Source organism: Bos javanicus, chromosome 1 (assembly GCF_032452875.1).
Source record: "Bos javanicus breed banteng chromosome 1, ARS-OSU_banteng_1.0, whole genome shotgun sequence".
Taxonomy (NCBI): domain Eukaryota; kingdom Metazoa; phylum Chordata; class Mammalia; order Artiodactyla; family Bovidae; genus Bos; species Bos javanicus.
Window position 1 is genome coordinate 143,305,615 of NC_083868.1, and position 70,974 is coordinate 143,376,588.

A 70,974-nucleotide genomic window follows, 5' to 3' on the forward strand; every position below is an offset into this window, starting at 1 on the left:
CAACTTGCAGCCTGTCCTGTCCCCAAGGACTGCCAGTAGCTTGTAGCCAGGGTCCCCAAGAGGCTGCCTCTGAGCAGAACTCAGAGCAAGGGCGGTCCCCTCCCTGTTCTGAGAAGCAGGAAGCTGGGTGGGCCCTGCCTCAGAAACAAAGCCTGAGACAGGGGTTGCTTTGAAAGTGATTTATTGGGGAAATGATCCCAGTCCCAAGCACTGTGGTGTGAATCAGATTCCCCCGAATTCACACGGTGAAGCCCCAGTCTCTCAGAATGTAACTGAATTTGGAGACAAGCTCTTTTCAGAGACAAATCAGTTAAAATGAAGCCATCAGGGAGGTTGGTGTCCTTATAGGAAGAGGGGGTTAGGACACACAGAGGGGTATCCAGGGCTGAGGGGGTCCAGAAAAGCAACCATGTGAGGACACAGCAGCGGACGGCCGTCTGCAAGCCAAGGAGAGAGGCCTTGGAGCGACCCAGCCTGCCCGCATCTCCATCTCAGACGTCTGGCCTCCAGACGGTGAGAGAACAGAGGTTGCTTAAGCTGCCCCTCCAGTGGTGTTGGTGGCAGCAGCTCTGGCCGATTAATACAGAGAGAAGGGCGGGCGGGGGCAGGGACAGTTGGGTGGTAGGGGACAGGGCCCGGGAGAAGGCTAAGCTAGGACATCGACGGGGACAGCTTCAACCTGGTCCCACGGGCTCCAAATGTGAGCTCACTCAAGGAGCACCCTCTTCCAGAGTCCCGGCAGCTGTGAGCCCCGAGCACAGCACACAGCTGGGGTGGGGGCCACTGCCCAGCAAATGGAATCGAGTTGGGGACCAACATGCCCACTGCCCCACGCAGGGCAGCTCTGGCTGGCAGCTCAGCCCTGGCTCTCGGAAGTTGACGGCTCACTGCTCTGAGCAGGATATTGGCGTCTGGACATTAGAGCCACAGAGGAGCAGACTGCTGGAGGGTGGAAGCCACGTGAAACTGTGCAGACGGAGACTTTGTGGGGAGCAGAGACCAGACTCTGGATGGTGGCGTGGTCTCTGCTGCCCCATGTCCCCTGGACTTCCTTTTCAGTATCTGTCTGCTCACTGGCCTTTACAAAGGCTTTAAACTCTTTTCCTGAGGACATAAAACAGATTGCAGGCTTGCTTAGCACTCTGCCTCAGTCTCTCATCCATGAAGCCAGAGGGTGTGTGCTGCCTGCACAGCAGCCGTGATGATTAAATCAGACCCTCCCAGGCCCAAGCAGGGAGGCCCTGTCCCCCCACAACTGCAACGCTGAGGAGTCCCAGCACACCATGCACGACTCCCGGGGCCTCTGACCCACCGCTCCCCACTGCTCTTCAGCACCAGGGCATCAGGCACAGCTGGGCAGGGCAGTGGGCTAGGGTGTTGGTGGAAACAGTGATGGCGGTGGTCTCTACAAGGCCATCCTCTTTCCCTCACTGACAGGGGTCTTGGTGGGCCAAGATCGGCAAGGAAAGCTGACTGCATTTCTATGAGTTGTTCACATCTCTGGTTTAATTAAAAATCAGAGCTACAATTAACATCTTGTGTTTGCACAGTGCCCTACAGTTTACAAGCCCCTCGAGTAACCATGATCTCCTCCGATACTTCCGAGGCAGGACCGTTACCCCGCTCTCCCCACCTTACGGACACGGGAACAGAGCCCAGGACGCGTAAGTGACTTGCCTGCTGTGGCTTCAAGTCCATTTCCTCTCCTGATGGGTCACCCTCCCCCAGGTCTCAGATTACAGAGTGGAAGGGAAGCTTGGAACACCCTGGGACCTGATCATTTTATAGATGACTGCTTTCCACTACTGCTGTGACCCACCCAGGGCAGAAGGACAGGGAGAGACCACTTCCTTTTAAATCACAACAAAAGCGGAAGCGGTATCATCACCATCCTGAGGGAAATATCTGCTGACCACCTCGACTTACAGAGACAAAAGGCTAGAAAGAGTCTGTCTTCATAAAGCTGCCTCTTTAAAGAGAATTTTTACATGCAAGCAAGCAGAGCACACACATGTACGGCCACCCAAGTCAGCCTGGCTGCCCAGACTGTTGGTTATTTTTAGTTCCCACCTAAAATGTCATAGTGGTTTGGGCTGCGGTGCTGTTTGTCTGGATTGAAAGGTGGAGGGTCTGGGCCTCCTGGGTGTTAAGGTCCATGTTTAGAAAAGCTGGCCCTGGGCCAGGGGTTGGGGGGGATCACCAAATGAACACTCTGAGTTCATTGCCCAGTCTAGGGGGGTCTGGTGACTTGAAGCCTCTTTGTTGAAAATGGCCTAGGATTGCTCCCCTGTGCCCTTGGGTGACAATATACTTAGAAACAAGTTCTATACAGGAATAGGGTAGGGTGGGGGAGGGGAGGTCAAAGAGGATCACCGTGCCAGGAGGCACTGAGGTCTTGTCTGACGTGCCATGAAAGGTCTGAAGCCCAGCCAGACGGCTCACCCCAGGCAGGGAGCTGGACCTGGGCTCCCTGCTGCCCTCACACACAGAGCAGAGGAGACCTTGATCCCACTCCCAACCCCCCACCCCAGCCTGTCCACGCCCTCTGTCTTCCTTGGGGGGATGGGCCTGCCACCCGGGACCCCGCAGTGGGGGGGGGACCTAGAGGACTCTAGGTGTCTCCCTTCACTCCGTGAGACACAGGGCGCCACCCGAATCACTGCTCACGGGGAGCAGTGTCCAGGGCTTTCCCTCCTCACATCTTTTCTCATGACCTCCCTCCTTTGCTCTCATGTCACACTTCACGAGGCGGCCCCTCTCCCATCACACATGGTGTCATGCTTGCTCCCCAACTGTGTCAGCTGCTCAGCAAGCCTCCACTGCATCACATGCTGCCTGTGGGGGGGCAGCCACCCCACCCCCTGCTTCCAGGGCAGGAAACACCCCGCAGAGGAGCCGGGCGCTGCTGACGCCAGGCCACGGCTCCAGGACCCTGGGAGTCCGGGCCTTGGACCCCTCACGCCTGCCAGGCTGCACCTCCCCCACAAGAGTCCCCCCTCCACACACACACACAGCCTGAAAGGCTTCTTCCTTCCCTGAACTGGATGTGTTCCCAAAACACTGTCTCAGTGTGAAAAAAACGAATGACACAGTGAATGCACTCGGGGAAGTGGCTGTCGGAACTTCTGGAAAATTCGGAGTGTTCTTTTCTGGGAAAAAAAAGAGTTCTTTGGAAAGTGAATAATCCCTTCCTAACGTCCTTGGTAGGATGACGGGTTTTGTGTGCTAGGTCTCTTGGGGGGTGCGGGGGAGGGGGAGCCGGGGATCAAATTCAGGACCGAATGTGACCGATGGGCTTGGAGTTGATCGCCCAGCTGGGGCCCTGTGGGCCAGGAGGACCTCGGAACAGAGACGCTGGACAGAGGCCTCGCCAGCACCGCCCCGCACCAACTGGTCTCCAAGGTCACCCTGAGCACAGAGGATGGTGTGGGCCTCTCCGAGGGCCTGTCTCTGCTACTGTTTTCTAGAATCACCTCCTGGGTTCCAGACCTCTTGGTCCCCAGTCCTGGTGGGTGGGGGGCTTTCCTTCTGTTCTCCCATCATAGTCGGGTGGTCTGGTTTCCAAGGCCACTTGCTCAGCCAGTGAGAGACACTAGGGTCTCCTCTAAGAGCGTTTTTGCTTCTCCACTGCTGCCAGACCAGGAATGCACATGGCTGTGAAATGACTGACCCAAATCCCCCTTCCCTGCCCGCCCACCCTCATTTCATTTGGCTTGAGCCTCTCCCATCAGGCAGTAACAATGCACCATGTGTATCCCCTGCCGTGGGCAGGGACAGCACGGGCTGTGGGCTCAGTGGCTCGGGTGATACGTCAGGTTTGGGAAAAAGTCCTGTGCTCTGTCGACCTCAGAGGGGTCTGGGCTCCTCCAGTGGTTACACCCTAGAAGGCGCCTCCCAGGGTGGGCTGGTGGCCTGGCCTGTGTCGCGCGGGCTGGACGCAGGTGAGCCAGGAAGGCACGGCATGCAGGAACTGGTGATACCCTTCCTCTTCTTCCTCCCATCTCTCCGTCACTGGGGACTGACTCAGGCCAGGTCAATTCCCCCAGCCTGACGGGCCACCCTTGTGACCCACTGGAAAGGCGAACCCTGGAAAGCAAGCTACCGCCCCCCGCCCCTCCCACTGAAGGCAGGTAGAGCAGCTGGACAGATGGACTCAGTGGGCTTCGGAGATTGGGTGGTCGGGTCAAAGAGAAGCCCACTGCGTCTCGTGGGTCGGGACACTCCCTGGGGTGCGGGGGTGGGGATTGTAGCTGGGAGACCCTTCCCTAGGCTTCATCCTCGAGGTCAAGTCCTGGTTGCAGAGAGGGCAGAGGGCCCAGCCCCAGGCACAGGTGGCGACCGTTGCCCGCTAAGATGCGTCCCTCAGGGCCTGCCTCCCCACACTCTTTGTCTCCCCTGCTCTGGTCTCTCTTGTGCTGGAGACAGATTTGCTGTTGTTTTTCAGTCACTCAGTGTGTCCATCTCTTTGTGACCCCATGGACTGCAGCACACCAGGCTTCCCTGTCCTTCACTACCTCCCAGAATTTGCTCAAACTCATGTCCACTGAGTCAATGATACCCTCCAACTATCTCATCATCTGCTTCGAGCCTTCAGAGTAAGATGAAGGGGACCAGGCTCTTGCTCCCTCCCGGTGGGGGACTGGACTTTCTGGCCTGTGGCACGGTCCCGTCACGGTGCCTGGCGAACCGCAAGCACTGCCGCACCCTTCACTGGGTCAGGCCGCCCAGCACACTGGGACCAGGGCTGCCCCTGAGGAAGGCCCATGCCAGCCCCCAGCTCCCATCCTCTGCCCAGTGAGCACCCCATCTCCCCCCAAACCCCTGTGAAAGAAGACTGACGGGCAGAACCCACCCACCCACCATGGGGCTCCAGGCCAGATGACCAGACCCTGGTCACACACAGCTGCAGAGCCAGCATGGGCCTTTCCAGAACTGCAGGGAGAAGGCACGGGCATGGTCAGGCCCGGACTCCATGGGGAGAAGCACCAAGGATGAAGGCCCTTGTGGGAAAGAGTGGACGCAGCGGGGCTGTCACCTGGGGCTCCTGCTCATTGGGGCAGGTATTTCACTCATTGCTTGGGTCAGGGTTTGAGGGCTGTGTGTGGGCTCTGCTGCATATTCCTTTGTCTTGTGTTCTTATAGCCTTCTGGAGCTGTGCCAATGCTGCCAGCTTGGGCCGTGCACAAATAGTCTGAACTCAGCCCTGCCAGCCCTCTGGGTCGGGACGGCCCTCGGCTCAGGCCAGGGAGGTAGGGCCATCCGTGTGACAGCAGTGTCGCTGGGAGGGTGGGTGGCCCCAAGAGGACCCCCAACCGCTGGGTGCACCTCAGGGCCCTCAGCCATGACCTGCCCTGTCCCCAGAGATCCTACTGGCATCCAAGGCCCTGCTCCCAACTGATGGTTGAAGAAGCACATGGCTGAGTGGCAGCCCCCACCAACTCCTTGGCACAACTGAAAAACTGCTCAATGGCATCGGGCCCCAGGGCCAGGCAGTCAGAGAAAACCCCCTGAAAGATCCCTTGGGGGCTGGGGGAGTGGAGCCGGGCAAAGTCTTCTTGCCCCGGGAATGGTTCACAACCATGTAGGTCTCCTGGCCCCAGGCCCTCCACCAACCCAACTGGGGAGGCCAAGTAACACCCAAGGGGGAGGGGGAGGAGAGGGGACTGAGCAGGGAGTGTCTCGAGGACAACACTGAGGGCCAGAGCGGCCCCTGGTCCGACCTGGCTGGGGCTGGACAGAGTGCTGTGCCAGTGGATCTCCATGGCAACTGGCCAGGATGCCACTGACGGAGAGTGGGGACGTGAAGGCTGCTCTGGAATCTCCTGAGAAAGAAGCACTTGGCTCCCAGCACACAGCCAGCAGAGGCCCACTCAGAGATTGCAGCTGGTCGCCAGCCTCATTCTGGGAAGACTGGTCGCGCTTCCTGCGAGTGGAACCTTGTGCTGGGAGTTGTGGGGGTCATCACCAGCCACTAGACCCCAGGCTGGGTCTCCAGCAGACGTGGCCCAGGGTTGGTAGCATGCCTCAACTCCACCCACCACCCCAGAGTGTATTCCAGAATTTTGTGTCTGTTTTCCCCCTTCTTGGCTTTTTTCATTGACTCGAGTCAGCTGTCTGATCTACAAAGTTGAAACTACGGAGAAAGTGAATACTCCATGACTTACAGGGGCTGGAGGAGGGAGGGATGAGTAGGTGGAGCCCAGGCGATATTAAGGATCTGTGGTGGATGCAGGTCCAAACCTACCGAGTGTATTAACACAACACCAGGAATGCGGCTTGGTGCTCAGGACTGTGTGTGATGATGGTGTGTCCGTGTCCGTCCTCCAGCTGTGACGGACACGCCGCTCTGGTGGGGGTGTTGACGGTGGCCAAGGCCGTGGGTGTGCAGGGACAGGGAAATCTGTACCTTCCTCTCAGTTTTCCTGGGAACACAAAACTACTCTGAAAAATAAAGCCTATTTTTTTTAAAGGTGTACACCTGAAAGTTCTTCATCTTTCCCCCAAATTCAAATGTACGTTCATTAACAAAACACTGTATGTTTATTTTGGGCTTCCTGGATGGTTCAGCAGGTAAGGAATCTGCCTGCAGTGGAGAAGTCTCAGGAGACGTGAGTTCAACCCCTGGGTCGGGAAGATCCCCTAGAGGAGGAAGTGGCAACCCACTCCCATACTCTTGAGGGAAATTCCATGGACAGCAGAGACTGGCAGGCTACAGTCCATGGGGTCGCAAAGAGTCGGACACAGCTAAGCATGCATGTTTATTCTAATTTTTAAATCTTTGCAAGCATCCCCCTAGCGATTGCATGATTTGTTCTCATTCCATTTGAGACAATGAAAAACATCACGTGGGCGGGTGTCTCTCCCTGATTCTCATGACCTCCAGAGATTCCCCAGGGAGAGTACAAGAGGGGGGCCTCCAAGCCTGAAAGGAGCCCCCACTGGCTCCACAAGGCTCAGCTTCCTGGAAACCCCTCAGCACTCCCTTCTCTCACCCACTGTCCATCCTTCCAGAGTCTTCTCTGACTCTGCTCCACCCCAGCCCTGGCAAAGGCGGGTCCAGGCTGTGTGGGTTTCACACTTACACATTTTAAGGCACAACTTTAAGAAAAAGAATACAGTCTATATCCGCAAAATGTAAAAGATACATCCACAAGGTGCAAAAGTGATTACTGAGAATGAGAAAAGAAATCATAGCAAAGGACATATTTTTCATGCGACACGCAAGACAAAATCCAAAAATATGACATAAACTTTCATGAAATGATCAACAGATCTGTGTAATTCTCTTTTTTTCCTGTTTTTAACTGGATGCTGTGATTGTCTCTTTCTGTGACAACAATGTTATAATATTTCCTGTAAAGAGAGTGAAAAGGCTCTTCATAGGAAATATTCACGTGGTTGATCAGAATTTGTTTCTAATTATTGATAGAACAGTTTCTTTACTGATGATGTCAAACATCTTTTTAACATCATAAAATTTAGGAAAACCTCTGCTGAGGTGCTCTGTCTCTCTATGAATTGTCAAATTTGGAGGAACATTCCGTAAACAAGCTCTGACTATGTTCTGGAGACTGGTCTCTCCTGGGCTGTGCACATACTTCTGGGATCTGAACCCACCGGACGTGCTGAGATCCAGACCTGACCTCTGACCCTGAGCGTCATGGCCACTGGGGCCGGGTGCCAGGGGTAGGATGATGACTGCAGGTGCCCAGCAGACCATCCCCACAGACATTCCACTGCACCACGCAGGGTGTGGCCCCCACACTGCCCCTGCAAGCCTGGGCCTCCTGCGAGGCCCCCGAGGGGAAATACCTGGGGTGGGAATGGCTCCAGGCTGGAGGAGGGGGGCCATAACCGATTGTCCTGGAGCATCTCACTCCTTCAACATTCAGGCCAACCCTGAATGTTGGGACCAAGGCCTACGCTTCCCCTCTCTGAGACCCCACCCTCTGGGTGGCCTGCGCCCCATTCAGGGACTCTTGGCTCCCCAAGCATCACCCAGAAACAGCACCTGCAAATCAAGGAGGGCTGTCTGAATGTGGAGGAGCCAGCAGGAAGCCTCCCCCAGAAGGCAAAGGTGTGGGTCTCCTCAGCCTCCAGCGGAATTTGCTCCTGGCTCTTCAAGAGCAGTCCAGCTCTGGCCTGGGGGTAGCAAGTGGTAGGTGTGTCTGGAGGCTTTGGTCCACGGGCAGTGCCGAGAGTGGCCAGCCCTGAGCCCTGCTCCCCCACCCTCTGGCCTCCCGTGAATGAAGGTGACGGTCGCCCAGGCAGAGCCTAAGAGGCACCCCCTTGAAGGCAGTGCCCCGCACCCCACTGTGGGGAAAGATGTGAGCGGGTATTGCATGGGGCCATGTGGCCGGCCTTCATGGGGCTGTCATACCAGCTTGCGGACAATGTCTGGGCCGGGATAGGAGGCTTCCTGAGTGCAAGAAGGGAAGATGACCAGTGCTCTGCCCACATCGTCCTAAAGGCTAATGGCCAGTGGGATTGAGAGCCTGGGAGGCCTGGCCAGGCATCAGTAGCACTGGGGACAGGCGGCCGGGAAGGAAGGGCCCTGGGCTTCTGTCCCTGTGAATGTGCAGGGTGCGAGGTGAAGGGGGGAGGGGCAGGGTGGGCTCCTGCTTCCAAAACAACAGGGGTGAGGGGAAGGGGCAGGGCCTTCAGCAGCCACAATATGTGAGGCCATGCCAGGTAGCTAACAGCCCCAGGTCTCCAAGGCTTAATGCCTCCAGATATATTTCTTGCTTCTAGGACACACCCATCATGGTGGACACTCCCGGGACAGGTGGTCACTGCAGCAGGAAGACAATGGAGACCTGGGGTTGGGGGGCGGGACTTAAAGGCTACACACCTCCTCCCCCCGCCCCCCGGCCATGTCTTATGTCACCCAGCTCACTTCCATGGGCCAGATGTTAGGGTCTCCACTCCTGCCCCACGTGGACAGAAAGCCTGGGAGGTGCCATGGGAGGGCAGCTGGGAGGGGTGATCCGAATTAGTATAGGGTCTAGGGAGAGGGGTGTGAGGCTCTGAGTGGGCCAGTCCCACGGAGGCCAGTCTGAGCTGTAGACCCCCTGGTCTGGAGGTGATGGTCACCCAAGAAGAGGAACAGGTCCCAGGGGGCTCACTCCCGATCCTGACAGAGACAGCCACGTGGAGGGGGGCTCCGTCTGGAACAAGAGCAGAGGGTGCCCCAAGGTCAGGCTCACCCTGTGTCCACCCTCCTCTTACTGGGTCTGCCACAGGGCACAAAACAATTCCAAGGGCCTCTTTACTGGGGTTTAAGGTCAGCTTTAAAATGGCTGTTTACCTGGTGAGCTAGAAAACGGTTGTTTTTCCTCATGTGGAAGTGACTGCACACACCTCACGTCCACCTGAGGTATGGGGAGCGGGGCTCCAGGCCACCACTCCCTGCCTCACCCCAGCTCCCTAAGCTCCCCTCCCAGCCCCCACCACCACCCAGAACCTCCCCTCACTCACACACCCTCTCTTGCCCAGCAGGCCTCTCCCCTTCCTCACCTGACAAGTGTTACTTGTTCCTCCACACACATCACTGATGTCTCCTCCTCCGGGAAGCCAGCTGAGCCTGCCCCACCAGATCCAGCTCCATCATCTTCCACCACAGCCCTGGCAGGCCTTACAGTGCCACTGCAGCTGCCCTTTTACCCCATGGGCCCCCGCAGCCCAGAGCCAGGCTGGTACCACCCATCCCAAATCCCCAGACCGGGATCATGTCCCCAGGCAATGGTCACCAAGAGGAGACCCGGCTGGGCTGCACAAAGGGGTGGAGGGGTCTGGGGTCTGTGACAACCAATGAAGCTGATGCAGAGGTTTGGGGCCCCTTGAGACACCAAAATCCCAGCAGAGAGCCCGGCCTCTGGCCGCTTAGAGCACTCAGGCAATTTCCTTGGGTGCCTCCAAGGCTGGTCATCTGAACCAGGCTGACTCAAATATTCTGCTATTGCAGCAACAGGCAGAGAAGGCAACGGCACCCCACTCCAGTACTCTTGTCTGGAAAATTCCATGGACGGAGGAGCCTGGTAAGCTGCAGTCCATGGGGTCGCTAGGAGTCAGACACAACTGAAGTGACTTAGCAGCAGCAGCAGCAACAGGCCTTCTAGGGCACAGAGCGTATTAGAAGGTACTCGGAACGCACTGTGACGGGAGCTCTGAGAGGGACACAAGCGAGAGCTCAGGGCAGGCAGCCCCCTGTGGCAGTGTATTGCCTCCTTCGTGGGAACGAGAGTAAAGCCCACGGGACCTCACTTCTCTGGCCTCCCTTGTCCCCCAAGCTGAGTTCTGGGTGAATTTCCAGACTGTCGTCCTTAAGTGCTGCTGACCATGTCTCAGGCTGGTGCTCATGCTGCTGACGGAGGGTTTGGTGTCTATGCAGGCATCCGTGATGGCTTCCACATGGCAGACCATGCTGGGTATTTCTGTGTTAACCCCGTTCTCCCCATTTAGTGGAAGGGAAGACGGAAGCTGCAGAGAGGGGGCAAAATGGCTTAAGGTGAGACTGCTCAGGCCACACGGAGGGGACGTGCTGTCTACCTGCTGTCTGAGGACCAAAGCCTGTTACTAGAGAACCTCTGGAAGATACTCTCTTCCATTCTCCAGGTCTCCATTCAGACCCCCTTCCCTGACCCACAGCTCCCGTCTTTCAGATGGGCCTTCTTCCTTCCCACCGCCTCTTTGGGGACTTGAATCGTGAGTCCAGACACAGCCAGTCATATTGCCCAGTCCACTCCATTTCCTGGAGAGCAAATACTCCATCACGCTGCTTTTCCTCCAGCGCTTTGAAAACGTGTGTGTGTGTGTGCGTGTGTGTGTGACAGGGGGGCAGGGGTGGGAGGATGAAGGGAGTTTTCATTTTCACTCTCTCTCCTCATGTGTTCGTTTCCCATGGCTGCAATAACAAAATACATCATTGTCACCATCATCACCATCATCCCAGAATTGAGATGATGAGAGCCTGGATTCAGGTTGTAGAAGCAAAACGGGACAAATTTGAGAGATGTTATGACAGAATAAGGGCTTCCCTTATAGTTCCGTTGGTAAAGAATCCTCCTGCAATGCAGGAGACCCAGGTTCGATTACTGGGTTGGGAGGATCCCCTGGAAGAGGAAATGGCAACCCACTCCAGTATTCTTGCTTGGAGAATCCCATGGACAGAGGAGCCTGGTGGGCTACAGTTCACGGGGTCACTAGAGTTGGACACGACTTAGCAACTAAAGAGAGAGAGAGAGATGACAGAATAATGTGTAGACTTAGAGAAGAAATAAATGCTAGAGGAAAAAGAAAAGAGGACTTGGAAATGGCCATGAGGGACCCAGAATAGGTGACTAGGGAAAAAGAGAGACGAGTCAGGGGCAACATTCACAGAGGCTGGAGGCCTGGAATAGTGGGGTCGGGGGGGCCGGCAGGAGTGGGATGTGAATGTGGGCAGGAGAGCCTGGGGCCACGAGGGTGACCAAGCAGAGGGTCAGGAACCCAGACTTCATGGTCAGACCAAGGATTTGAGTCAGAGAAAGAGTCAGAGGAGGAGGAGCCAAGCAGGAAAAGGGAAACCAGAGAGGAGATCTGGAGCTTTGTGCCTCTTCTGTTTTGTGGGTTGATGTTGATTTGCTGCTGTTTTCAGGATAAAGATGGCCTTCACCTGGTCACCAGTGATCAGCCCCTCATTTTCCTAACAGAAGGGAGTGGGTCCTTCTGGGGGAAGTAACATTTATTCCAGTGGCTGCAGTTCTTTTTAACACAATGTGCAGAAGATAATCAAAAATTACGAGACATGAGAAGATGGAGAAAAATGTGACTCTCCACCAGGAGGAGAAATTTGATGAGAGAAGCAGAGGCGCACACAACTCAGAAGTGAGAGCTATTGAACAAAGATTTTAAAATATCTTTTAAAATATGTTAAAGAATTTGAAGGAACATATAAAATATTTTGGGCTTCCCTGGTGACTCAGTAAAGAATCTGCCTACAATGCAGGAGACCCAGGTTCAATCCCTGGGTTGGGAAGATCCTCTGGAGAAGGGAATGGTTAACCCACTCAAATATTCTTGCCTGGAGAATCCCATGGACAGAGGAGCCTAGTGGGCTACAGTCCATGGGGTCATAAAGAGTCAGACATGACTGAGCGACTAACACTTTCACTTTGTTTGAATGGAAGGATTTGTTGTGTCGGCTCCACAGCAGAGCATACAGAGCAGAAGAAAAGACAATAAGACAAAGAAAAGCATACCAGAGGGGTGCTTCAGTGAAAAAGATGAAACACAGGGCCATCACAACATCTGCATGTTTGATTTATGCAAATTCAAACAGTACATTTGGGGCAAACGTGGGTCAATAGAAATCACCCAGAATGAAGCACAGAGAGGAAACAAATGGGAAAAACAAGAACAGAGTTTAGAGACATGTGAGAAAATAGCAAATCGTCTACCATACCTACCTGTAATTGAGTACCAAAAGGAGAAGAGAGTGAAGATGGGACAGAATAAATATTTGAAGAGAATGTTTTTAATTGATAAAAGATATCACACCACGGACTTAAGAAGCAGAGTTCCCAGACACATTGTGTGTGTGTGTGTTTGTGTGCTCAGATGCTCAGTCATGTGGGACTCTCTGTGACCTCATGGACTATAGCTCACCAAGCTCCTCTGTCCATGGGAGTCTCCAGGCAAGAATACTGGAGTGGGTTACTATGACCTTCTCCAGGGGGTCTTCCCAACCCAGGGATTGAACTCAGGTCTCTTGCCTTGCAGGCAGATTCTCTCCCATCTGAGCCACCAGGGAAGCCCAGAAACATCATAATGAAGCTAAAAAGGAAAGATACAGAGAACACCCTGGAAGCAGCCCGAGAAAAATGATACATTGCCTCCAAAGGAACCACAGTTGAATGATGGATGCCTTCTGATGAGGAACGATGTAACCCAGGGACAATGAGTCCAGTGTCCAGGTGCTGACAGAGGGAACTTCTAACCTAGGACGCCACACCCAGTGACAACACCCTTCCATAACGAACACAAAACAAAGATATTTTCAGACAAACGAAAGCTGGGAGATTGATCACCAGCAGACCTACACAATAAAACTGCAGACCTGCACCAGCAGACCTGAGGAAGACCAGAGGAAATTCTTCAGGCTGAAGGGAAGTGACCACGGAGTGAGTGCAGATCTGCGGAAAGGAAGAGAGGGCACCTGAAAAGTCCAGAAAGGAGGAAAGAAGGATAAAAGAGGAGGCGGGACAAATGGAAAAACAGTAGCGGACCAAGACTTAAGCCCAACCACGTCAAGCCATTGCATTACACGCAAACGGAATAAACATTCCCCTGGAAAGACAGAGCTCCTCAGACCGGATAAGAAAATCATGACTCCGCCATAAGCTATTATCAAGGGACACAGTTTAAATATCAGGACGTGTGAGACTCCCCTGGTGGTGCAGTAGCTAAGACTCTGTACTCCTAATGCGGGAGGCCAGGGTTCAAGCCCTGGTCAGGGAACTAGATCCCACATGCCACAACTAAAATTCCCGGTGCAGCCAAATAAATGAATAGACATTTTTTTTAAATAAATGAAAAAAAATTTTTAAAAATCAAGACACAAAGAGAGTGAAATTTTTTTCAAGGGAGAGATAAATCACACAATCTGTAACCATAAGTCAGCTGATAAGACTGCATTAATATAAGACAAAGTGGACGGGCCTCCTCCCCCAGCCTGGCCGGGGATTTCTGGCTCCAGGCTCTACTCTCTCCAAGTGGACACACTCACTGGGGGAGCTGCAGGCTGGGAGCAGGCTCTTTAGGATGACCAGTGGCCTGGTATCCTGACAGCATGACCCTGGCCCCTGGCCCCATGCATGGTCTGCCTTCCCTCCAGGTGAGAGGTGTTCTCTGGCCAACCCTGAACCAGGTCAGCCTCACAGGACAGACAGCAGGAAGCCAGGAAGTGGGGCTCCCTGGGGGTCCTGCAGGCTCAGCCCGCCACTGTGGGCACCAGGGTGCGTGTTGGCTGCTGTGTCCTCATGGAGACTTCCCACCTGCCCGTGTGCTTCCTTTCTGTCTGCCCTGGGCCATCCCAGGACTCAGGGCTAGGAGAACACACAGGGGGATGGGGAGAAAGTGACCCCTGCTCTCTGCACACCTGGGATCAGCTCTGTTCACAGACCAGCTTCCAAACATAGTGTTCCAACGGAAACCCACAACGTGGCTCAGGGAGTCACGGGCACCAGGGCCCCGGGCACGTGTGTGCTCATCATCCCTGACAGCCAGGGAGGAAGCACCAGACAGGCTGTCCTGACCCTGGCGGAGTCTGGGCCCCAAGCAGAGCCATCTGGGATGAAGTGTCGCTTTAGCTGTGCTGGGGCTCTGACCCGCTTCTGGAAGGACCCGCCCACCTTCAGGATTTTCCTTCTTTAGAAGGCCCCAGTCATCACTAACCAGGAGAGCAGCTGGCAGGGGACAAGCTGGCATGCCGTGGCTGCTCTGTGTCCCTGGGGGCTGCCCTCCTGCCCTCTTGGTCAGGCCCCTGCAGAGTACTGTTTTCAGGCACAGGGTCCAGTGGGGATCAAAATCATCAGGGGTTCAAAGTGTCTGTGGGACATGGCCTTATTCAGATGACCGAGGGACCCCCACTCTTGCTGGCCCCAGTCTTGTTTGCAGGGCCCATTTCAGCCTGTGTGTCCCACCACCCAAAGACAGAGACCAGACCCCAGCCCAGCCCTTATGGGGGATGCTGAAAATGCACTGATCAAGATAGTACTTTCTAGGGCATTTTAAAAAATTGATGTATAGTTGATTTTACAACATGTGTTAATTTCTGCTGTAAAGCATAGTGATTCAGTTGTGTGTGTGTGTATATATACATGCACACATGTACACACTATATACATATACACACAAGTATAAGTGCATTCTTTTTTAGATATTCTTTTTCATTTTGGTTTATTATTGGATGCTAAAATGGTTCTCTATGCTATACAGCAGGACCTTGCTGTTTATCCGCCCTGTATACAAGAACTTCCATCTGCCAACCCCAGCCTCCCGCTCCATTCCTTCCCCAACCCCCGCCCACTTGGCGGCCACGTCTGTGCTCCATGTCTTTGAGTCTGTTTCTGTTTCATAAATAGGTCATTTGTGTCATATTTTAGATTCCACATGAAAGTGGTATCGTATGGCATTTGCCTTTCTCTGACTAACCTCACAGCATGATAATCTCCAGGTTCATCATTTCCTTGCTGCAAATGGCATCATCTCTTTCTTTTTCAAGACTGAGTAATATTCCATTGCATATATGTACCTTCTTTATCCATCCTCTGTTGGTGGGCAGTTAGGCGACTTCCACGTCTTGGCTGCTGTGAATCATGCTGCTGTGAACAGGGTGCCCGCATCTTTTTGGATTAGAGTTTTGTCTGGATATATGCCCGGGAATGGGATTGCTGGATCATATGGTAGGTCTCTTTTTAGTTTTCTGAGAAACCTCCATACTGTTTTCAGTAGTGAATGCACCAATTTACATCTTCACCAACTGTGTAGGAGGGTTTAGAGCAACAGTTTTAAAAATCAAAATGACTGTGACATTCATGATGAACAAAACTTTCAAACAAAGGCAGGCTCCAGCCCTGGCCCAGCTGGAGCCCCCAGCTGGGGGCTGCCCTGGATTCCACAGAGGCCACCCCAGGTGTGAGAGCTGGAGTTCAGAGGCTCCGCTTCTGGGACGGATGGGGAATCCCTGCCAGGAAGAGACTTGGCTTCCTGTGAAGGGAAAACAATATTCCAGGGATACAGCAAGGAAATCCCTGGTCCCGGGAATTTCCCAGAGCGTGGGTGGATGACTCCATCCTCCACATGGTAGGAACTGGGCAGGGCGTCCCTGGAGCCCTCAGACCTCTCTGTGCGGGGGCTCCTAGACCCCCAGGACAGTGTTTTCCCACATGCAGAGCGGAGGCCGAGTGGGTGACCAACCATTAAACTGAACAGCGTTTTCTGACACCCTGCCCTGTGAATAATTATGGAGGTTGACAACTAGTAATAAGACGATAAGAATACATTTGAGTCTGAACACTTTTTATTAACAGTTCTTACCAGTCGTGGGTGCTACTGAGGGTGGATCTGAGGGAAAAGTGAAAGTTGCTTCCAGGTTTCTCCCTTAGGGAAAGACCTGGGAAAGTCCCTTCTGAGAGCAGTTAGCATGTTTTTATGGAGGGTGGGATGGTTCCGTGTGTGGGCCTGACAGGAAGCTGTTGTTGTTGTTTTTCAGTCGCTCAGTTCTGTCCAACTCTGCACCCTCATGGACTGCAGCATGCCAGGCTTCCCTGAAGTTTGCCCAGACTCATGTCCATTGAGTCAACAATGCCATCCAACCATCTCATCCTCTGTAGCCCCTTTTCCTCCTGCCTTCAATCTTTCCCAGCAGCAAGTAGCTTTGACAGTCAAACTGGGACATTCTAGGAATGTTTAAAAAAGGGACAATTTGCAAAAAACATACACAGGCCTTAGGAAGCAGGGCAGGGGTGGGCGACATCCTGGGGCAGCACAGGAGCAGGCTGTGTCCACCCCATCCTCAGGGCAGGTAGGGCCTGCTCACCCAGGCTCCGTTGGCCAGTTCTGCCATTAATTCAGTGCAGAGGTTGAGAGGCTTCCCAAAGGCTTTGTAAACCCTTCAGTTTCCTCAGAGCCCACCCGCCCCGCTGTCTCTGACCACAGAGCCCCTAAGAGCAGGAGCAGCCAGTCGGTGCAGATTGGACCCATCCAAACGCCACCAGGCATTGTGCAAGGGGCAGGCAGTTCAGAGACACCCTCCTAGCAGGGTGTCATCTACTCTGCTGGGGGTGGACTCTGCTCAGCCTCTGTCCCCTCTGCCAGGCACCAAACCTCTCTTTTTTACGGGACTGACCCTATCGAGTAGACAGACAGGTAGATAGCCCATTCGCTAACCACAGTGGTTCGTTCTGGGATGCTCATGTGACCCAAGTCACATTGTTAAGAACCGACCTTTGGGACTTATCTGCAGAGTGATCAGAAAAAACATCAGCCTGTCCGCACTGGGGCTGCTAATCCACTAAGAGGCAAATTCGTGCTTGCCAAAGGCCACCTACACCCCATGGGGAGGCAGTTGACACCCTGAGTGAAGTTAGTCAAACCAAGCAGAACCACAGACTTTCCTGGTAATCCAGTGGCTAAGACTCCATGCTTCCAATGCAAGGGGGCCCAGGTTTGATCCCTGGTCAGGGAACTAGATCCCACATGCCACAAATGAGGGTCTCGCATGCTACAACTAAGACCCAGTGCAGCCAAATAAATAAAGAAAAAAGTTTTTAAAATTTATATTTATAAAAACAAACTGGAAGAACCAATCCATGAAGAGACAGGCAGAGCCTTGAGGCCATCTTCTGGGTTCCTGGATCCACCCATGCCTGAAACTGCTCCCAGGTGATCTATTAATAGTTTAATGTAAGCTAATAAATTTCCTTTTTACTTATATTCATTTAAATGGGAAAAGACCCTGATGCTGGGAAAGATTGAGGGCAGGAGGAAAAGGGGGGAGAACAGAAGATGAGATGGTTGGATGGCATCACCAATTCAATGGGCATGAGTTTGACCAAACTCTGAGATAATGAAGGACAAGGAAGCCTGGTGTGCTGCAGTCCACGGGATCGCAAAGAGTCGAACACGACTGACCGACTGAACAACAACAATTTGAATTGGGGTTCTGCATCAAAAAGAGTTCTACCTAAAACAGAGAGACCATGTTAATGTACTAGGAGCTCAGGTCGTCATGTGTAGAGGTACTGTGGGAAGAAGCGAAAGGGCAGGGCTGTGTCCTGAAGGACACTTGCAGCTACCCAGGCAAAGGCATGCAGAAATTCCCAGGGAGGGAACAGTGTGAAATCAGAGAGGATGGGGGCAGGAACTGTGAGCAATCGAGATGTCCATAAAGGGCTGGGTGTAGGCAGGGGTGAGGGAGTGGCAGGGGTAGAAGGGGGCTGCCGAAAACCAGTGAAGTGAGCATTCTGTGGAACTGCACCTCCTCATTCTACGCTGGAGCATCGCGGTGATTACACACATCCAGCACTCAAACAAAATCTGCAAGTGAACTCCTGGCCTGCGTTTTCTTCCAGCAGCGTGATTGAAGTCCAGAACCACAGCATCTTTTCCAGAGACTCCTGCATCCCTCCGTCCGATCCTGCCCAGCAGAAAGGACACTGCTGAGTCTTCCTCAGCCAACCCACCAGTTTAGCCACCATGGATCTATCCTTCCCTCTCCTTCCCCCTCTCTGTCTGCCCCGCACCACCGTGAATCAGGGGGCCCATCAGAGGGCTTTGGCAGGACACGCAGCCTCCAGCCTGGGAACCCACAGCCCCAGGCCCCTGTGACCCACACAGGCACAGCACTGCTGTTGCTGCCTAAGGTCTCAGTCCTCGCTACCCCTCCACACCGGGTCTCACAAGTGGTGTCACTGGTGGATGCCCGCTCCCCCCAGCAAGGCCTCCTTGCATCTGAACCTGGACCTCACCTGGGCAGCCTGAGCACAGAGAATGTGGGCTCGAGGATGGAGCCACCCCCTGCCTTGTACCCAGCGTCACCCAGACGCAGGGGAAGGCCCAGCCTCTGAGCCACAGGGAGGTTGAAAGGGGCTCCCGTCGGCCTAGAGCCAGGCAGGAGCTCATCACGCCCTCAGTTTAGGGTGGATGCTATGAGAGTGGGCCTTGCCTGGACAAGCCAACTGGATGTCCTCAACCCTAGGTCACGAGTGGAGTGCAGTCAGAGCGAGGGAGGAAGCTTCTCAGGGGTTCTAGTGCCTGTATGAGTCACCCTGAGAGTACTCACCCGGGGCAGGGGGAACTCCCTCCTGGCCCCGATCCATCCGCACCTGGGTCAGACCTGCAGGAGCCTCTCTGGAAGCCTCCAGACCTCCAGTGTCGGGGGGGCCTTCGCTGAGCTGGGACCAGGGTGGGGAGGGGCACCTCCATCGTAGCAGCCCCAGGGCACCAAGACCACCTTTCCAGGCCCCAAGTCAGGACCCAGCAAGGGCCTCCTCATAGGCAGGGCCTTGGGGACCAAGGGGCCACAGGCTCCAACTCCCAGAAGGATCTTGTCCAAGGGAATCCAATGCCAAGGCTGCTGGGGTCTCTACATTCAGCTCTGAGTCTATTCTCCAAAATAAGCAAGGAAAATGTCACCTGAGTTTCAAAGTCAAGGATGAAATGGCACCTGAAGGGGACCCATGTTTATACAACGTTTAGAGTAACGTGTGTGCAGAAAGTCAGCCAAGCTCACACCCAGCAAGTGACTCAGCTGTGCCCTGGGCCCACAGGCGGCCCTGCAGGACAGGGAGGCATGCACGGGTGGCTGAAACCCCTCCCTTGGTTGAAGGGGGAGATTCCTGGGAGGCCCTCACTGGGTGGAGCCGTCCCCCCTCATACCAGCTGCCCTGCTGGCCGCCAGCACGGGGCCTAGCCTTCCTCACAAGGGTCTTCTTGGAGCCAGGTCTCTGTAATGATATTTGACAATAAACTAAGGCTCCCAGGAGCCCAGTTTGCAGTAAACTTCCACTTTCTTCAGCCCAGTTCTCAGGGCTCCACTGTACCAGGAAAGGGAGATTTGCATTTATTTTCTACAGCAAAGGAGGTGCTGGCCTCAGTGGTCAACTGTGACACAAATCCTCACTTGGCTCAACCTCCAGCCCCTCCAAGACACTTCAGACACACACGCACGTGCACACGCCTAGGCAGGCAGCATTCTGTACATGGCGTGCTCCCACACTGCGGACAAGCATGGCTCGGTACCACACTTCCTGGCTGGCAGCTGGCACGGGTGACATCAGCAGCTCGGCTCTCATGAGCTGTCCTAACCATTGTGCATGAGGGGAGTGGGGGAGCAGGTGCCCCTGCGGAGGGTGGGACCCTGGCCCAGCAACAGGGGACTCCCAAGGCCCCGGGACGTCTATGCTATGGTACCTGCAATGGCCAGCCCACAGGTCCAGAAGAACAGGGTGTGTTGACCATGGCCCTCCCTATGCCCTTTTCCCGTGGGCCCTTCTCCTCAACCTGCAAGGCGGCTGCTCCCCTGGCAACCTTCTCCCCTGACGCTCCCCTGGCAACCTTCTCCCCTGACAATCACCTTTTCCCCATGGTCACCTCTCCCCATGGTCCACCTCTCCCTGTGGTCACCTCTCCCCGTGGTCACTTACCCTCTGTGGTCACCTCTCCCTGTGGTCAACTCTCTCCCTATGGTCACCTCTCTCTCTATGGTCACCTCTCCCCATGGTCACCTCTCCCTGTGGTCACCTCTCCCCGTGGTCACCTCTCCCTGTGGTCACCTCTCCCCGTGGTCACCTCTCCCTGTGGTCACCTCTCCCTGTGGTCACCTCTCTCCCTATGGTCACCTCTCTCTCTATGGTCACCTCTCCCCATGGTCACCTCTCCCTGTGGTCACCTCTCCCCGTGGTCACCTCTCTCCGTGGTCACCTCTCCCTGTGGTCACTTACCTCCTGTGGTCACCTCTGTCTCTATGGTCACCTCTCTCCCTATGGTCACCTCTCTCTCTATGGTCACCTCTCCCCATGGTCACCTCTCCATGTGGTCACCTTTCCCTGAGGTCACCTCTCCCTGTGGTCACTTGTCCCCCTGTGGTGACTCTGTCCTCAAGATCGCCTCTCCCTATGTTGATTTCCCCTGGACATCACCTCTCCCCATGGTCATTTCTCCCCTGTGGTCACCTCTTTCCCTCCGGTCACCTCTCCCCTGGTCACTTGTCCCCTTGCGGTGACTTCATTCTGGAGATCACTTCTCCCTGAGGTCACCTGCCTGCATGGTGACTTCGTCCCCGAGGTCACCTCTCCTCCCGCACTCACGCTGACCAACATGAGGTGCTCTTCTCCTGCAGGAGCTCACCCACCCCGCCCGCACGGTCAGCAGCACTGTCCCCGGCTCTCAGCCACCTGACCTGGAGTCACACCGATGAGCACCAGCAGATGAGCTGGCCTCCCTCTGAGTCACCCAACCTCCCAAACCTCAGCTTCCTCTTCAGCAGCCGGGGGCCCAAACATTCGCTTTCGAGTCTGTTGTGGTGACCAAGTCAGAACAAGTAGGAGCGCAGTTTCTGTGCCTGCATGCACCCAGGTCCATGCACACGTGTGCCAATGTGTGCAAACACACATCACAGAGTGGCCCGCTCGCCACCCACCCTGTCCCTTGGCCTTCTCAGAAAAGGTGGTTGAATGTGTGCCTCCCACTTGGGGTGCATGGGAGGAATTGAGGGGCCAGGGGAAAGGGTGAACCCCAGGGGTGCAGGCACAGCCCAGCAACCTCTCTTCCGCTTTCTGCAGCTAAGCCTGGCTTCAGCTTCCTCATCTGGGTGCTTGAGACACGAGTGACCGTGAGTGACAGCCAGCACAACAGCCCTGCACGGGGCCCTGCCCTGCTTGCCCCAACACTGCAAAGCCCGCCGACCAGACCCAGCATGGAGTTTGTCACCCACAGGCGGGGATGGAGGTGCCATCCTCTAGGATCCTGGCTGGGGCGTTCCCCTGAGGCTCACCCCCTGGCCTCGGTTTCCCACTGGATCCCTGCAGGCCTTTCCTGGGACATCTCCTGACTTCCTGAGCTCCTGGAAGACTCTCCCTATGGAGGGACCACTATGTCCCGAGGAGCAGACAGACTTCTGAGGCACCAGGGCCCCACATTCCATCATACTGCTGTCCCCTCTGAGTCCCACCCCATGTGAAACTGTGCTGGGAGGAGTGGGGTGCAGCCCTGGCCCCCGGAAGCACTGCCACCCCCCAGACCTTAGCTGGCTGCACTGGAGGAGCACCACCCTAAAGAGGGGAACCTGGAAGCCAAGGGCAGTGAAGAGGGGTGATTAGGGGGTGCTGCCCAGAGACACCTCAGTGCATTTCCCCATGTGTGCGGGGTTCTGGCTGCGAGCAGGCGGGGGGCCCAGGGCTCCTCCCTGGGGGCCCCTGAGGTTCTAGAACCAAGACCAGCCCAGCACCTGCTGCCCTCTTCACCACCTTGTGACTTTCTGCCCCTTGCTCACTTGGCCCGCCTGGGGCAGACCACTTCCCTCTGCACTTTCATTTCCCCCTTTCCTGCCCATTTTCCCACCCTGCCCAGGACAGGCCCCTCACCAAGTGCAGCAGCAGCTCTAGGCCTGGGGAATGGGGCTCAGAGAGGGCCTCGCACCTCAGGGCTGCAGGGAGTTTGGGAACTCAGCATCCTTCCCAAATACACATCAGGGGAGCCACCAGCTGCCCCAGAGGGGACAGGACTCGGGGACAGGACTCAGGGCCAGGCGAGGGCCATAGTCGGGGCTGCTGGGTACACCACAGTCTTGGAGCCAGGCTAGGGAGACAGCAGGGTGCACACCCAACCCCCCACTGGCAGCATCCCTCCCACAGCCCCCTCACCAGGGGGCCACCCTCCCCTTGCCATCCTCAGGACACCCCTGCATGTCCATAGGGTCCCCACTGTCTTGCCCCCAGCCTGAAGACCAAGACAGGAGCCCCCAGCAGCCTGTGTGCCCCCTCCTTCCAACCCCCCGGCTGGGAGGTGGGATCTGGTTCTCTGTGGATGGGCAGCGGGAGTGCTGGGGGAGCCCCTCACCACAACCTCCTGCTCACAAGCCCCTCTCCAGCCCTGGTGTCGCCACTGGTCACAGTGGCGACACCTTCAATGGCTGGGGTGGGCACACCCTGTGCTGGGCCCACCTGCACCCCCCACCCTGCGAGAGTGGCGCTCGCTCAGCCCCTGCGTGCCCTGGGTCTCCCCGCTGGTGGCTCAGTCGAGCCTTAAGCCCAGGGTCCTTGGACTAAGGCTTCCCAGAGGTCACCACTGAGGACAGGGGGAGGCCCCAGAGCCATTTCCTGGATAAAACCCGGGCCTCCCAGGCAGCCAGCTCTCTTCACTCAGCAGGGACTCAGGGAGGGGACGGTGTTGTTTGGTCCAGCAGGAAGCAGTGTCTGGAGTCTCCTTGGGTCTGAGCTTCGGACCCAGCGCGGCACAACTGACCCCCTCCCACAGGAAAGCACATGGCACTGCAGGGTGGGAACCTCACTCCCCTCTGAGATACAGGCTGAGAGGCCAGTGCTCCCAGGAGGAGGGTGGGAGGTTGGTAGGAAGGGGTGGCTGGGTCCCATCCCCTCTGTTTTTCCGTCCGCCCTCACCCACACCAGAAAGACGGTGAGTTCTCTACAGATGCCCCTGCTCACGCACTGTGTGTGTGTCAGGCAGAAACATTGGTGTTTGGCAGGAAGAAGGGATCATTTCATTAGGAAAATACTTCTTGACCATGAACCTTTTGGTCCCCAAGCTCTGGGCAGGGTGGCTGTGATGGGCAGTGTATCCCCAACCTCTGGCCAACTCTGAACCCCCCTGCACCTCCACCATGGGGCTGGGTAGCTGCGGGCATGTTGAATTCCCAGTGGCCGACGGCACGCCGCACCCGTGAGAGGCAATAATCACTGCCTGACTCAGGCAAAGACTGTCGGGCCTGTCATGCCTATTTCAGGAAAATTAATTATACCCCATACGGAGAGGGAACTCGCTCATTAAATGTCTCAAACTCACCAGCCTGGAATGCCCTGCACAGCTTGCCTGCAGCTCTGGGCACTGGACGGGCTGGGCAGAGTCACCAGGAGCCCTAGGTGCATGGGGGCTCCAGAGCCTTCCAGCTGGGCCCTTATCCCTGCCATCCATCCATCACTGATGCGGGAAATGTGATCATTGCCCAGAGAGTCCTGCTGGGAAGCCAAGGCTAAGGACCAGCTTGCTGCTGGGGGGCTGTTGGTGGGGTTGACTCAAGAACCTGGCTGGACCCTACATGCCAAGTGGGGCTTGTCACCCTTGTCAAGGGTAACTCAGGCACAGGAGGCTCCCCTTTGCCCATTCAGGTAGTACTCCCTCATCCCCCTATTTTTCCAACTTGTTCTTCAGGATCTTCTGATTGTTCAATGAAAAGAGATGGACAGTAGGTGCATCCAGGGATAAGGGTGTGAGCCAGGCTCATCTGGCCCCAGACTGAACCACCAGCCCCAAGTCTAAGGCCCCGCCTTTCCTTCCCACAGGAGTTGATAGTTGCAGCCTGAGAAGGTCAGGGACAAGCTTCCTGGTGATACACAGCAGCAGCTCACATTGCCCGTGCATGCCCTCCCTGCTCCTTGGGCAACTGGGCTCAGGAAGAAGGGGCCAGAGGGATATAGCCCAGCTGCTTGGCTGGGGAGTCGATGCCTCTGCCCACTACAGGCCCATGTGCACCAGTGAAGTCCTACAGGTAGAATCATGCTTGGAGCTCATGGAAAAGTGGACCCACTGGTCTCTATCTCCAACTCCAGCAGTGAAGGCCCACGTTTCCCAACGCACATGTTGTCCCAACCTTAGTCACTGTTGTTGCTTGTCACCACAAGAGGAATTCTTGTGGTGCAGTATTCTTCCATGAACACTGCTCTTTAAAACATGATAAAAGTGGTGGTGTGGCCACATGTCCACAGTTCAACTAACAGGAGATAGACCAGGGAGTTGTGCACTGCACCCCCTCCCCACATGGAGACAGGCGACATAATTAAAATGCAGCTGTTGCAGAAGATGTAGAAAGAGGCCACGACAAGGAGCAAAGAAGAGAGAAGACAAACTGGAGTGAAGCACGTGTGGCAGGCAGATACACTCGTGTCACTAGTTACAGTAAATGTTACACAAATTAAAAGGCAGAGATGGTCAAGCTGGATAGAAATCCAGGATGCAACTCCATGCTGTCTACAGGAAACCCACTTTAAAAGTGGGCTAATAGTGTAAAAATGGTAAAAGATGTACCATGCAACCACAAACCCAAGAAAGCTGGAATCTCAATATGGAAGTAGACCTCAGAACAAGGAAGATTAACAAGGTAATGAGGGGCAGCTCATAATGATAAAAGACTCAGTTCATCAAGATGCAACAATCCTGAAAACGCAGGCTCGAGTAAGAGAGAGCTTCACATACATTACTGTAAAACCAAAGAGAACAAAAGAAACAGACAGAGCCACACTGGAATCCACATCTCAACACTCCTCTCTTAGTGCAAATAGAAAAGAAGAGAGAAAAATCAGTAGAATGGAGGAGAATTCAACAGCAGCATTCACCCTCCTTGGCTGATGTTTATAGTACACTCCACTAACAAGAGCAGGACTCAAGCCCTTCTCAACAGCACGTGGAGCATTCACCAAGATAAACCACATGCTGGGCCACAAAACAAGACTCAATGAGATGGAAAGCATGGCTGCAGAGCCTATAGATAATAAATGAATACTAAGAGATACTACAAGCAAGAGAGTTCCAGAAAAACATCTATTTCTGCTTTATTGACTATGCCAAAGCCTTTGATTGTGTGGATCACAATAAACTGTGGAAAATTCTGAAAGAGATGGGAATATCAGACCACCTGATCTGCCTCTTGAGAAATTTGTATGCAGGTCAGGAAGCAACAGTTAGAATTGGACATGGAACAACAGACTGGTTCCAAATAGGAAAAGTATGCCAAGGCTGTATATTGTCACCCTGTTTATTTAACTTATATGCAGAGTACATCATGAGAAACGCTGGGCTGGAAGAAACACAAGCTGGAATCAAGATTGCCGGGAGAAATATCAATAACCTCAGATATGCAGATGACACCACCCTTATGGCAGAAAGTGAAGAGAAACTCAAAAGCCTCTTGACGAAAGTGAAAGTGGAGAGTGAAAAAGTTGGCTTAAAGCTCAACATTCAGAAAACAAAGATCACGGCATCCGGTTCCATCACTTCATGGGAAATAGATGGGGAAACAGTACAAACAGTGTCAGACTTTATTTTTGGGGGCTCTAAAATCACTACAGATGGTGACTGCAGCCATGAAATTAAAAGACGCTTACTCCTTGGAAGGAGAGTTATGACCAACCTAGATAGCATATTCAAAAGCAGAGACGTTACTTTGCCAACAAAGGTTCATCTAGTCAAGGCTATGGTTTTTCCTGTGGTCATGTATGGATGTGAGAGTTGGACTGTGAAGAAGGCTGAGCGCCGAAGAATTGATGCTTTTGAACTGTGGTGTTGGAAAAGACTCTTGCAAGTCCCTTGGACTGCAAGGAGATCCAACCAGTCCATTCTGAAGGAGATCAGCCCTGGGATTTCTTTGGAAGGACTGATGCTAAAGCTGAAACTCCAGTACTTTGTCCACCTCATGCGAAGAGTTGACTCATTGGAAAAGACTCTGATGCTGGGAAGGATTGACGACAGAGGATGAGATGGCTGGATGGCATCACTGACTCGATGGACGTGAGTCTGAGTGAACTCTGGGAGTTGGTGATGAACAGGGAGGCCTGGCATGCTGCGATTCATGGGGTCGCAAAGAGTCGGACATGACTGAGTGACTGATCTGATCTGATCTGAAGAGATACTACAAACTTCAGAGAAATAAGGAAATGGACAAATGACTGCTATTCATCTCAGAGTGGATTGTAGACATGGATAGAAAAGCTGACAGTTTAAAGCCTCTGAAAGGGAACAAGGGGATCCTCTCAACATTGGCATAGACAGAGGTCTCTTAGGACATAAAAAAGCACTGACCATAAAAGATAAAATGATAAGTTGGACTTAAAACCTGCAACTCTACTCTGCAAATGAAAGGTAGGCCATAGACAGGAGAAATATTCCCATAGATATGGACCTGCCTCTTGAGAAATTTGTATGCAGGTTAGAACTTGGAACAACAGACTGGTTCCTCAAGGCTGTATGAGATGGTGACTGCAGCCATGAAATTAAAAGACGCTTACTCCTTGGAAGGAGAGTTATGACCAACCTAGATAGCATATTCAAAAGCAGAGCATTACTTTGCCAACAAAGGTTCATCTAGTCAAGGCTATGGTTTTTCCTGTGGTCATGTATGGATGTGAGAGTTGGACTGTGAAGAAGGCTGAGCGCCGAAGAATTGATGCTTTTGAACTGTGGTGTTGGAAAAGACTCTTGCAAGTCCCTTGGACTGCAAGGAGATCCAACCAGTCCATTCTGAAGGAGATCAGCCCTGGGATTTCTTTGGAAGGACTGATGCTAAAGCTGAAACTCTGGTACTTTGTCCACCTCATGCGAAGAGTTGACTCATTGGAAAAGACTCTGATGCTGGGAAGGATTGGGGGCAAGAGGAGAAGGGGACGACAGAGGATGAGATGGCTGGATGGCATCACTGACTGGATGGACGTGAGTCTGAGTGAACTCTGGGAGTTGGTGATGGATAGGGAGGCCTGGCGTGCTGAGATTCATGGGGTTGCAAAGAGTCGGACACGACTGAGCGACTGAACTGAACTGAACTGATACACACATAGACATAAGACAATACACACATAAGACATAAGACCAATTTAATATGCAGAATATGTAAAGAACTCCTGCAACTTAATGAAAGAATTAAAACAACCTAATTAAAACTGGCAGAGACATAAATAAGCTTGAAAAATAAAATGGCCAATAAGCACATAAAAAGATGTTAAACTTCAATAGTCATCAGGAAAATGCAAGATGAAATGAGAATAGCAGATCTATTAGAATGGCCAAAATTATAAAGATTGAGGCTACCAAGTGCTGGTGATGATGCAGAGCAACCAGAACACTCAAATTATGGGAAGGAATATAAACTGGTATACCCACTTTGGGTCATAGTCTGAAATCTTCTCATAAAACTAATAGCTATCATACCATATGTGTAGCTTCTACCTGTTACCCAAGAGAAACAAAACCTGTCCACGCAGACTCACACACTCATAGCAGCATCATTTGTAATAGCCCCAAACTGGGAACAACCCAAGCATCCATTGACTGGAATGGATGAACACCCTCTCCTCTGGCCTGGCCACACCCTGGAGCTCTACCTGGCTGTGAAAGGCTGAACTAGTGATGCTCATGACGCCTGCACGGGTCTGCACGCCATTCTGCCTCCTGAAAGTCAACAAACGGAGAACCCACACTGTATGACCCACTGGTGGGAAAGTCTAGGAAATGCAAACTGGCGCACAGAGATGAGAGCTGGAGCAGCTGCCTGGAGCCGGCAGAGGACGTGGGGCCTCTCCGGGTGATTAAACATGTATACTGGTTTCAGTGGTCATCACACCATCTTTGCCTGGTCAAAGCTCACTGATGACTGGCTCTCGGGACACCTCCTTTCTGGGTTCTCACATCCCCTTCAAATCTCGATCCAGGGCACCAGGAGTCCCAGACTTTACGTACCCTTTGCTGCTAGAGGTGGACACACCCACCAAAGGATGGAAGGTACGTTGGCCTCCAGCTGAATCAAACCCCCTCGACCCCGCCCCGAGACTGCTGGAGAAGCGGCACTGGCCTGGAACCCCCTCGCGGCCTTCACCCTAGCACACAGCTCCTCAAAGACAGTGGGGGCAGAGCTCTGTCACCTGGGCCTCCTGAGTGATGTGTCTACTTTTTACAGAACTCACCTTCAAATAAATGAAATGATGATAATTAAAGAGTGAGTCAGGCCGAGACTTGGGAGTTCCCCTAAGGGAGGAGGAATGAACAAGCTCACTTTTTCTCCCTCCACACTCCTCCTCCCCCTTCCCTCCCTCTTCCCCTCCCCCTTACCCCTCCACTGTCCTCCAGGCCCATCTGTTTCCCTTTGCCTCCTCTCACCACGGATGGTAGCCCACAGAGCCAGACCTGGAAAACCTAGGGTGGGTCCCCTAAAGACATCTCCATCCCAGATAGCCTCTTCAGGACCCCCTCCCAAAGTCAAACGTCATGCTGCAGGCTGGCTGTGCTCCCCATGGGCATCTGAGACTCCCTGCTACTACTCTGGAAGGAAAATTAATGGGGGACTTCCCTGGTGGTCCAGTGGTTAAGAATCCACCTTCTAATGCAGGGGACATGGGTTTGATCCCTGGTCAGGGAACTAAGATTCTACATGCCTTGGGGCAACTAAGCCCATGCACTGCAACTAGAGAAGCCAGTTCACCGCAAGTACTGAGTCCACACTCCACAAGGAAAACCCATACACTGCAAGTAGAGAAAGCCTGTGCACCTCAGTGAAGACCCAATATAGTCAAAATAGAGTTTAAAAATTAGAAAACTAATGGACTAACAATTTTTCCTTCCACCCCAAGCAAGTCATTCAATATCACATTAATCCAAGTCTATGCCCCAACCAGTAATGCTGAAGAAGCTGAAGTTGAATGATGCTATGAAGACCTACAAGACCTTCTAAAACTAACACCCCAAAACGATGTCCTTTTCATTATAGGGGACTGGAATGCAAAAGTAGGAAGTCAAGACGTACCTGCAGTAACAGGCAAGTTTGGCCTTGGAGTACAGAATGAAGCAGGGCAAAGAGTAACAGAGTTTTGCCAAGAGAACGCACTAGTCATAGCAACCACCCTCTTCCAACAACACAAGACTCTACACATGGACCTTACCAGATGGTCAGCACTGAAATCAGATTGATTATATTCTTTGCAGCCGAAGATGGAGAAGCTCTATGCATTCAGCAAAAACAAGACTGGGAACTGACTGCAGCTCAGATTATGAACTCCTTTTTGCAAAATTCAGACTTAAATTGAAGAAAGTAGGGAAAACCACTAGACCATTCAGTTCAGTTCAGTCGCTCAGTCGTGTCCGACTCTTTGCAACCCCATGAATTGCGGCACACCAGGCCTCCCTGTCCATCACCAACTCCCGGAGTTCACTCAAACTCATGTCCATCGAGTCAGTGATACCATCCAGCCATCTCATCCTCTGTCATCCCCTTCTCCTGCCCCCAATCCCTCCCAGCATCAGAGTCTTTTCCAATGAGTCAGCTCTTCACATGAGGTTGCCAAAGTACTGGAATTTCAGCTTTAGCATCAGTCCTTCCAAAGAACACCCAGGGCTGATCTCCTTTAGAATGGACTAGTTGGATCTCCTTGCAGTCCAAGGGACTCTCAAGAGTCTTCTCCAACACCACAGTTCAAAAGCATCAATTCTTCGGTGCTTAGCTTTCTTCACAGTCCAACTCTCACATCCATACATGACCATTGGAAAAACCATAGCCTTGACTACATGACCTTTGTTGGCAAAGTAACGTCTCTGCTTTTGAATATGCTATCTAGGTTGGTCATAGCTTTTCTTCCAAGGACTAAGCATCTTTTAATTTCATGGCTGCAATCACCATCTACAGTGATTTTGGAGCCCCCAAAAATAAAGTCTGCCACTGTTTCCACTGTTTCCCCATCTATTTCCCATGAAGTGATGGGGCCAGATGCCATGAAATCTAATCCCTTATGATTATACAGTGGAAGTGACAGATTCAAGGGATTAGATCTGATAGAGTGCCCGAAAAACTGGACGGCTGTTCATGACATTGTACAGGAGGCAGTGATCAAGACCATCCCCAAGAAAAAGAAATGCAAAAAGGCAAAATGGTTGTCTGAGGAGGACTTACAAATACATGAGAAAAGAAAAGTGAAAGGCAAAGGAGAAAAGCAAAGATATACCCATCTGAATGCAGAGTTCCAAAGAATAGCAAGGAGAGATAAGAAAGCCTTCCTCAGTGATCAATGCAAAGAAATAGAGGAAAACAATAGAATGGAAAAGACTAGAGATCTCCTCAAGAAAATTAGAGATACCAAGGGAATATTTCATGCAAAGATGGTCACAATAAAAGACAGAAACAGTATGAGCCTAACAGAAACAGAAATTATTAAGAAGAGGTAGCAAGAATAAACAGAAGAATTATACAAAAAAAAATCTTCATGACCCAGATAACCACAATGGTGTGATCACTCACCTAGAGCCAGACATCCTGGAATGCGAAGTTAAGGGGGCCCTAGGAAGCATCACTATGAACAAAACTAGTGGAGGTGATGGAATTCCAGTTGAGCTATTTCAAATCCTAAAAGATGATGCTGTGAAAGTGCTGCACTCAATATGCCAGCAAATCTGGAAAACTCAGCAGTGGCCACAGGACTGGAAAAGGTCAGTTTTCATCCAAATCCCAAAGAAAGGTAAGGCCAAAGAATGTTCAAACTACTGCACAATTGCACTAATCTCACACCCCAGCAAAGCAATGCTCAAAATTCTCCAAGCCAGGCTTGAACAGTACGTGAACCGTGAATATTCAAGCTGGATTTAGAAAAGGCAGAGGAGCCAGAGATCAAATTGCCAACATCCGCTGGGTCATCGAAAAAGCAAGAGAGTTCCAGAAAAACATTTATTTCTGCTTTATTGACTACGCCAAAGCATTTTACCATGTGGATCACAACAAACTGTGGAAAATTCTTCAAGAGATGGGAATACCAGACTATCTTACGTGCCTCCTGAGAAATCTGCATGCAGGTCAAGAAGAAACAGTTAGAACTGGACATGGAACAACAGACTGGTTCCGTATCGGGAAAGGAGAACGTCAAGGCTATACATTGTCACCCTGCTTATTTAACGTATATGTAGAGTACATCATGCAAAATGCTGGGCTGGATGAAGCCCAAGGTGGAATCAAGACTGCCAGGAGAAATATCAATAACCTCAGATATGCAGATGACACCACCCTTATGGCAGAAAGTGAAGAGGAACTAAAGAGCCTCATGATGAAAGTGAAAGAGGAAAGTGTAAAAGCTGGCTTAAAATTCAAATTCAGAAAACTAAGATCATGGCATCTGGTCCCATCACTTCATGGCAAATAGATGGGGAAACTGTGAAAACGGTGAGAGACTTTATTTTTCTGGGCTCCAAAATCACTGCAGATGGTGATTGCAGCCATGAAATTAAAAGACGCTTGCTCCTTGGACAAAAGCTATGACCAACCTAGACAGCATATTAAAAAGCAGAGACGTTACTTTGCCAGCAAAGGTCCGCCTAGTCAAAGCTATGGTTTTCCCAGTTGTCATGTATGGATGTGAGAGTTGGACCATAAAGAAAGCTGAGCACTGAAGAATTGATGCTTTTGAACTGTGGTGTTGGAGGAGACTCTTGAGAGTCCCTTGGACTGCAAGGAGATCAAACCAGTCAATCCTAAAGGAAATCAGTCCTGAATATTCATTGGAAGGACTGATGTTGAAGCTGAAACTCCAATAATTTGACCACCTGATACAAAGAACTGACTCATTGGAAAAGACCCTGATGCTGAAGGCAAGAAGAGAAGGGGATGACAGATGAGATGGTTGGTTGGCATCACCAACTCGATGGACAGGAGTTTGAGCAAGCTCCGGCAGCTGGTGATGGACAGGGAAGCCTGGCATGCTGCAGTCCATGGCGTTACAAAGAGTTGGACGTGACTGAGCAACTGAACTGGGCAAGCAAGCCAGTTCCTCTTAGGTCAGGTTCTCTGGGGGAGATGAGCCCTCAGCTCCAGTCCAGAACTTCCATCACTCTATCCCCTCCAAATCCTTCCCTCTGTCCCCTCCCCAAGAAGTCAGTCTCACTCAAACTGACCATGTTTCTGAACACCCAAAAATGCTTTCTCCTAAAGCAGGGTGGGCTCTGGAGCACTGTCCCCTGGAGCTCTGGGCAGTAAAACCACACGGATATGGCACTGCTGCAGGAGCAATCAGCATTTTCAACAGAAGCAGGCGGATGGAGCGGGGCCTGGGCCACTCACTGCACTGGCCTTCCTCCCTGGCGGACATGTGTCCTCGGGCTGTGGCAACCCTGTGGGTACCCTGAAGGGTACTTCCTTCAGGGTCAGTGTGTTTCTGGGAGCTCTCCGGTGCTATGTTACACAGTTCGTGGTTGTTAGTGTTCACATCCCCCTGTGCGGAAGATGGCATTGTGAGGTGCACTGCACTGAACACGAGGAAGCCAGCCACAGCATGGTCACTGCCCAAGCCCAGACTTGCCATCATGTGCTTAAAGGACATACCAAAGCCTAGTTCAGCCTCGCTTCACCCCGGGCCCCCCCAGGAATGCATACTTCCACAGCACTGACACCTCGTGAAGCGCCCGAGGTGGGATTGTCCAGATGCAGAAATGCTGGGAGAGCAAGCCGTAGGTTGTGGGGCCAAAGCACCCTTCACACACCGCCAGCTTCACAAGTCCCGTGGCCACTGGCCTCCTGTTCTGGGGACAGGAAAGGATTTGGGAGCAGATCTGTAAGCCCAGGACAGAGTCCTGACATCCCGTGAGTCTCGATCTCCCGCTGAAACAATCTTTCTTCTTCTCACTTTGGTAAAATACACATAAAATCTACAATCTTAACTACTTAAGTGTATATTTCAGTGGCATTCGGTACATTCACATTATTGTGCAACAATCCCCACCATCCATCTCCGGAATTTCCAGCACCTCCAAACTGAAACTGTCCCTGTGAAACACTCACTCCCTCTCCATGCCCAGCCCCTGGCCGCTGCCGTCCTACTTCCCTTCTGTATGGGTCTGACTCCTCCTGGGACCTCTGGTAAAGAGATTACACAGTGTTTGTTCTTTTACGCCTGGCTCTGTCACTGAGCATCATGTGCTCAAGGTTCATCTGTGTCATAGCAGATAGCAGAATCTCCTTCCTTTTTAAGGCTGAACAATATTCCATTGCTGCTGTTTAGTCTCTCAGTTATGTCCAACTCTTTTGCGACCCCTCAGACTGTAGCCCCCAATCTTCTCTGTCCACGGAAATGTTCCAGGCAAGAATATTTAGAGTGTGTTGTTATTTCCTTCTCCAGGGGATCTTCCCAACCCAGGGATCAAACCCACATCTCCTGCTTGGCAGGTGGATTCTTTACCATGGAGCCACCTGGGAATCCCAGTCTTCTCAAGTGGCGCAGTGGTAAAGAATCCACCTGCCAATGCAGGAGACACAAGACTTGCGGGTTCAATCCCTGGGTCGGGAAGATCCCTTGGAGTAGGAAATGGCAACCCATTCCAGTATTCTTGCCTGGAAAATTTCATGAACAGAGGAGCCTGGAGGGCTACGGTCCATGGGATCACAGTCAGACATGACTGAGCACAAGTGTGCGCACGCACACACACACAGAGATTCCATTGTGTGGATGGACCACATTCTGTTAATCCACCCACCCACCGATAGACACTGAGTTGCTTGGACATTTTGGTTCTTGTGAATATGCTGCCATGAACATGGGTGTAGAGATAGCTGAGACCCTACATCCAGTTCTTTTGGGTCTATGCCCGGCAGTGGGATTGCTGGATGACATGGGCGTTGTTTATTTGAAGAACTGCAGTAGTTTTCCACAGCAGCTGCACTATTGCACGTCCCCACAAGCAATGCAGAAGGGATCCAATTTCTGCATCCTTGCAAATAGTATTTTTTTTTTTTCAAAATGATCATCCTAATGGGTGTGAAAAGGTTCAAGAATTTCTTTTTTACCAAAAGTAGAGTTGCCAGGCATCAAAGTGAAGAGTACCCTTTGTCTAGCAGCCATATCTGCCTTACTGCTAGAAAGTGGTGACACCAACTTTAAAAACTGGGAAATAGTTTGGCTGTGAGATTCTTCCGAAGCCTTGATTTACAGGTGGATCCAGAGAACATTAAGGCTGAAGAGGGAAGTATGAATGGTACCCTGGGAGAAGAGAACAGGCTGAAACCAGACCTGGCAGTTAAGACCTCCAGCTGATTAGCAGCGCTACCACCTGGGCTCAAGGGGTCTGAGAACCAGTAGGCCCACCCCCCAGCCCGGACCACCAAGCACCTTCTGCTCTAGCAGCTGAGAACCTGGGTCTGAGGCTCAGCGAGGCATGGGAGCTGGCACCTCGCCCTGTCCTCTAAGATCTGAGACTCATCGAACCTGGAGGGAGCGGCTTAGAAGGAGGGAGGCCACAAAGAACCGGGGGAAGAAGTCAAGGTTTTTTCCCCAAATGTTTTATTTAAATATTAAATTAAAAAACATACATCCACTAATCATTTGGCATATGTTTCTCACGTGAACATAAGAAATAAAATAATTCAGTTACGGTAAAAAAAAAAAAAACAAACCCAAACTATGTACATCTTCATCACACAGCACGGGGCCTAGGACAGGCCCCCGTGCTCAGTTCGCAGGACAGTGCTGCCGAGAATCCTACAGCACACGCGTCGCACACGCCGGACACAACACGAGAGACGCCTGACAGCGACGAGAGAAAACTGCAGTGAGAGTAAAGTGCTTGTCACAGTTCTGAGGCCTTTGATCAATGGCATTCGAACAGATGCGTCAAGGGGTCGGGGGTGGGGGGTGGCCTCGTGAGGGCTGATGGTGCCTCTGGAGGGGGCTGAGCTGGAGCCCCAGGGCCTCCGGCACTCTCCTGGTGCGAGTCACGAGAGGCTTGGGTGACTTGGCAGCCGCTGGGCACACGGAGTCCTTTGTCCTGATCCTGAAGCAGCCCCGGAGCAGCAGCAGCAGGGCTGGGAGCCGGGAACACGCAGGCTGGGCCGCCTCCTGGGCCTCAGCAATCTTTGGCTTCTACAGGGGCCCCCTTCCCGAGCCAGCATCGCCCGGGTCGGCACCACCTGGGCCGGCATCACCCGTGCCTAACGCTGCAGGCGGCGAGAGCCGACGTGAGCTGAAGGCACCTGGGTTGGGGGGAGGCGTGGGGGGGACGACGGACGGCCCTGATCGGCCGCAGGGGTGGGAGCTGTGGCTGTCCTGCTCAGTCCAGTGGCTACCACCTGAGTTTCCCTGCCGGGTGAGCGCGCACCTGTCTGCTGCCTGCTGGCCCCGCCTCCACCTGGACCTGGCACCAGGTGCGTCGTCACGTTACCAGAGAGGGATGTTCAAACCAGGAACACAAAAAATGTAGTAAAAAGTATAAAAAATAAGTAGTGTATGTTTGCCTCCTATGTATATACATGTACAGTATTTGCTTTAAAAAAGGAACAAAGCTTGAACAACACTGACCTGACCTCTCATTTCACTTTCCTAAAACGAAAGCCCACCGAGCGTGGGGCCCGGACAGGGTGGGCTGTCCCCCCACCACCAGCAGCCCCACACCGGCCACCCCCATCACAGACTCGCCATATTGCACGTTCCCCTCCCCAGTCAGTTGTTCTTTTTGGACCCTGATAATGAAATGCATAAAAACTTAATTAGCAGCGGAAATAAGAGGTGCAGGAGGAAGAAACCTCCCTGGCTGACTCCCTTTGAGGGCGCCCAAGTGACCAAGGGGAGCCCCCACCTCACTCCATCTCACTCAGGTTCCTCTCTGCAGCCCCTCCGAAGAATCCTGGAAAACTAACTCCCGAGCTGTTTATACAACATGCTCTCGAAAGATAAGAAAAACTATCCTCTGGGTTCTGATTTCAGGGGAGAGAATTCCAAGAACTCGTAGATCGTCTTCTCCTGGACTGGAGGTTAGAGCTTTTCAAAAACCGATACATAAAGCGGAAAGTTCACAGTTTTCAAGTGAAGCGTAAGTGTTTCAGGAAGTGGAGAATTGTGAAAAAAAACAAAAACAAAAACACCACTAATCCACAGGCACACATGCGCATACACACAGTGGAGACACACAGCTCACACCATGGTTTCCTGGGGCCAACTGGCCACCCCCCTGTGACCCTGCCCATACCACTGCTGGCTCCACCCACTGCCCTCCTCCCCATCCCATCCACCGGTCCCAACAACAGGCCCCTGGATTATTATTTTTCTTCAAAAAGTTTCCAGTCTCTACTCGGAGTTACAGTTGCTCAGTGCAAGGAAAAAAAAAATAATGATAATAATAATAAACTAAAAAATCCAAAACACCAAACATATTGCTTGTTTCGCTTCTGGAAAGTTATTGGCTTTGCGTCCGGAACCATCTTCACATCCTCTGAAATTATTGCTTCAAGAAGTCAGCTGTCCCAGCCGGGGCCCTCACTGAACCAGGACGAAGGTGCCCAGCGGGCCTGAGGTCAGGTCTTCCATCTCACAGTCCCCATGGGGCAGCCCTGTGGGCTCCAGGCTCACGGGCAGCATGGCAAAGCGTGGCTGGGGGGCCGCTGCGGCGGGGCTGGGAGCTGTGGAGCCACTAATGCGCAGGTGGGCATCCAGGAGCTGGGCGGCTGAGGCCACCGGGGAGACGCCAGCCTGGAGCAGGTGGGGCGGCAGCAGAGGGCTGGGCCCCAGCCCCAGATCCTTCTGCAGTCCTGACATGTGGAGGGCGCCGTCGCAGGGGGCGTGGACCAAGGGGGCTGGCTGGCAGCTGGCTGGGGCCGTCGTGTGGTGCTGTAACTGGAGCAACCTGGCCGGACGGAGGGACAGTGGGAGCAGGTCAGTGCTGGCCAGCTGGTGGCTCGCAGCTCCCCCCGCCGCCGGCCAGACTGCCACACGATCGGGTTTCCACCTGCCAGAGCTGGAAGGCCTACCCCACAGAACCACGGGCTGGGGCTGCTCAGAACACGCCATTCTGTGTGTGACTAATCCCTGAGCAATTCCTGACATTTCCTTCCCCCTCCTGCTTTCAGAGCAGCTCAGAGATGCCAACCAGACATGACATTCTTCCTCGCTGCCCCCTCCCTCCCCCACCAGCTGATGCACCCCGCCCCCGCCCCCAGCCACAGGGAAGGAGCTCAGGGCTAACGATACTCAGGAGCCCCGAGGTCTGTGAGCCCTGCCCAGGTCTCAGCCGGTGCCCACAGGCCTACCTCTGCTGCTGCAGCACGTCCTCCAGCATGCCCCTGCCCTCCCAGCTGCCGGCTCCACCGCCGTGCAGGCCTGGGCTCTGCGCGGGCAGCTGGAAGGCATGCGGGCTGCCCCGGGAGGCCCGGCTGGAGGACGAGGGCTGGCACACCTGGCGCGCCAGCCCCTTGATCTTGTTCAGCCCCAGGAACCCCTTGGTCCTCGCGTTCTTCCTCAGCTGCTGCCGGAAGGCTTTTAGCCCTGGGGGAGGCAAAACCAACACGTGTCCAGACCTGTCCCCCAGCCCAGAACCAACGGCCTGTAGCTCGCTGGGGCTTCCAGGCAGTGGGGGGGCCGCGTGGTGTGACATGGTGGGATGAGGGGGTCAGCACTTTCCTACAGGGTCAAGGGGCCCTCTAGTCACCCCATCACTTCATGACAGCCCCCCTCCTACAGTTGGGACATCATCCCCTTTTAGGGTTTGGTTTGGGACAGCAATTCCAGCACTGAAGAAGCACACATCTGGGCAGACAGTGGATCCTTCCACTCCTGTGGAAGGCAGGAGTGAGCAGTACAGGGGGCCTCAGCATCCCACAAGCCTGGAGGGGGCATTGGGAGAGCCTGATGTAGACTGCCTTCATGGCAGGGGCTCCCTGACCATCCCTCCTCCAGGTCGGGACCTGCTGCCTGGCGTCTAAGCACCTCTTGGGCTTTTAGGACCACCTTCTAGAGACCACATGAGTTTGTCCTAGAAGCCAGGGCATCTAGAACCCAGGCAGCAGCTCTGGCCTGCCTGGAGGGGCACTGCTGCTCTACCAGAACTGCCTGGAGAGAGGATAGCCACCTGCCACAAGGGACAAAGTGATGCCCTGCCCCCGGGGGCGGTGGGTACACTCGGGTCTCCCGGAGAAGGTGGAAGTGGGCATGAAAGAGAAAGTCACCTTGAGTGAGCGAGGTGTCTGACGCCCTCCGGCCCTCCTGGAAGCTGACGGGCAGCAGGGCAGCTCCTCGCAGGGCCCCCTGCGCCTGCAGCATAGGCGTGGCAGACTGGGTGCCCAGCAGTGGCGAGGCCAGTCTGAGTGGGGAGCAGGCACCCACAAGCCCCTGAGCAGCCAGGTGTCCACTGAGCCCGGCTAGGCCATCGCCCGCAGAGGTCAGGCAGCTGTCTGAGCTGGTGCCTTCACAAGGACTGGCCACGGAGGGTGAGACGACAATACCTGTGGGAAGCGGGTGCAGCTGAGGCCCTGGGGACCCTGAGGCCAGACCCACCCCCAGTGCTCAACACTTCACCATGAGTCTAAGCACTCACGCCTCTGGGGCTCTGCATCCTCTGCAGCGTCTCCTGCAAACCCGGCCCTCTGATGGGGCAGACAGCTGTATCCCCCACCACCCTTACCCTCAACTCTGTGGACAGGACGTCCGTGACAGGCAGAGGCTACCAGAGTCCAGGGAGCCCTGACAGCCAGCACCGGGGGCTCCACAGCCGACAGTGGAGCTTGCACCCGGGACACAGAGGGGCCTGGGCCAAGGAGCTGTCCTGCCAGCCCAAGGACGGCTAAATCCCCTCCAGCCCTGATGCTCGAGAGCTCCCTGTTGGGTGTAAGTATGGTCCATCAGGCCTCGGGTGCTCAGGAATGGCAAACCTGGAGCACTGTCATCAGAAGAGGCTGCCCCACCCCTAAGCCCACCTGTCAGGTGTGTGTGTGGCCCCCGGGGACACTTACATGGGGGGGCGCCTGGGGAGAAGCAAGTGGAGACCTCGGCCAGCGTGTGCCTCCGGCCTGTGCTGCTGGGCAGGGGCTCCTGCACCTCCTGCTCCTCGTCCAGGCCTGGGCCTGGCCTGGCCTCCTCGCTGATGGCCGTGTCCAGAAGGCTGCTGGGGGAGATGGAGCGATGCCGGCACACCCCGCCAAAGCTGGTGTCCACGGGGAACATTAGGGGCTGCGAGGGACATACACAGACCGTGAGGCCAGGCTCGGGAGCGTCCCCACCACTGGGGACCAGATACGCCCACCCCAGACGCCCCCCACGAGGTGCTCACACACCTGCAGGGAGCTGTGGAGGTCATAGTCCATTTCGGCCTGTAGGACAGACTGCCCCAAGGTCTGGGGCTGCGTGCACAGCAGGGCGGAGCGGAGAGCGTCTCCAGGGAGGCCTTCCTGAGGCACCTGTGGGCCGGCAGATGAAGACAGAGGCCATGAGGCACAGCGGCAGGGAATGACCACCGGCAACACGGCATCACCTGACAGACCAGGCTGGTTTCTGAGTTAACGAGCCTCAGCTGTGACCGGACAGGCTCAGGACACGCGCACCCTCTCTCCAATGCCTTGCTGAGCAGGGAGACCAGGAGGAGCGGCCGGGAGGTGGCACCAGGGGCAGTGAAGGAACAGGGGGCTGATGGGCAGGGTCTGAACCCCAGCAGAGAGGCTGGCACCCCCTCTCCATCATGCCGTCTGCCAGCGAGCGGCTCACACAGGATCCCTATCCAGTGCCTAACGGGTGAGGGGACGTGACCTCGGGGCTCGGTCTGCAACCCCTCCTAGGGGTGTCTGAGAGGGGGACTCCTAACTTGGGGACACAGTCCAAGGCAGAGACACAGGTGGTGGGTGAGGAATCAAAGTTACTCACTGCCCCCTCACCTCGAAACCACTGAGGTCTGTGCTCCGGGGCCTCTGCTGCCGGGCAGGGCCAGGGCGGGCTGGCTGGGCGAGCCGGTACTCCTTCAGCCGCTCCACGAGGAGGTAATAAATGGCGGCAAAGTGGTTGTAGCTTCTCTTCTGCAGTGACTAGGGGCAGAGAAGAGGGTGGGGGTCAGAGAGGGGCTGGCAGAAGGGACGGTCCCTGACGAGACCACTCTGGGGTTATTCTGGGGCGGACGAGAGTACCCTTTCTAGCAGACGAGCAGCCCTTAAATGAGCCATGCTGCTCCCATTCTAACCTGGCTGGCAAGAGCCAGCTTCTCCGTTCAGCCACCCAGGGAAGGCGCCCTCTTCCCCACCACGGCAGGCAGGCAGGCAGGCAGGCAGGCAGGCGGCCAGGCGGCTCACCTCCACGGTCTTCTTCCGGTCGACGCCCAGCATCTGCATGATGCCCAGGGCCTGTTCGTCGTAGTCGCCCACGCTGGAGGTGTAGCCGAGCAGGGAGAAGCCTGGGCAGGCCGGCAGCACCAGCGCCGGCTCAGCCTGCATCCACCTGTGCTGCCGGATCTGGGCGATGGTGATGCGCTTGGCGGGCTCCACCACCAGCATGCGGCGGATCAGCGTCTCACAGTCTGGAGGTGGGAGCGGAGCCTTGAGTCTGCGCACGGGCCGCCTGCCCATGCGTTCCCACCTCCCGCCTGGGCTCCTGCAGGGCACACAGCTCCCCAGCAAATGGCAAGCAGACCAGTGACCATCCCGGGGAACACAGAGGCCAAGAGAACTGCCAGCAAGGAAGGCCACCGGCTGAGGGATCGGCCCCTGGAGGACGTGGTCCTCAAGTCCACTAGACTGAGAACCACCTAGAACCCCCATCCTGTGTGTTACTAGGCAGCGGTTAGAGTGGAAGAGAGAAGCCCAGTGTGGGGTGGGTGAGACTTGGGACACTGGGCCCCAGCCGGCTTCCCAATAGCCTGCAAAGGGGCAGGCCAGCCCCATACGCAGGGCCTATAAGCAGCCTCATAGGCACCTGGTGAACACCCCACAGCGACACGGGACTGGCTGCCGGGCCCAACAGCAGACTCAGAAGACGGCCAAGCAGGCCTTGCAGGAAATGAATTCCTCCTCCTCCCCTCAGACTCTCATCCCAAGTTACCCAATGCATGGCCAGCAGGCTGCCAACCCCATGCGCCCGGAGGAGGCCAGGTCCTCACCTACCTCGGGACATGAAGAAGGGGATGCGGAACCGGCCTTCTAACACCCGCTGCCGCAGGGCCGGCAGGTTGGGCCCGTCGAAGGGCAGAGACCCGCACACGAGGACGTACAGCACGACGCCCAGGCTCTGCAGAAGGAGGACCAGGTCAGCACCTGTGCCCAGGCATCAGAGCCCTCCGCCCTGTGCACCCATGCCCCCTCCGAGCCCCCAACCCTGCGCACCTGCGTCCCCTCCAGACCCCCTCCACCCCCCCACACACCCATGCCCACTCCAAGTCCCACGTGCACCTGAATCCCGCCCAGGCCCCCCCACCCCACACATGTCCCATGTACCACCCAGGCTCCTACCCAGATGTCCAGCTGGGGGCCTTCATACTCCTTCCCCTCGAAGACCTCCGGGGCTGCATATGGGGGGCTTCCACACCATGTGGACAGAGGTTCTCCTGAGTTGTAGAAGTTCCCAAACCCAAAATCTGAGAGGCAAAGAAACAGGCGATGAAGTTGTGGCAGAAACAGCAAGGTCGAGGTTTCAAAGGCTCGTGCAAGAAAGCACGGACCCCTGGCAAGCAGGTACACCCCTCACACGGAGCACACTCGCGGCCCCTCACCCGCAGGCACCCCTCCCACTGGGCACGTTCCTGGTCCTCACCCGCCAGCTTGATGTCCATGTTGTCGTCCAGCAGCAGGTTCTCCGTCTTTAGGTCCCGATGTACGATGTTGTGGCTGTGGCAGTACTCCACGGCTGACAGAATCTGCCAGAACTTCTTCCGAGCTTCACTCTCGCTCAGGTGCCCATTGGAGGTCAAGTAATCTGAGAAGGGACAAAACGAAGCTCTAGCCCCAAACCCAAAAGTCCAGTTGTTGCTCGGGGCACAGAGAAAGAATGCTGGGGAGACCCCACCACTGGAGGGGCGAGTGGGAACAAGTTACTACCATTTCTTTCCAATAGATATCAAAAATCAGCGTGGCTTACCAAACATTTCTCCATTTTTTGCAAATTCAGTGACAATGTACAGCATATCCTTCGTTTCCATAACCTAAAAAAACAAAGACCTGACGTTTAATCACGTGAAAAAGGAACATATCAATGTTTCAAGAATCCGCTTGAAATCCTGTAAATTTTTAACTTCTCCAGAATAAGTATATTTGTTATTTCAAAAAATAGGGAAAGAAAAGAAAAACTTCCGCAATAAAGAGACAAAGGGACTTCCTACTCAGGAAGTTTTTTAAAATCAGATGTGAGCTCCTCACTAACCTGTCCACCTCAATACGCATCTGCTTCCAAAAACATCTGCTCGAACTGCAACTTGCCTCTGCCATATTTTTAACTCACTTTCCTCACCCAAAGTGAAGGCTCTGCAGGCCCCAGAAATAAAATAGATGCTAAGAGTTCTGCGAGGCCTTTCTACTAGAAGCTGAGCAGACAACAGATTATCCATGCCTAGGGCCAGCACAAGTTGAATAATAGATAAGAAGTTCCCCTCCCTACTTGCGTTACTGACTGACCTGATACATTAGGCTGAGAGAGGCCGGCTTTGCCAGGTAAGCTATGAAAGACCATTCTCTGTACAGCAAACCGCTCAGCGTGTGTGTCAATAGCAACAGCCAACGTCAAATACACCTGAAAGGTTTGTTTACTGATCCGAGAATTTTATTTCATGTTGAAAAAAAGATGTTTTTAAGAGTTTAAAACATAACTAAGAAACAAGGTCAAATTCAAATCTTTGGTACTGAAAGGAGTAAAACAGACTCATGTATTTTAAAATATTTCATTTTTTAAACTATTGAATTTGTTACAATATTGCTTCTGTTTTATATTTCCGTTTTTTGGCCTCGAAGTATGTGGATCTTAGCTCCCTTTACAGGGATCAAACCCACAACCCCTGCATTGGAAGGCAAAGTGTTAACCACTGGACCACCAGGGACTATTTCAGAGGAAGTTATCCTTATTTAAAAAAGAGCTCTTCGAGGTTCAAAATGTAATTATTCCTTTAAAAAGGTACTTTGAGCCATAAACTTAAAGAGAAGAGCAGACACAATGCAGTTTAGCTGCAATTGTAACTGCCCTGGACCTGTGTGGTGGAGGGACTTTGAGTTTATCCCCTTCCTCAGTTTAAAAAAAGAGAGGCAGAAAGATTTAAGAGTCAACACGTTTGAAGTTTAAAAAAAAAAACCTCGAGGAAAGAGTTGAAGTGTCTCTCCAAGGTTCTGGGGCCCGGGCCAGCTGGATGCAAATTAGACATTAGTGTCACAACGAGAGCTGTACAATCATTGCTGCCCACTGAGCCCGTCATCTTCCAACAGCAGGTCCTGGAGCGGAGCAAATTCACCCCCAGAAAAGACCTCAACGTGGATCCCAGGGGCCAGGCATCTGGCTACCCGGGCTCCTCCTGCCCAGGGTCAGCGGAGGACAGGAAGACGGGGAAGGCCCTGGCTCATCCCCCTCGGCAAAGTCAAAGGCAGGCAGGCTTTAGCCCACTCCTGCGGAAACGGGGTGGGCACATTGCTCAGGCACTGACATCAGCCACCGTGGAGGAAACATCTTATCTGGGCCTCACGACGCGACAACAGAAACAAAACATGAACCGGAGTGCACGTGACGTGAGCTGTGCGCTTAACGACGCCGAGTAAACTGTCATTAGGGGAACACGAGCCTTGTGACTCCCTCATCCTTCATTGTAACCGAGGGCAGCAGCGTTCCCCAGGGTCACTTCAATCACAGTCCTCTCTCCACCTCGCCTTGCCAAGGGCACACCCCCCCACACACACATGGTCCTCTATTCATCGTGGATCCACAGGGTTTCATGAGACTCCTCAAAAGGAACTTATACCCAACACAACTGGGTGAATGCAAAGAACACATCCTTCCGAAGTGGATCTAAGTTCATTCTACGGAAGTGGCTGGCTAAGGGAGAGATCGCTCTGCTGTCCTAATAAAATCAGCACCTAGTTTCCAAAGGTACAATTTATTAGTCTTAACAGGAGAACAAAAATAAAGTCACAAAGCAAACCAACAGGCGGACAGGGTGAGGTGCGTTCTCAATGTGGATTAGATGTCAAGTTCCCTGCTCTCACCTGGGCACAGGTGTTTTATGTCTCCATTTCTGATGGGAGGGTTGAAACAAAAGAGACAAATGCTCACTGCTGCCTTGGCATAGGTAAGTTTACAAAAACTGGTAAGAGCAGCTAGTTTTAAAGTTTATTAAAAATCTGCCGAGGTAGAAGTGTCTAGACTCAAATTTGTCCTTTCACACTAAATGGTTGACTCTCAGCAATACAGAAATCCGTGTGTTTTTTTTGTTTGTTTTCATAGTAAATTTAACAATTGACCTCCAACGCATCCAAAACTGGAGCAAGTAACAGTATCAAATAAAACTTTAATGAAGCAAATCTGGATTATGATCCAAAAGCAAGAAAAAATTAGTGCATAGCTCACAAAAATCAATCTTTTTACCTTCTACAATCAACTCCCTGACTCCCACCCAGCGAGACAACCTTCAGAAACTGTAGACTTAAGTTGTTGAAAATTAAAAAATGATACACTTGCCAGAAGTAACAGTGGAACGCACACTTGAATCCTTACCTGATAGAGCTTTATAATGTGAGGATGATTCAGAAGCTTCATGATCTGAACCTCTCGATAGATTTTCTCCAAATTGCTTGAATCTAATCGTGCTTTGTCGATTATTTTTATTGCAACCTACAAATTATTAATAAAGGATATTTTGTTGAAATAAAACTCTCTGCGTTAAGCTAATTTACACACTTCGTTTTTTGCAGGTTAATTTCTAAAACACTTCATGTCCCCAAAGGTCACAAAAACTTAGGGAGGAAAATAACAAAAGTAACCAAAAAAAGTCAAAGTTCAATAAATGTCTTAAGTCTCTGCAGACTCGTTTTACAGGCTCCAGCTGCACTCCTGGGTATTTGGTCATTATCCTTCTTGCTACTCCCCAGTATCTATACAATTTACGCATAATCATAACATATCGCATTTCTTTCTATACAGAACTGATAAAAACTGTCAGCGTTTCGACCTTGGGACGATGGACTCCACAAGGAGGGATTTCACCAGCTTCCCCGACTTCGGGGAAAGGGGGTATCCACCCGCGGAGGGTCCACCCCGGGGTTCCGCCCCCACCACGCACCTGCGTTTTGGTGACTCGATGCCGGGCCAGCTTCACCACCGCGAAATTGCCCTTGCCGAGGGTCCGCTCGATGTCGTAGAAGCCCACCCGGAGAGGCTTCTGCTGGCCCTGGCCCGAGCCCGCGGGGGCCGCGCTCAACTCGGACATGATCACCATGGTTCCGGGCCGCACCTACGGGCGGGGGGCGCGCTCAGCTTGGCGTCTGCAGACCCGCCCCCGCCGACGACTTGCTCCACCGCGAGCCCCGATCCGGGAGCCGTGCGCCCCGCTCATACGCCCGCCGCCCGCAGTCGGATCCGCTCAGGCTCCGGGTCCCAAGCCCCGCGGGACGCGTGGACCGCGGCCCGCGCCCGTCTCCGTCCTGAGCCCTGGACCCTCGCTCCCACGGCCCCCAGCTGTCTGCCGCACAACAAAGGGGAAGCCGGCGGCGGCGCCCCGGCCCGAAAACCCCGCGCGCGCACCTGCGGGGCCGCCGAGCCCACAGCCCCGAGCCCGGCGGCGGCCACCGGCCCACCGGGCCGCGCCTCACCTCCGCCGCCCTCGGAGCGCCGAGGCTGGGACACCGCTCGCCCCGCGGCCCCCGCCGCCTGTTCGGCCGTTCGCTCTGCCCGGCCGCCAACTGCTCCGCCGCCTGCCGCCCGGGCTGCGCCGCATGTCAGCTCTGAGCCCGGAGCCGCGCTCTCCAGCCGCACGCGCCGTCCGCCCCGCCCCCGGCCCCGCCCCCGGGCTCCCGGGCCCGCCCCGTCACTCCCCCACGCCGCCGGCCCCGCCCACGGCAGCCCCGCCCACGCCGCCGCCGCCGGATTGATACATCCCCATTGACGTCCTTTTGACGCCAGAGCGACGCGCGGCCGAGCGCCAGGCGGAGGGAGAGCGGGAGATCGGGCGGTTGCCAAGAGACTGGCGGCTCTGACGCGCGCGCTGATGAGGCCGTCGCCATGGCGACCGTGGGGCGGTGACGTCAGGGGCCCCGGCCGCCTGAGGCCCGCCCGCGAGCGCCCGCGCTCCCGCCGGCGCGCGACCCCTACCGGACGCGTAGGGCGCTGCGGGAGGCTTAACCGTTTCGTCCCCAGTGAGAGCCTGCCCTCCCTCAAACGGGCGCACGGCCGCCTTCGCGCTGGTCTCCCCCTTCTCGCTTCCTCCCAGCAGGCTTGGTTCTAGCGCGGTTCTGAAACTCCTTAAGTGCAGCACGGTTGCGGCTGCGTCCTCTGCAGACCCCTACTCCCGGGTCCCTATTATCGGGCTGCGAGTTTCATGTGTCCCCTAGTTTCCTTCGGAAGTGCTCGGCCTTGGAGCCTCAGGGGAAGTACCAGGTGGGGCCCGGGAAAGCTCACAGACGCGCAGAATGTGGCCATACGAGGTGCAGATGACAGCAGGCCAGGTCTCACCCCCCATATCGGTCACCGGCTCCACGGAGGAGCCGCCACCCGCCAGGGACCCTTCTGAGCGTGGCAAGCACGGACATGGAAGTCATGGGCGTCCCACTTCGACTGCTCTTGCTCTGTACTGAAACGTCAACACTGGAAACCGGTCAGCCTCTCTGTAACCTACACTGGGGGCCTGGGGGCTGCCTGAGTGCGGTGAGCCCCCAGGGAAGTGGTTCAGCCCACCCGGCCCATTTACCTCCAATCTGAGGTCAGCAGCCAGCTGGTGACTGGAGGCAGCCCTTTGCTGAAGAAACCTAGCAGGCTGGAGAGAAGAGGAAAGCCCAGTGAGCTGATTTCTGGGCTGACCTGAGGTCTAGGTGGGAATGGACCCCACTCCTGAAGGACCAGGGTGTTGAGAAATCCAGTTAGCACACCTTAAATAAAGGCCAGTTTCCCTGATGGCTCAGATGGTAAAGAATCTGCCTGCAATCCCCGGGTAGGGAAGTTCCCCTGGAGAAGGAATGGCAACCCACTCTAGTATTCTTGCCTGGAGAATCCCATGGACAGAGGGGCCTGGCGGCTACAGTGCATGGAGTCCTGAAGGTCAGACGTGATTGAGTGACTAACACTTCGCTTTCTTTTGACTCAGTCCAGGTGCTTTGTATGCAGATGACAAAAGGGTCCTGTCCCTTGGGGACGGGGGTGCAGGTGGGAGGGAGAGCCCTCCAAAAGGGCCAACAGGAGGGTCAACAGTGAGCAAGGACCTCATCCCTGCGAGGGTGGACACTGCAGGTCCCTTGGCCTTGGTCACTTTTGTCTGCTGCCGGGTCCACCATGCTGTCTCCTCGAGCTTCGGTGGAGGAGCTGGCAGGGACCTGTGCCCTCAGGACAGAGGTCAAGGCAGAAGGGGGAGAGCATGAAAATGGCAGCAGGTGACAGTTTCCATTGGCATCACTGCTCAATGCATGTTCCTTTACGCCTCTGCAGAGAAGACACTGTCTAAGGGAAGACACAGCCTATGGCAAATACTATTTATTAAATATTAGGGAGGCAGATGGAAGGCAGAAGAACCTGCCTGCAATACAGGGGACCTGGGTTCAATCCCTGGGTCAGGAAGATCCCCTGGAGAAGGGCATGGCTACCCACTCCAGTATTCTTGCCTGGGAAACTCTATGGACAGAGGAGCCTGGCAGGCTACAGTCCACGGAGTCACAAAGAGTCGGAAACGACTGAGCGACTCAGCACAGCACCCAGCCTGCAATCGTTTTCCTTGTGTTCAAGTATGACTTCAGAGGAGAGGGTGGGGAGCAAGAGGTAAGCGAAATGGATACAGAGCTTGGACACCTTCTGGGGAGGTGCAACACCTTTTCGGTGCTGGCCAGCTGCCCCGCGAGGGTGTCTCATGGAATCGGATGTGCTTCTCTGGTGCCCAGTCACAGGCTGGGGCTAACATGTGCCATCATCCCCCTCCCTGGGCACAGTTTGTGGCTTTAGTTTGTCTTGAAAGGCCTTTCAAGGCCATTAATAGTCTCAGAGTTTCCCTTAGTCTTTCAAAATGCCCTCGTTATCTGTCCCAGGTTTATCCATAGAGAATTTGGAGGAATATTCTTCCTTCCAGCTGAGTAGTTTACAACCGTGAGTTATTTACAAAGTAGTTTACTCTCCTTCTGGGGGTCTGGCACCCTGCTCCAGATCTTGGATGCAGAGGCCCATCAGCACAAATTCACAGGGTGCTGGGAGAATCCCGACCTCTCTCTGCCTGCGTTGTCCGAAGAGCCGGCTCGCTGCCCAAGGGGCTGAGGGATGGCCACCCCATGTTGGGCTGTCAGATGGTGGGACCCTCAGGAAGGGCTGGGGGCGGGGTCAGGTGAGCCTGGGTCCAGGGGCCTTCTCTGGGGAGGCAGCTTTCAGCTCTTTTGACTGCAGTTTCTTTTCGGCGCAGACAAAAGTGCTTCCCAACAGCCGGGTGTTTGCTAATGTCGGTGACCTTTCTAAAGACTCCAGCCAGATCTGGAGCTGGGTAGGTGAGAAGGCAGAGCCATTTGTGCGCTGGATGTCACTGGGATGAGCCCGAGGAATGCTCTTGCGTCACAGAACAAGGGACAGCAGGTGAGTGCCTGCGGGTCCCTGGTGTCTTCTCTCTGCGTCTCATTCTCCTAGGAAGAGAGGAGCTCAAGATGTCCATATCTATGCCTGTATGTAGATAGACATAGATAACACAGGCATAGGCATATCAGATACAGGTATAGATAATAGATGTAGATACATCGTTGCAGAGTCAGAAACAAAGATTTCTTTTCCATTTGGAGTTTCTTAAGCCTGTCTTATAATGGCAGTATTTCTGGAATTGGTCTTCCTGTTTCTTGCTCTTGAGCCTGCAGACCCTGTAACAGGAAGTGGGTCTCTTTAGCATTCACACTTTCCTGGCCAGGCACCCCAAGGCTCTGAACAGGAGCAAGATGTGAAATTCTCAAAATAAATCAATACACTCTGAGAGCTGGGCCTGGAGGCAGCATTTACACACAGCAGGGTGTGCCCCACCTGCCCCCGTAAGGCGTCCTAAACCTGCTTCCCTCTGTGACTAAAGGCAGGGGAACAGCCACACCCCTCTCCAGATGGCTTTCCCCTGGTCACCCCGAGTAAGACAAGGCTTTCTTTTTTCCACTTTTAAAAGTCTTTATTACCCATGTAAGACGGTAGGTGTTGTGAGAGGCATCAGAGGGCAGACACACAAACCATAATCACAGAAAACTAGTCAGTCTAATCACACGGACCACAGCCTTGGCCATCTAGTCAAGGCTATGGTTTTTCCAGTGGTCACGTATGGATGTGAGAGCTGGACTGTGAAGAAAGCTGAGCGCCGAAGAATTGATGCTTTTGAACTGTGGTGTTGGAGAAGACTCTTGAGAGTCCCTTTGACTGCAAGGAGATCCAACCAGTCCATTCTGAAGGAGATCAGTCCTGGGTGTTCATTGTAAGGATGATGTTGAAGCTGAAATTCCAATCCTTTGGCCACCTGATGCAAAGAGCTGACTCATTGGAAAAGACCCTGATGCTTGGAGGGATTGGGGGCAGGAGGAGAAGGGGACGACAGAGGATGAGATGGCTGAAGGGCATCACTGACTCAATGCACATGAGTTTGGGTGAACTCCGGGAGTTGGTGATGGACAGGGAGGCCTGGCGTGCTACAGTTCATGGGGTCGCAAAGAGTCGGACATGACTGAGAGACTGAACTGAACTGAACTGAAAGTCTTTATTGAATTTGTTACAGTATTGTTTTTGTTTTATGTTTTGGTTTTTTGGCCAAAAAACCAAAACCCTGAAGCCACAGGGACCTCAGCTCCCTGCTCAGGGCTGGAACCCGCACGCCCTGCATTGGAAGGCAAAGCCTTAACCCCTGGACCACCAGGGAAGACCCCACTTTTCTCTCTTGACACCCTCCTCCTAGGGACTCAAAGCCTCCTGGCTTTGCTTCATCTGGTTTCGTGTGGTTTATCAAAGGCATCAGCCCTGTGATTTCAGAATAAGATCAGCCACCAGCAGCATCCTTGGGCCTCAGGGGCAGCCCTGGTCACTTCTGCTGCCCTCTGTGCTTGCAGAGCTTGACACAGACACATTAATAGCCATGTGTGCACTTTGTCTGAGAATCACAATCTCTGACCTGGCATTCAGCAGACAGGAGGAGAGCCCAGATCTTCACAGGCTAACTCAGGATCTTGGCTGAACTGGCCGGCCGGCACCACCAAGTGGGTCAACCGTCCGTGGCTTCCCCTCCTATGGGTGGGACCCATTTGTTCCGTGACTGCTGTGATGATGGCTCCATTTCTCAGACCAGGCCCTCCACAGGCTGAGGGAGATGGAATATCTGGCCTGGGGATGTTGGGCCCAGGCTGGGGGTCCCTGGGGCTCTGGGGAGGCAGCCATGGACGGGCAGAGCAGATTCTCAACTCTCTGGGGTTCATACCCACACAGGCAGGAGCTTCCTGTTGGTCCCACAACCCCAAGTTCTAAGCTCTCTCCTCCTGTCTCTGTTCCTGTCACCACTGAGGCACTGGGCACAGCTAATGGGGTGGCCGTGGTGACATTGACAGGCCAGGGAGTGTGTATCTCCCTGACCCATGTTCTGAAGACAGTTATTGTAAGGAAACTGGAGGTGGGGTCACAGAGGGGCGAGGTGAGCAGCAGTGAGTCAGCAAAGGCCTGGATAGAGGCATCGCATTTACTGGGGTCTTGTTAAGAAAAGCCACATCAATGGACTTCCCAGATGGCCCAGTGATTAAGAATCGGCCTTCCAGTGCAGAGGATGTGGGTTCAATCCCTGGTCGGGGAACTAAATCCCACAATACCATGGGGCAGCTAAGCCCGCACTCCACAACTACAGAACCGTGAGTACCAGCAAGGAAAACCTCAGTTCAGTCGCTCTGTTGTGTCTGACTCTTTATGACCCCACAGACTGCAGCACACTAGGCTACCCTGTATCACCCACTCCCAGAGCTTGCTCAAACTCATGTCTATCTAGTTGGTGATGCCATCCAACCGTCTCATCTTCTGTCGTCCCCTTCTCCTCCCACCTTCAATCTTTCCCAGCATCAGGGTCTTTTCCAATGACTCAGTTCTTCCCATCAGGTGGCCAAAGGATTGGAGTTTCAGCTTCAGCATCAGTCCTTCCAATGAATATTCAGGACTGATTTCCTTTAGGATTGACTGGTTGGATCTCCTTGCAGGCCAAGGGACTCTCAAGTCTTCTCCAACACCACAGTTCAAAAGCATCAATTCCTCGGGGCTCAGCTTTATTTATAGTCCAACTCTCACATCTATACGTGACTCCTGGAAAAACCATGGCTTTGACTAGACAGACCTTTGTTGGTAAAGTAAGACCTTTGTTGGTCTGCGTTTTAGTATGCCGTCTAGATTTGTCATAACTTTATTTTCAAGAAGCAAGCATCTTTCAATTTCATGGCTGCAGTCACCATCTGCAGTGATTTTGGAGCCCAAAAAAGTAAAGTCTGTCACTGTTTCCATTGTTTCCCCATCTATTTGCCATGAAGTGATGAAACCGGATGCCACAATCTTAGTTTTCTTAATGTTGAGCTTTATGCAAACTTTTTCACTCTCCTCTTTCACTTTCATCAAGAGGCCCTTTAGTTCTTCACTTTCTGCCATAAGGGTGGTGTCATCTGCATATCTGAGGTTATTGATATTTCTCACAGTAATCTTGATTCCAGCTTGTGCTTCATCCAGCCTGGCATTTTGCATGATGTACTCTGCATACAAGTTAAATAAACAGGGTGACAGTATACAGCCTTGATGTACTCCTTTCCCAATTTGGAAACAGTCTGTTGTTCCATGTCCAGTTCTAACCGTTGCTTAGACCTAGCACAGCCAAAATAAAGATTAAGAAAAAAGTCTCAAGACTCCTTGTAGGGGGTGGTCAGTTGTCCTGGCAGCTTCCTGTATAAACCGCTTTCCTCAGGTGGAGGGAAAGGGCCTCCAGAAATGCCAGGGGCTCCACCATTTGACTGGAAGTGGCAGGCAGTCAGGGAGGGGAGTTCTGACTTCTCCATGCTGAGGAGCGGAAGCCTCTGGGGCACATGGGGGAAAAGGACCAGGAGCCCAGAGTGGGACCATGTATCAGTCTTCTGCATGGGCCACATGGAGCTCCCCGATTCCATCCAAGAGATGTTGGACTTCTAAGGGCTGGTTCTCAGCACATTGTCTCTGGGCCACGCGCTGGATTCAAGTACGGTGTACTGGCCTGTGTTACTCTTCACTCATTCCTCAAATCTATGAATTCTACTCTCTGCAAGCACCATGCTAGGCTGGCGAACATGGGTGAGCTCTGTGACAGACCAGTAGGGACCGTGGGAAGGGAAGGGCCAAGTCAGAGAGAGAAGAGACGGCTTGGCATGCCAGGGCCAACGGAGTCACCTTCCAGCGTCCACCCAGGCTTGTGAAGCACCTGCCAATGGCCTCGCACTGTCTGGGGCTGTGAGCACAGTGGGAGGAGAACAGATGAGATACCTTCTTCACCTGAGGGCCACCAGCCACATCAGGAGGAGGACAAGAAAGAGAAGACGGTGCATACGATGCTTTCAGAAGACAGCCACTGGGAGGAGGGAAGGAAATCAGAGTGATGGAGCAGAGTGGCTTGGTGGGGAAAGTGGCCGTACTCCAGGGGCTCCTTCTGTTTCCATCTTTATAGAAGACAGAGGGTGTGGACACAAGGGTGGGAGGACAAAGGACCAGCTGAGGGGGCAGGAGATGGCAGAGGAGATCTGGACCAGCTCCAAAACGGCGGACATGCTGGCATCGTCAAAGGTCCATTTAGAAATGATCGCCCAAACAGTTGTGTGGTTTTTCTCTGAAATTGCTTGGATGAGGATGGGTGTGGCATAAGTGGGTATCTGGGCTTAACTGGGGTTGGGTATTGCCAGGCAGGGATGATGAGGAGGAAAGAGGTAAGGATGAGGGGGAAAGAGTTTGGGATGATGCCTAGCAGTGGGTCCAGTCCGGAGTGTGGCTTCCAAGCTCTGGAGGAGAGAGTGAGGATAGGAAGGAAGCAGGTGGGTGGGGCAGGGGAGAGGGGGGTAATCCCTGCTGACAAGTCCTGATGGCTCTGAGAAGTTAAGCAGTTTGCCCATTCTGGACCTTGGGGGAGAAGTAAAGGATCCCCCATTCCAGGAGCAGGTTCACAGAGTGAGCTAAGGACAGAATGGCCAGGGTCCTGGCTCTCCCATGGCCTCTACAAGGATCCTGGTCAGTTTCAGCAGCATCAAGTGGGAACAAGAAAATGCTCTGAGAGCAGACTGGCCTCTTCTTTTTCCTTTTTCTTCTTTTTTTCCAACTGGTCTTTTCTAATAAAGCCATTTGTTTTTTATACATATAAAAATAAAAAACTCAGTAAAAATTTAGGAAACATAGAAGTACGTGAAGACGTCAAAAAGCACCAGCAGTGCTGCTGACAGTTTGAAGTTTTTCCAGTCTTTTCATAAAAGTAGTGTCAAGCTCTTTTTGTAGGTGATGTACACCCTGCCCATTTCCCCATCCCTGTCTAGGAAGCGACTTGCCGAGTCGTTAGACCACCAACAGAATCGTGCCTGGAATCCCATGATGGAGGAGGCTGGGCCACTCCCTGCCTAACCCCTCCTTGTCCTCCTGTCCAAGGCCAACCTCTTGGTCACGCCTGACCAGCCTTTCCTCTCACATTCTCCGGGAGACTTGCTTGGAGATGCCATGGCTGTCAGAGAGGCATGCAGGGTGCAGACCGGATACCTAGCCCAGCCTGCTCAGGACGGAACAGCCCTGGGGAGGAGGGTGATCCCAGGAGGCCAGGAACAGACTCTCAGAAACCAAGGGGCTCGGGATGAGCCAGGGGACCCTCAGTCTTGGGCCACTGCAGCGGGGCTCAGGGGCCATGGAGAATCAAGAGGCCTCCTCCCCCAGTTGCCAAGGTGATCTGGAAGCTCTGATTGCCCAGGGGGACACACGGCTCCCTCCAGGGCTCCACTTCGGGCTTTTTCAGCTTCTTTCTTTCTGGCCTGGTTTCCATAGATATTGGTATTGTTGTGTTGTTTGTTTAAAAAGAAAACACATGGACTGATGTCATGAAGAGGCAAAGACGTCATTGGCGTCAACTAAAAATGGTCATAAACTCGTCCCCAGACTGAGCGCCCATAATGACGTCTGGCAGGTACAGCGTGACATCCAGTGAATGAGCCGATCGGGAGCAGAGGACATGAACAGGGTGGAATGCAGTCCCATGGCATTTGCTCACACTCCTCTGCTGCTGCTGCTAAGTCACTTCAGTCATGTCCGACTCTGTGCGACCCCATAGACGGCAGCCCAACAGGCTCCTCCGTCCCTGGGATTCTCCAGGCAAGAACACTGGAGTGGGTTGCCATTTCCTCCTCCAATGCATGAAAGTGAAAAGTGAAAGTGAAGTCACTCAGTCGTGTCCGACTCTGTGCGACCCCATGGACTGAAGCCTACCAGGCTCCTCCGTCCATGGGATTTTCCAGGCAAGAGTACTGGAGTGGGGTGCCATGGCCTTCTCCTCTCACACTCCTCCGTTCCTGCTAAACCAGAAAACAGGTTTGGTGGGGAAAAAAGCACAATTTGCATGTATGACACAGGTCAGTCTCAAGCTCCTCAGAACAGGTGAGAGTTTTAAATCAGTCAGAGCCTCTTGGGAGCAGGAAGAAGGTCCAACCAGCCCTGCCTCAGGCCCACAAATCTCTGGGTCACCCCAAGGCCTCGAAGGAAGTTTCCAGAACTTACTTCTCACAGATAAACCACAGACCAGAAATCAGCAAGTGCAGTTTCGAGAGCTGGGAACCGGCATTGGAACCACCAAAGTCTCAGATCCCAAACCAGCTGGGTTTGCTTCCGTTTTCTCAGAACAAGTATGCAGGTACATGGGGATGCTGTATGCCACCTCTGGTTACCCTCGGCGCCATCTGACAGAGTACATAAGATGCTCTGTGGTGATGTGATGTGTGGGGATCATATAGAATCCTAAAAAATAGAGGAAGGGCTAGAGGCCTGGGTATTGCCAGCCCAGCTCAGCACTGTCTCTGCCCAGATAGAGGGATTCCCAGGCACTCTCAGGGCAAGCCTGCCTCTGCCTGGGCCCACAGATACATGCAGAGCTTGGGCTGACTCCGTAACACTGGCTAAAGAATCCCTCTTCCCTTGTTGCCCATGGCAACATGCACAGCTGACTCCAGGACCAGTCAGCATCACAGCATCAGGGCAGTGGGGGATCTGGGCCCTGTCAGCTCTGACAATTTTATATCTTATTTTTTCTATTTACATAAAGGGAATGTCTTTATGTCATATTATTTAAAGACATTATTTTTAACATTCAATATTCCATTATGTCTAATATTTATTTCACATTTCCATTTATTTAATATTTCACCTATTTTCAGATGTGTTGTTTATACACATTATTATAAACATCAACCCTGAATATTCACTGGAAGGACTGTTTCTGAAGCTAAAGCTCCAATACTTTGGCCACCTGATGAGAAGAGCCGACTCACTGGAAAAGACCCTGCTGCTAGGAAAGATTGAAGGGAGGAGAAGAAGGGAATGACAGAAGGTGAGATGGTTGAAAGGCATCACCAACTCAATGGACATGAGTTTGAGCAAACTCTGGGAGATGGTGAAGGACAGAGAAGCCTGGCGTGCTGTAGTTCTTGGAGTCAAAAAGAGTTAGACACAACTTAGCAACTGAACAACATCAAATAGCATTATTATGAGCATGTTTTCCAAATCTCTTGATTTTTATGTGAAATGTTTTCTTAGGGTAAAGGCTTAAAATGGAATTACCAAATTAGAGAAGATAAATCCTCTGTAACACTTGAGTGGGACTTAGTAGGAGGCTCAGTGGTGAAGAATCTGCCTCCCAGTGAAGGAAATGCAGGTTTAATTGGTGGGTCAGGAGGATCCCTTGGAGAAGGGAATGGCAACCCACTCCAGTATTCTTGCCTGAAGAATCCCATGGACAGTGGAACCTGGCAGGATAGAGTCTATGGGGTTGCAAAACAACAACAAGCCTTGGGTCAGTTCAGTTCAGTATTTCAGTTGTGTCCGACTCTTCGCAACCCCGTGGACTGCTGCACGCCAAGCTTCCCTATCTACCACCAACTCCCAGAGCCTGCTCAAACTCATGTCCATCTGGTCAGTGATGCCATCCAACCATCTCATCTTCTGTCGTCCCCTTCTCCTCCCACCTTCAATCTTTCCCAGCATCAGGGTCTTTTCCAATGACTCAGTTCTTCCCATCAGGTGGCCAAAGGATTGGAGTTTCAGCTTCAGCATCAGTCCTTCCAATGAATATTCAGGACTGATTTCCTTTAGGATTGACTGGTTGGATCTCCTTGCAGTCCAAGGGACTCTCAAGAGTCTTCTCCAACACCATAGTTCAAAAGCATCAATTCTTCGGGGCTCAGCTTTATTTATTGTCCAACTCTCACATCCATACATGACTATTGGAAAAACCATAGCTTTGACTAGACAGACCTTTGTTGGCAAAGTAATGTCTCTGCTTTTTAGTATGCTGTCTAGGTTTGTCGTAGCTTTTCTTCCAAGGAGCAAGCATCTTTTAATTTCATGGCTGCAGTCACCATCTGCAGTGATTTTGGAGCCCAAGAAAATAAAGTCTGACACTGTTTCCATTGTTTCCGTATCTATTTGCCATGAAATGATGGGACTGGATCCCATGATCTTTGTTTTTTGAATATTGAGTTTTAAGTCAGCTTTTTCACTCTCCTCTTTCACTTTCATCAAGAGGCTTTTTAGTTCCTCTTCATTTTCTGCCATAAGGGTGGTGTCATCTGCATATCTGAGGTTATTGATATTTCTCCTGGCAATCTTGATTCCAGCTTGTGCTTCTTCCAGCCCAGCGTTTCTCATGATGTACTCTGCATATAAGTTAAATAAGCAGGGTGACAATATATATCCTTGACATACTCCTTTCCCAATTTGGAACCAGTCTATTGTTCCATGTCCAGTTCTAACTTGCTTCTTGACCTGTATATGGATTTCTCAGGAGGAAGGTAAGGTAAGACTTGGGTACATAAGCCTTGGGTACATGTTGCCAAACCGCTAGGATACTCCTGACTTTAATACCTTTCCCAACATTTAAGAATTTTCATTTATAAACTAACACACTGCAAATCAAGTTTTATTTCAATTAAATAATTGAATAAATAAAAATTCAAATAATTTTTAAAACATCAGATAAACCAAAGCATGAACAATAAATGTTAAGATAACCTGTGTAAAAAAGAAAAAAAGCATGTTGCTCATTGCAAAAGGGGAAATAGTATGTGTCTTAGTTTCCTGGGGCTGATAATATTAAGTACCACAAATGATGTGGTTTCAAATAGCAAAAGTAGTGTCTTCTGAAGGCCAGAAGGCTGAGAGCAAGGTATGGGCAGGGCAGCTCCCTCCTAGGCTCTCAGGGAGGCTCCTTCCCGCCCCTCCCAGATCCTATGGGCTCTCAGTAAAGCTTATCATCTCCCTGGCATGTTAACCATCACTCCATCCTTTTTCCTATGTGTCTCTTCTTCTTACAAGGACACAGATTGCATTAGGGGCCCACCCATTCCAGGATGACCTCATCTCAGCTAATTCAGGCTGCAACGACCCTGATTCCAAATAAGGTGATGTTCTTAGGTGCTGGGGATTAGGGCTTTTAGGGGGCATGCAACGCAAACCACGACAGTGCACCTCTGTTTTAACGAACGTGTAATCCTGAATGTCCTTATTCAGACTGCTTCTGTTTTCGTGTTTATTGGCCTTTCAGATTTCTTCCACTTGTCAGATCTTCTGGTTTCTGTTTGTGGGTCTCGGCCAAGACTCCCTTGGTTGTGAATGACAGAAATGCAACTCAAAGTGCTGAAAGCTAAAAGTGGAAAGTTGATGGTTGACGTCACTGAAGGTTTCAGGGCTCATTAGGGCTCAGGCTGAGCTGGACTCCCATCCTTGTTCAGCGTTTCTCTGCTATACTCTGTCTGCACAACAGCATCTCAACTCTACCTCCCCACTTCCCTCCACCCGCTGTGGCTTTGTGCTCATGCAGCTCACTCCAGTTTGCAGCAGCAATGGCTAACATTTTACCAGCTTAACAATCTGTGGGAAAACTTAAAGTCAGGAGTATCCTAACAGTTTGGCAACATGTACCCAAGGCTTGTTGCTGTTGTTCACTTGCTAAGTTGTGTCCGACTCTTTGTGGCCCCACGGACTGTAGCCCACCAGGCTCCTCTGTCCATGGAATTTTCCAGGCAAGAATACTAGAGTGGGTAGCCATTCCCTTCTCCAGGGGATCTTCCCAACCCAGGGATCCAACCTGCATCTCCTGCATTGGTCGTGGATTCTTTAGCACTGAGACCCAAGGAGACCCTTCCCTGGCCAGGTATGTGTCAAGTTCCACTCCTGGATGTGAAGTAGAGGTCAGTCACCTCAAATCTCAGGGACTAAGGGTGGGAGCAGGCTGGTTTCTGGCAGCTGTGATCAGGTAGGATAAACACAGGACTCCTTTGGGTAGGCAATGTCAAAATATGTCCCCCAGGAGGGTGAATGCTTTTCTTATTTACTCTGAGAACTCTACATAGTAAGGATATTAGTCCTTTACATCTTTCGTGGACATATTTTTCTTACGGGTTCTTTGTTGGTTTTTTCCCTTGGAGGCCAAAGGCTGCCATTGGGCTGTGTTCCTGCTGTGGCACCCTTGTGATAGGGGATCGTCATATAATAAAGTCACATCAGAGGGCATGGTCAGGCCACATTCTCTGGGTGTGATGAGGCCATTAAGCAGAAGAGAAAAGCCTGTGGCTAGTCAGGAAATGACCTGAGAGCTTATCTTCATAGCCCAGACGTCACAGGTGAAGGTAAGCACAGAGACTGCGGCAGCACCTAGCAAAACGGCAGCTGCACCCAGGAAGGTGACCACGGCTGTGCAGTAACAAAGTGCACCAGGGCCCTGCTGAGGGTGTGGGCTTCCAGCCTCAGAATGCGATAAGGAATGCGACTTTGAACTTGTTCACCTGGGATGGGGTTATGAACTGCAGGCAGCCAGACCCCCCCCCCCATGAGGCTGCACTGCCTGCCTAGGAGGAGCTCACAGGTGGGCCCCGGGCCAGGTGGGACCCCTCCCAACAAGAGAGGCACCCTAGACCACAGCCCTGCTCCCCTTTCCTGCCCCCTCCTTTCTCCTTCCCAAGAGGCAGGCCCTAAAGCACTGGAGAACACAGGCTGCCTCTCCCCCTGCACTGTTGGGAGCCCAGGTCACCTCAGTATCTTTCAGCTCAAGGATGACAGCACCATGAGGTTCCTGATAAGAGAGGGCTGCATAGCTCTGGGTCTGGGGAGGACACCACTTGTGGGAAGGAGCCTGTGGGGGCCAAGCCTGCGGCAGGGGTGCAGGAGGGCTGTGGGAAGGTCACGGGAGCGCCTATGTCCTCCTGCCGTCGGGAAGGCCTCTGTGGAGAGTGAGCCGGGCCCCCAGAGCCACTGCTCAGGGCACAGGAAAGGCTCTGTGTACTGCAAGGAGCCGAGCCCATCCCGACTACAGCCCTGTGCCCCGGGGGCTGACAGAGCAGCAAGAGGGGCTGACTTGGAGGGGCCATGGGGGTGGGGGATAACAGAGTGTGAACAATGCGGGGGGGGGTGCGGGTCACAGTAGATGCATGTGAGCACCCCCCTGCAGACGTGTAGACATTGTATTAGGGTTCTCAGGAGAAACAGAACTGATAGGTATGTAGAAGGATGGACAGATGAACAGACAGATCTACCATGAGGAATCGGCTTCCACCTGCAGGCTGGGGACCCAGGAGAGCTGGCGGTGCCAGTCAGTTTGAGCGCGAGGGCTTGGGAACTGGAAGCCCTGATGTTCTGGGTCCCGCTCTCAGCCAGAGGCAGGAGGAAATGGGGCATCCAGGCTCAGTGTGGGGCAAAGAGCCTAGTCCCCTTCCTCTGTCTCCAGGGGGAAGCCTGGACCCTCCTGCTGCTGATGGCCTACTGACCCTCCATGCAGAGGCTGTGCCCACACACATACTGACTCCTCCTACTGCCCCTCCAGGGCTGCTTCTGGGGGGTCACCAATTTCTAGTGGGGTCCACACTGGACAGGGAGTGGGCAGCTCACCCCCACCATGTGGCTTGTCCTGGGCCTGCACCCCGGGGAGGGAGGGGGCTGGGTGTCACAGAGCAGCAGTGTAGGGTCCTCATGTGTGGAAGCTGGGACCATCCCACCTTCCATCAATTCTATTGTATTTAGTACATGTGATTTAGTTTTCTTCCTTTATAGACTTTTCAAATAACATCACAAATCAGAAAAATGCTCACAACCTTTCATGATCAATCTGGCTGAGACAGACTCAGCACCTCACCCCAACACACACTCATGCTGTCTTGCACCAATGCTCACGCAAACCCCTTCACACACAGGTACACGAACACACCTCTCCTGCATGCCCCACCTAGCCCCCGCCCAGGCCTCACACTCCACTTCCTCCACCAGCCACCTCCTGGCCCGGAGGACAGACATGTTGCCAGTGCACACGCAGCTGAACCCCGTGTAAACATGCCTGTTGCAATTCATGGGGGAGGCTGCCTGTCCGGCCTGCTGGACGTGCTTCCTGCCAGGAAGGCCGTGGACCTGAGGCCCATCAGGGCAAGGTCAGCCAGCGTACAGCCATCAGCTGGCTGGCTTGGCTTGCTCAGTCCCCTGGCTGCAGAAAGGGGGCTGGGCCTGGCCCCTCAAAGGATAGGGTCTTGGCCTTGCAGGTCCAGAAGGGCCCTTGGGGAGAACAGCAGGCAGGCCCAGGCTCAGACATGGACACGAGTGCCCAGGAGGGAGACAGTAGGTGACCTCAGCAGGCAGCCAGACCAAGGGGGCAGGTCTGAGGGGCCCAGGCTGGAGGTAGGAGGAGGAATGGGGTCTGAGGAGCCAGTAGGAAGGCAGTCAGGGGAGAAGGGGTGGCCAGAAGGGCCTCCCCCACAGAGCCCCAACCTGACCGACGCCCTGGACCAACTGGACCAACTGCGTGTCTGTGGCGCAAATGGTGACTATAGAGCAGATGTGGCTTCTTTTAAACTGACCCTAAAATCAGGGGATGGCCGAGCAGCCATCATATGTGTACCTGCATTTTTCTTGTGTAGAGGACCACACGGGAGCCAGTGACTCAGAGGATGGTCCAGGAGAGGACGTGGAGTGAGGGGAGGGTGTAGGGGCAGGCAGACAACCAGCATCCCGGAAGGCAACAGGACAGGGTTGCACCCCCTGCCCCAGATGCCCACGTGCAGGGCAGTCACTTAGGCTGAAGGCCAGGTGGGCCCCAGCCCCTTGGTCCTTTGTCCAGGCTCCAGCCAATGACCACCTTCTCTTACAACTTGCGCTGCTCCCCATACCCCACTCGGTCTGACACGGCTCAGCCTCCCGGGAGCTGCGGCGGCTGCTTCTCCCAGGGCCGCGCACTTTGTGCTCATTTCACACATGACTGGCCTGTCTCCAACCTTGTCCCAAGTCTCGAGTTGCTCACCACACCCTCCGGGATGCCAGCCTTGAACCTGAGTCAGGAGAACAAGTCCCTGGCTCCAGGGTGACGGCTTGGCAGAGGAGTGGCGGACCAGGGCTCACCTGCGGAGGCTTCCGGGCTGCACCCTTCAGCCCCTGCCCGAGGGCGTTCTCAGGGCGTGGACAAGCTCCTCGCAAACCCCAAGAGCAAAGTCCCACCAACAGGGCTGGAGTTGGTGGGTAAACACTGGCATCCTCGCCCAGAGGCGTGCCAGATGCCCAGAGGCGTGCCAGATGCCCAGAGGCCACCACTCAGCAGCCTCTTCCCTCCCCACTCCCGCCCCCACTCCCTCACTGGCCTTCGCATAAACAACCTTCACCCAAATCCTTGACCCAGGTCTGCCTTTGGGGGACTTGAGTTTGGACCAAGGCGAGGCCCCGAGGCAACTCAGGGGCGCTGGGTGAGTGAGCCGGCTCCCAGGGTGTAGGCTGGTTCTCCGCTTGCTTGGCTCAGCCAGAGAGGAAACAGCAAGGAGAGCTTACGCAGAGCCGGCCGGTGGGGGCGGGGGAGCTGAGGCACTGGGAGCCCTTTATCCACAGACGCGGCACTGCGTCACAGCAGAGCCTCCTGACGCCCTGGGACCTCACCCTGCGCTCGCTCCTTTCCTTTCTTGGAGGCGAGCCTAAGACTCCCTCCGTATTCAGATGAGGTTGGAAATAACCTCAGCTGCAAGTAATGGCTGATTTAATCACGGGAGAGCAGTGGGACCTGTTAGAACGCTCCCAGTAAAGATTGCTCACCTGCAGGTCAAAGTGGCTCTTGACCTTGTGCATGCTCCATCAAGGGCATCTCTGCCCCTGGGTGCCCTGCTTGAGACTCTGCTGGGGGAGCAGAGCCCATTGGGAAAATCCCATCAGCGTGACCATCGGAGGCTTCCCGGAGACCCACCTTCAGGAGCTAATGTCTTTAGAACCCAAATTGAAGTGAGATGCAAGTTACTGAGGAATTCTTGTCTTTGCATAGTGGTTTCCAAAAGGATTCCTAACCCGTGGGATGTTAATGGTGTTTGTGACTGCAGCATGACTGAGCCCAAACTGCCTGCTGTGGTCCTCGACTAAAAACGGGGGTGGCATGTCACCTCCCACCTCACCAGAGTGCCGCGGGACCATGTTCAAGGAAAGACATTGTTGTGACCGTACAAGATGTGTCAGAGTCCTGGGGCCACCAGAACAAGCACTGCAGGCCAGCAGAAATTTATCATCTCACAATCTTGGGGACAGAAGCCCAGGATGTGCTCAGGGCTGGTCCCTCCCCAGGCTGGGACTTCGGAGAGCTCAGGACTGGAGAGGCCATGGCTATAAGGGGCCTGGGGACTCTGTGACAGACCAGGAAGCTGGGCTGTAAGGGAGGGGGTGCTGCATGGGGCCACACCACCAGTCACAGGGTGTGCTAGCCCAGAGCCCAGTGGGACCACCGCTGCAAAACCCTTGACGGCCAGCCCAAGGACAGCAGTGGCCAGCAGGTCTTGTCTGCATGTCTCTCTGATGCTGCCATCAACGTTTCAGCTCTGGAGCAGGTTTCAGAGAAGAGTGGCCCCCCACCATCACCATGCCCTCTGACGAAGGGTTTCTGGGTGATGGATAGCAATGCCTGGAAGCTGTCGGTGGCGGTTGGGTGGATGCCGCTCCTCCCACTGTCCCCACGTGGCTGCCTTCCACGCACGTCTATGTCTTAATCTTCCCTCTCCAAAGGACACCTGTCAGCTTGGATTAGGGTCACTCAGGGACTTCACTGAACCTTAATCGCCTCTTTAAAGGCTGTGTGTCCAAGTACAGCCTGTTCTGTGGAGCTGGGGAGCAGGGCCCCAACATGCGAATTTGGGGGGACATATTATTGAAAGGACTGATGCTGAAGCTGAAGCTCCAATACTTTGGAAACCTGATGGGAAGAGCCAACTCATTGGAAAAGACCCTGATTCTGGGGAAGATTGAGGGCAGATGGAGAAGGCGGTGACAGAATGAAATGCATGGCTAGATAGCATCGCCAACTCAATACACATGAATTTGAGGAAATTCTCAGTGAAGTTCAGTTCAGTCTCTCAGTTCAGTTCAGTCGCTCAGTCATGTCCAACTCTGCGACCCCATGAACCGCAGCACACCAGGCCTCCCTGTCCATCACAAACTCCCGGAGGCCATCCAAACCCATGTCCATCAAGCCAGTGATGCCATCCACCTGTCTTATCCTCTGTCGTCCCCTTCTCCTCTGGCCCTCAATCTTTCCCAGCATCAGGGTCTTTTCAAATGAGTCAGCTTTTCACATCAGGTGGACAAAGGATTGGAATTTCAGCTTCAACATCATCCTTTCAATGAACACCCAGGACTGATCTCCTTTAGGATGGACTGGTTGGATCTCCTTGCAGTCCAAGGGACTCTCAAGAGTCTTCTCCAACACAACAGTTCAAATACATCAATTCCTCGGGGCTCAGCTTTCTTTATAGTCCAACTCTCACATCTATACATGACCACTGGAAAAACCATAGCCTTGACTAGACAGACTTTTGTTGACAAAGTAATGTCTCTGGTTTTTAATACGCTGTCTAGGTTGGTCATAACTTTCCTTCCAATGAGTAAGCATCTTTTAATTTCATGGCTGCAGTCACCATCTTCAGTGATTTTGGAGCCCAGAAAAATAAAGTCAGCCACTTTTCCCACTGTTTCCCCATCTATTTCCCATGAAGTGATGGGACCAGATGCCATGATCTTAGTTTTCTGAATGTTGAGCTTTAAGCCAACGTTCTCACTCTCCTCTTTCACTTTCATCAAGAGGCTCGTTAGTTCTTCTTTCTGCCATAAGGGTGGTGTCATCTGCATATCTGAGGTTATTGATATTTCTCCCAGCAATCTTGATTCCAGCTTGTGCTTCTTCCAGCCCAGGGTTTCTCATGATGTACTCTGCATAAAAGTTAAATAAGCAGGGTGACAATATACAGCCTTGACGTACTCCTTTTCCTATTTGGAACAAGTCTGTTGTTCCATGTCCAGTTCTAACTGTTATTTCCTGACCTGCATACAGGTTTCTCAAGAGGCAGGTCAGGTGGTCTGGTATTCCCATCTCTTTCAGAATTTTCCACAGTTTACTGTGATCCACACAGTCAAAGGCTTTGGCATAGTCAATAAAGCAGAAATAGATGTTTTTCTGGAACTCTCTTGCTTTTTTGATGATCCGGTGGATGTTGGCAATTTGATCTCTGGTTTCTCTGCCTGTTCTAAATCCAGCTTGAATATCTGGAAGTTCTCGGCTCAAGTAATGTTGAAGCCTAGCTTGGAGAATTTTGAGCATTACTTTGCTAGCATGTGAGATGAGTGCAATCATGCAGTAGTTGAACATTCTTTGGCATTGCCTTTCTTTGGGATTGGAATGAAAACTGACCTTTTCCAGTCCTGTGGCCACTGCTGAGTTTTCCAAATTTGCTGGCATATTAAGTGCAGCACTTTCACAGCATCATCTTTTAGGATTTGAAATAGCTCAACTGGAATTCCATCACTTCCACTAGCTTTGTTTGTAGTGATGCTTCCTAAGGCTCACTTGACTTCACATTCCAGGATGTCGGCTCTAGGTGAGTGATCACTCCATCCTGATTATCTGGGTCCTGAAGATCTTTTTTGTACAGTTCTATGTATTCTTGCCACCTCTTCTTAATATCTTCTGCTTCTGTTAGGTCCATACCATTTCTGTCCTTTATTGTGCCCATCTTTGCATGAAATATTCCCATAGTGTTTCTAATTTTCTTGAAGAGATCTCTAGTCTTTCCCATTCTATTGTTTTCCTCTATTTCTTTGCCTTGATCACTGAGGAAGGCTTTCTTATCTCTCCTTGCTATTCTTTGGAACTCTGCATTCAGATGCTTATATCTTTCCTTTTCTCTCTTGCCTGTAGCTTCTCTTCTTTTCTCAGCTATTTGTAAGGCCTCCTCAGACAAACATTTTGCCTTTTTGCATTTATTTTTCTTGGTGATAGTCTTGATCACTGCCTCCTGTACAATATCCTGAACCTCTGTCTATAGTTCTTTGGTCACTCTATCAGATCTAATCACTTGAATCTGTTTTTCGCTTCCACTGTATAATCATAAGGGATTTGATTTAGGTCATACCTGAATGGTCTAGTGGTTTTCCCTACTTACTTAATTTAAGCCTGAATTTGGCAATAAGGAGTTCATGATCTGAGCCACAGTCAGCTCTACATCTTATTTTTGCTGACTTCTCTATAGAGCTTCTCCATCTTCAGCTGCAAAGAATATAATCAATCTGATTTCAGTATTGACCATCTGGTGATGCCCATGTATAGAGTCTTCTCTTGTGTTATTGAAAGAGGGTGTTTGCTGTGACCAGTGGATTCTCTTGGCAAAACTCTGTTAGCCTTTGCCCTGGTTCATTTTGTACTCCAAGGTCAAACTTGTCTGTTATTCCAGGTATCTCTTGACTTCCTACTTCTTGCATTCCAGTCCCGTATGATGAAAAGGACATCTTTTGTGTGTGTGTGTTAGTTCTAGGTCTTATAGTTCTTCATAGAACTGTTCAACTTCAGCTTCTTTGGTATTAATGGTTGGGGCATAGCCTTGGATTGCTGTGATGTTGAATGCTTTGCCTTGGAAATGAACAGAGATCATTCTGTTGCTTTTGAGATAGCACTCAAACACTGCATTTCAGATTCTTTGTTTGACTGTGAGGGCTCCTCCTTTTCTTCTAAGGAATTCTTGCCCACAGTAGTAGATGTAGTGGTCATCTGAGTTAAATTCACCCATGCTGGTCCTGGAGAAGGAAATGGCAACTCACTCCAGTGTTCTTGCCTGGAGAATCCCAGGGATGGGGGAGCCTGGTGGGCTGCTGTCTATGGGGTCACACAGAGTCGGACACGACTGAAGTGACTTAGCAGCAGCATTCTGGTCCATTTTAGTTCACTGATTCCTAAAACATCAATGTTCACTCTTGCCATCTCCTGTTTCAGTTTAGTTCAGTCCCTCAGTCATGTCCGACTCTTTGTGACCCCATAAACTGCAGCATGCCAGGCCTCCCCGTCCATCATCAACTCCCAGAGTTTACCCAAACTCATCTCCATTGAGTCAGTGATGCCATCCAACCATCTCATCCTCTGTCTTCCCCTTCTCCTCCTGATCTCAATCTTTCCCAGCATCAGGGTCTTTTCAAATGAGTCAGCTCTTCACATCAGGTGGCCAGAGGATTGGAGTTTCAGCTTCAACATCAGTCCTTCCAATGAACACCCAGGACTAATGTCCTTTAGGATGGAATGGTTGGATCTCCTTGCAGTCCAAGGGACTCTCAAGAGTCTTCTCCAACACCACAGTTCAAAAAAATCAATTCTTCTGCACTCAGCTTTCTTTATAGTCCAACTCTCACATCCATACATGACTACTGGAAAAGCCATAGCCTTGACTAGACGGACCTTTGTTGGTAAGGTAATGTCTCTGCTTTTTAATATGCTGTCTAGGTTGGTCATAACTTTCCTTCCAAGGAGCAAGCATCTTTTAATTTCATGTCTTCAATCTCCTGTTTGACCACTTCCAATTTACCTTGATTCATGGACCTAACATTCCAGGTTCCTAAGCAATATTGTTCTTTACAGCATTGGACTTTACTTCCATCACCAGTCACATCCACAACTGGCTGTTGCTTTCACTTTGGCTCCATCTCTTCATTCTTTCTGGAGCTATTTCTCCACGCTTCTCCAGTAGCATACAGGGCAGGTACAGACCTGGGGAGCTCATCTTTCAGTGTCATATCTTTTTGCATTTTCATACTGTTCTTGGGGTTCTCAAGGCAAGAATACTGAAGTGGTTTGCCATACCCTTCTCCAGTGAACCACATTTTGTCAGAACTCTCCACCATGACCCATCCTTCTTGGGTGGCCCTACATGGCATGGATCATAGTTTTATTGAGTAAGACAAGGCTGTGATCCAAGTGATCAGTTTAGTTAGTTTTTTGTAATTGTGGTTTTCATTCTGTCTGTCCTCTGATGGATACGGATAAGAGGCTTGTGGAAGCTTTCTGATGGGAGGGACTGGCTGTGGGGGAATCTGGGTCTTATTCTCATAGGCAGGGCCATGCTCAGTAAATCTTTAATTGAATTTTCTGTTGATGGGTACGGCTGTGTTCCCACCCTGTAGTTTGGCCTGAGGCCAAACTATGTTAGGGTACTGGTGGTAACGGTGACCTCCTTCAAAAGGACTCAGGCCAGCACACCCAGGGGCTCCCAGGACTACTGTATTCAGTGCCCTTGACCTCACAGCAGGCCACTGTCAACCACACCTCCACGGAGACTCCTGGACACTCACAAGCAAATCCGGCTCAGTCTCTCGTGGCCTCACTGCTCCTTTCTTCTGGGTTCTGGTGCGCACAAGGTTTTGTTTGTGCCCTGGAATACACAAGTAGAAAGTCAAGAGATACCTGGAGTAACAGGAAAATTTGGCCTTGGAGTACAAAACAAAACAGGTCAAAGGCTAACAGAGTTTTGCCAAGAGAATCCACTGGTCGTAGAAAATATCTCTTCCAATAACACAAGAGAAGACTCTACACATGGACATCACCAGATGGTCAATACCGAAATCAGATTGATTCTATTTTTTGCAGCTGAAGATGGAGAAGCTCTATGGAGAAGTCAGGAAAAACAAGACCGGGAGCTGACTGTGGCTCAGGTCATGAACTCCTTATTGCCAAATTCAGACTTAACTTAAGAAAGTAAGGAAAATCACTAGACCATTCAAGTATGACCTATATCAAATCCCTTAAAATTCTACAGTGGAAGTGACAGATAGATTAAAGGGATTAGATCGATAGAGTTCCTGAAGAACTATGGACAAGGTTCATAACATTGTACAGGATCATGTGATCAAAACCATCACCAAGAAAAATTAATGCAAAAAGGCAAAATGGTTGTCTGCGGAGGCCTTACAAATAGCTGAGAAAAGAAGAGAAGCTACAGGCAAGGGAGAAAAGGAAAGATATACCTATTTGAATGCAGAGTTCCAAAGAATAGCAAGGAGAGGTAAGAAAGCCTTCCTCAGTGGTCAATGCAAAGAAATAGAGGAAAACAATAGAATGGGAAAGACTAGTGATCTCTTCAAGAAAATTAGAAATACTATGGGAATATTTCATGCAAAGATGGGCCCAATAAAGGACGGAAATGGTATGGACCTAACAGAAGCAGAAGATACTAAGAAGAGATGGCAAAAATACACAGAAGAACTATGAAAAAAAAGATCTCAATGAGCCAGATAACCATGATAGTGTGATCACTCACCTAGAGCCAGACATCTTGGAATGTGAAGTCAAGTGGGCCTTAGGAAGCATCACTATGAACAAAGCTAGTGGAGGTGATGGAATTCCAGTTGAGCTATTTGAAATCCTAAAAGAAGATGCCATGGAAGTGCTGCACTCAATATACCAGCAGATTTGGAAAACTCAGCAGTGGCCACAGGACTGGAAAAGTCAATTTTCATTCCAATCCCAAAGAAAGGCAATGCCAAAGAATGTTCAACTACTGCATGATTGCACTCATCTCACATGCTAGCAAACTAATACTCAAAATTCTCCAAGCCAGGCTTCAGCAATATGTGAACCGTGAACTTCCAGATGTTCAAGCTGGATTTAGAAAGGGCAGAGGAACCAGAGATCAAATTGCCCATATCCACTGGATCATCGAAAAAGCAAGAGAGTTCCAGAAAAACATCTACTTCTGCGTCATTGACTATGCTAAAGCCTTTGACTGTGTGGGTCATAACAAACTGTGGAAAATTCTTAAAGAGATGGGAATACCAGACCAGCCGACCTGCCTCCTGAGAAATCTGTATGCAGGTCAGGAAGCAACCATTAGAACTGTTCTATGTTCTAGACATAGAACAACAGACTGTTTCCAAATTGGGAAAGGAGTATATCAAGGGTGCTGTACTGTCACCCTGCTTATTTAACTTCTATGCAGAGTACATCATGAAAAATACTGGGCTGGACGAAGCACAAGCTGGAATCAAGATTGCCACAAGAAATATCAATAACCTCAGATATGCAGATGACACCATCTTTATGGCAGAAAGCAAGGAAGAACTAAAGAGCCTCTTGATGAAAGTGAAAGAGGAGAATGAAAAAGTTGGCATAAAGCTCAACATTAAGAAAACTAAGATCATGGCATCCAGTTTCATCACTTCATGACACATAGATGGGAAAACAATGGAAACAGTGAGAGACTTATTTTGGGGGGCTCCAAAATCACTGAAGATGGTGACTGCAGCCATGAAATTAAATGATGCTTGCTCCTTGGAAGAAAAGCTATGACCCACCTAGAAAGAAAGTATAAGTACAACCCCACTGTGCAACCCCATGGACTGTAGCCCACCAGACTTGTCTCTCCACAGGATTCTCCAGGCCAGAATTCTGGAGTGGGTTACCATTTCCTTCTCCAGGGGATCTTCCCAACCCAGGGATAGAACCCGGGTCTCCTGCATTGCAGGCAGATTCTTTACTGTCTGAGCCACCAGGGAAGCCCCATGACCAAGCTAGACAGCATATTAAAAAAAGTAATGTCCATCTAGTCAAAGCTATGATTTTTCCAGTAGTCATGTATGGATGTGAGAGCTGGACTATAAGGAAAGCTGAGTGCCAAAGAATGGATGCTTTTGAACTGTGATTTTGGAGAAGACTCTTGAGAGTCCCTTGGACTGCAAGGAGATCAAACCAGTCAATCCTAAAGGAAATCAGTCCTGAATATTCATTGGAAGGACTCATGCTGAAGCTGAAACTCCAATCGTTTGGCCACCTGATGCATAGAACTGAGTCATTGGAAAAGACTCTGATGCTGGGAGGATTGAAGGTGAGAGGAGAAGGGGACAACAGAGGATGAGATGGTTGGATGGCATCACTGACTCAATGGTCATGAGTTTGAGCAAGCTCTAGGAGTTGATGATGGACAGGGAAGCCTGATATACTGCAGTCCACGGGGTCGCTAAGAGTTGGACACAACTGAGCGACTGAACTGAACTACAAGATTCTGTTTCCCCAGTCCTGTGGAAGTTCTGTAAT

General features: G+C 52.4%; 1 protein-coding gene across 1 annotated transcript; it reads right to left on the bottom strand.

Moving 5' to 3' along the window:
• Nucleotides 1–34,761: 34,761 nt before the first annotated feature.
• Nucleotides 34,762–46,106, bottom strand: SIK1 (salt inducible kinase 1). Its single transcript, XM_061422734.1, has 14 exons — nucleotides 46,025–46,106; nucleotides 45,496–45,666; nucleotides 44,931–45,047; nucleotides 42,321–42,384; nucleotides 41,997–42,158; nucleotides 41,696–41,820; nucleotides 41,351–41,474; nucleotides 40,544–40,767; nucleotides 40,136–40,282; nucleotides 39,542–39,664; nucleotides 39,221–39,437; nucleotides 38,438–38,713; nucleotides 37,523–37,757; nucleotides 34,762–37,119 (listed from the first exon to the last, which is right to left on the bottom strand). The coding sequence occupies exons 2-14, from the start codon at nucleotides 45,649–45,651 to the stop codon at nucleotides 36,753–36,755; spliced, it is 2,337 nt and encodes a 778-aa protein (XP_061278718.1). The 5' UTR covers nucleotides 45,652–45,666; nucleotides 46,025–46,106; the 3' UTR covers nucleotides 34,762–36,752.
• Between the last annotated feature and the right edge of the window lie 24,868 nt (nucleotides 46,107–70,974).

Bases quoted from the DNA above. Each gene is read 5' to 3' on its own strand.
- SIK1 (XM_061422734.1), bottom strand. From the start codon at position 45,651: ATGGTGATCATGTCCGAGTTGAGCGCGGCCCCCGCGGGCTCGGGCCAG. The intron at 41,821-41,996 runs GTGAGGACCAGG...TTTGCCTCTCAG, and splicing joins CATGGACATCAAGCTGGCGG to ATTTTGGGTTTGGGAACTTC. The intron at 37,758-38,437 runs GTGACTTTCTCT...TGCCTCCCCCAG, and splicing joins AGACACCTCGCTCACTCAAG to GGCTAAAAGCCTTCCGGCAG.